Consider the following 72,089-nt stretch of genomic DNA (forward strand, 5'->3'; position numbering starts at 1 on the left):
AAAATTTGCCAATTGACGCGCACACGCACATGGCATGCACGCGCCAATACTATTACATGGCCCACTTAAAGGCAAAACGCTGGGGGCAATTTTTGAGCTACCCAGGCCCAAATCCAACTTGTTTCTAAGTGTATTTCATGCATAATTGAAGTCCAAGCAAAGGGGGAGCAATTAGTTTAGCCAACATGAGCCTTTAGTTAGTTTTCTAGAGAGAGAAGCTCCCTCTTCTCTCTAGAATTAGGTTAGGATTAGGTTAGATTATCTTAGATCCATGTTCAATCACTTTATCTCATCTTGTTTTCTTTATAATGTCTTATCTCTACATCTTGATTCTCTTAATTGTGATGTTAATTTCTCATTTTGCTCTCTTTTGTGATGATGAACTCATGTTAGATTTGGTTTACATTTAATGCAATTTTGATGTTGATGTTCCTTTAATTGATGAATTGAGTTGTGACCTTACTTTTCTTGCACTTAGTAGTTGTTAGATTTTATTATTCTTTCAATTTATGATGTTTACTTTTATTGCACTTTATGTGTTTGATGAAATGTTCTCTTTAGTTTTTGAGTAGTTTTGTCAACTCTTGGTCTAAGCCAAGGGAATTGGGTAAACTTGAGTTATTGGGTATGATGGAATTGGTGAATTGAGAACCCATGGTGATCAATTTGATACCCATTGACACTAACCCACTATTAAGTTAATTAGTAGGTAGGTTCGGACTTAAGGTTTGATGTGATCAAACCTATTTAACGTACTTCAAGCTTAGGAGTAAGTGTTACGTACTTAAATCTTTTGCGAAGTAGACTTAATAGGTTGGCCTCTCATAATTATCAATATTCGGGTTGTTGACAAGGATGGTGATCTCAATTACCTAAGTCATAGCCAAGAGTTCTTTATTTTGCTTTCTTTACTTACTCACTTAATTTACTTTTTTGCCATCTCATGAACCAAACCCCCCCTCCTTTACCCCTTCATAGCCAATAATTAAGCACTACATTATTTCCTAGGGAGACGACCCGAAGTCTAAATACTTCGGTTAATTCTTATTTGGGGTTTGTTATTTGTGACAACCAAATTTTTGATTGGGAGGATTGTTTGTTGGTATAGAACTATACTTGCAACGAGAATTCATTTTGTGTGAAATTCTATACCGACACGATAACTCTCTTAAATCAACCATACTTTAGGAAGATTCTCTACCCTGAAATAGTTATGGCTATCCAGTATTGTCATTCAGGCTATTGGAACAAAGTTACTCTGATACCATAAAATAAAATACAATTTCAAACACAAAGCAGTGAAAAAGGTTAAGCACACTACCACAGTTTTGATGGTGAAGAACGTAATAAACTTGAATTCTCAGCGGTCCAAAATAGAGGAACAGAAAAACAGAGAATCAGAGGGAAGAAAGATTTACCAGTGTTTATGAGGGTTTGCGAGAGAGAGAGACCGCTACGCTGAGGGAGTAGCAGGGCCAACGAGGGTTGCGTTGATGGTGCGACAGACAGAGGGCCAACGATGGTTAGACAGAGAGAGGGTTGCGTTGATGGGTTCCACAGAGAGAGGGTTGATGCCAGGGCATTTTGGCCAGTTTCACTGACCTTTTCTTTACTGTTTTTAGGATAGTTTCATGCATTTTCTTAGGAAATAAGCTAGCTTTGGGTAGATATTCACTTACAACTTGATTCAAGCATACATTGTGCATTTTACATGATTTCATGAGGATTTTGCATGAGTTTAGTGACAAATTATATTCTGCATTACCCATGACTTGGACTAGAACTTTGATGCACTCTATTGCCTGATTTTAGGACCAAAGGAAGCAAGGAATGGGAGGTAACTTGCAAAGTTAATGAGAAAAGTGACTGCCAATGACGCTCTCGAAGCCATCATTACCCACGTTAAGAGTCACGTTAACTAAGTTAACGTGAACTCTAATGTGAAGAAGGGAATTTGAGCCAACGTTAGTGACACTTAACATTATCACTAACGTTGGCCAATGCTCACAAGTGGCCACGTTAGAGTCCACGTTAACTTAGTTAACGTGGCCTCTAACGTTAAAAGGGGGAAAGGAAGCAAACGTTAGTGACATTCAACATTGTCACTAACGTTGGCCTAAGTGCACAATGCCACATTAACTCCCACGTTAACTTGGTTAACGTGGAAGCTAACGTGAAGAGGCAAGAGTGGTCGACAACGTTAGTAACACCCAACATTGTCACTAACGTTGGAAGCAACCACACAACCCCAAGGAGCCACGTTAACTTCCACGTTAACTTAGTTAACGTGGAGGCTAACGTGAGAGAAGAAGGTGATGGCCAACGTTAGTGACACTCAACATTGTCACTAACGTTGGAAGGAGCCACACAAGCCACTATGAGCCACGTTAACTCCCACGTTAACTTAGTTAACGTGGAAGCTAACGTGGACGAGTGAATGATGAGCCAACGTTAGGGACACTCAACATTGTCACTAACGTTGGGGATGGCTAAGCATGGCCACGTTATAAGCCACGTTAACCTAGTCAACGTGGATTCTAACGTGAGACATGGGGGCACATTGGAACGTTAGTGACAATGTTGAATGTCACTAACATTCTCGAAGGATGGCAAGTCAACGTTAAAGAGCCACGTTAACTAAGTTAACGTGGGCTCTAACGTAGGAGCAATGGGGGCTTTTCAACGTTATTGGGAAAGTTAAGTCCCAATAACGTGTGCGAAGGACCTAGAGGCAACGTTGGTGGCAACGTGTGTGCCACTAACGTTGAGGTTAACGTGGCTTTTACTTAGGAACGTTAGTGAGAAAGTTGATTGTCACTAACGTTCTCAAACTTATATTTTCACTAAACGTTAACAACCCTAACGTCCTGAGCTAAAATCTCTGCCCACTTCACATTTTCTCTCTGCAAGTAAAGCCAAGCCCAAATGAAGAAGAGAACTGCTTCAAACTCAAGATCCAAAGGCCCAAGACTTGAAGAGCCAACTAGAAGATGAGAAGAGTAGTATATATTAGGAGTAGCTTTGAATTATTTAAGGGAGTTGCTGGGAGTTGGAAAATAGCATAGAACTACTTCCTGTATTTTACTTTCTCTGCTCTTCTAGTTTTCATCATGTATTCTCCATCTTTGTTTTCATTTTCCAGAGCTATGAACAACTGAACCCCTTTCATTAGGTTAGGGAGCTCTGTTGTAATTTGATGGATCAATACTAGTTTTCATTATTCTTCTTCTATCTTTTCTCTTGATTTTACTTGAAAGCTTTCGATCTTCATCCAATTGGGTAGTTATCTTGGAAAAGAAACTATTCATACTTGGATCTCTTCTGAACCTTGGAAGAGGAATGAAGAGATCAAGCTAGAAATGCTTTCTCATGCTGGACCAAATTGGGTTTGGATGGATATGTGACTATAATCCTCTCAATGCTTGATTTGGGAAATGCATGTGGTATAATCAGTGACCATACTTCATCTCTTCTCATGAGCAATTGACCAAGGAATTGGCTATTGATCAAGATTTGAGAGATTGAATTACAAGAAATTGTAATTCAATCACTTAAGATTGCCAAGGAGATCAATGAGTGCATTGATTGAGGAAGAGATGTAAATGAGATTGATCCGGAGAATGCAACATCTCCTAAGCCCAATGAACTCCCCATTTCTGATCTTACCCATTCTCTTTAATTTCTGTCATTTACATTTATGAGCAATTCCCCCATTCCCATTTAAGATTCTGCAATTTACTTTCTGCCATTTACTTTCCCGCATTTAACTTTCTGTAATTCTCAACTCAATTTCAGATTCGCTCAACTAGAACATTCCTCTAATTAAAGTTGCTTGATCAATCAATCCTTGTGGGATTCGACCTCATTCTATTGTGAGTTTTTACTTGACGACGAATTCGGTATACTTGCCGAAGGAAATTTGTTATGAGACAAGTTTTTCGTGCATCAAGTTTATGGCGCCGTTGCCGGGGATCAATTGTGCATCAACAATGATTAGATTGGAGGATAACTAGATTGAGCATTTTATTTTTGTTTGATTTAAATTTCTGTTTGAGTTATTTACTTCCTGTTTTAGTTAATTTCTTCCCTTCCCCTTACTTTTTTTTTGTTATTTACATTTCATCTCACTAACCCACTAACTGTTTGATATATTGCATCACTCACACTAACAGTAATTCTGACAGATATACTTTCTGCACCTATTCTCTTTGCTTGTACTTGTTGGTTGTATGACAGGGAGAAGAAGCGGGGCTTCAACTTCCTTTGATTCTGAACCTGAGAGAACCTTCCTTAGACTAAGGAGGGAGGCAAGAGACAAACGTTTAGTTGGTGCTGAAGAAGAGGAGGAACACTTTGAGGAATACTTTGAACCAAACATGGAAGAAAACATGGAAAACCATCATGAAGAAGAAGCTCACAACCATGGCGGAAGAGGTCGAGCAAATCATACTGGGGAGGATAGAAGAGTTTTAGGCTCTTATATCAATCCAAACCCTGGAAACTGTGGAAGTAGCATTCAAAAGCCAACCATCCATGCCAACAATTTTGAACTAAAGCCACAGCTCATCACCCTTGTGCAGAACAACTGTTCGTTCGGAGGAAGTGTCCAAGAGGACCCAAATCAACATTTAACCACCTTCCTGAGAATATATGACACAGTGAAGTCTAATGGTGTTCATCCTGACACCTATAGACTGCTTTTATTTCCATTCTCACTCAGGGATAAGGCAGCCAAGTGGCTGGAATCTTTCCCAAGGGAAAGCTTGACAACTTGGGAAGACGTGGTGAACAAATTCTTAGCAAGATTTTACCCTCCTCAAAGAATCAATAGGCTGAGAGCTGAGGTCTAAACCTTCAGGCAACAAGATGGTGAGACTCTATATGAAGCATGGGAGAGGTTTAAAGACCTGACAAGGAGGTGTCCACCTGACATGTTCAACGAATGGGTGCAGCTGCACATTTTCTATGAAGGGCTCTCTTATGAGTCAAAGAAGGCCGTAGACCATTCATCCGAAGGATCTTTGAACAAGAAGAAAACCATTGAGGAGGCTATAGATGTCATTGAAATTGTAGCAGAGAACGACTACTTCTATGCTTCCGAAAGAGGGAACACAAGAGGAGTAATGGAGCTAAACAATGTAGATGCTCTGTTGGCCCAAAACAAGCTCATTACCTAGCAGCTGGCTAACCTCACCAAGAAGATGGAGAGGAACCAAGTAGCAGCAATCTCCACTTCATCAACAACCCAAGAAGGAGTGAATGAAGAAGCAGAGGGTAGTCAGGAGCAAGCCAACTACATTGGGAATTCACCTAGGCAGAACCATGATCCATACTCCAAGAATTACAATCCTGGATGGAGGAATCACCCAAACTTTGGGTGGGGAAATCAACAAGACCAAAGCCTTGATCAAAGACGCCCAAATCCAAACAATTTCACATCTAGACCATATCAACATCTCAATAACAACACCTCTCCACATTCATATCAAGGCCAGAACAACCCTCCTCAACCTGACCTATCATCATTTGATGAAAGAATCTCAAGGATTGAAAATCTACTTGAAGGCATATGCAAGGATATCCAAGACAACAAGGTGTTCAAGGAAGAAGTGCGAGCCAATTTCAAGAACCAGGGAGACACAATCAAGAGGTTGGAATCTCAGGAAGGATATCTCTCTGAGCAAATTCCCAAACCTACAGATGGATTCCCAAGTGACACAGAGAAGAATCCGAGAGGTGAAACAAAGAAAGTAAGATGGAAAGATTGCAAGATGGTCACTATAAGTGATCAGGAGACTGAGGACAAGCCAAGCAAGCTGTCAGAACAACCTGAAGATACCTCAACAGAGATGGAGGAAAAAGAATACCAAGAACCAGAAATATCAAAACAGGAGCTGCTGAGACTCTATGCACCTTTTCCCCAACTGCTCAATGGTGCTCTGGAGAAGAGAATATACTCAAGATTTCTTGACTTGTTTGCATCTTTGCATGTGAACATACCGTTCATCAAGACTATCCAACAAATGCCTGCATATATCAAGTATATGAAGGAGCTGCTTCCTAGGAAAAGCTCACTCAAGGGAGGCCAGACTATAGTGATGAACAAGGGGTGCAGTGCCCTCATTCAACCACAGTTGCCTACGAAAAGAAAAGATCCAGGGAGTTTTCATGTCTCCTGTGACATAGGAGAAACAATGTTTGATAGAGCACTCTGCGATTTGGGAGCAAGCATCAACTTAATGCCCTTAGCCCTGGTGAAGAGACTGCAGATCAATGAGATATTGTCCACAGATGTGGTCATTAGGCTGGCTGACAAAACTCAAAAACAAGCAATAGGGGTGGTGGAAAATGTGTTGTTAAAGGTTAGGAAATACTACCTCCCAACAGACTTTGTCATCTTGGACATGGAAGAGAGTCACACTCACCCAATCATATTGGGAAGACCATTCCTAGCTACAGCCAGAGCACTCATAGATGTGGAGCGAGGGGAGCTAATATTGAGGATCCATGATGAACAACTCAGCTTCAATGTCTTCAAACTCTCCCAAGAAGCTGACCAAGAAAATAAAGAACCAAGCACAGATCGTAACGAGATGCTGACAGAGGAAGCAAACATTGAAGCACAACTAGCCCAACTGGGAAAGCCCTTGGTTGATGAACAAGGAAATAAGCATCTGTCACAGCTCAAGTAAAAGCTGGAAGAACCTAAACCACCAGAAACATGTGAAGACAACAACAAAATTTCCTTAGAAGAAGAAGCCACAAAGAGCAAGGCAACGTCAAAAGGGACAAAGAAGAAAGTACCAAGGGGGTGGAGGAACAAGAAGATCCCTACGGAAGACTTCTCTCCAGGAGATAAAGTGATCTCAGCTTACTTCCCAGATATCCCCCCTAATCTCCCCACTGTACCATCTCAGTTACCTAAGGTCTTCACTTTTAACAGAGTCCTCTCCTTGGAACATGTGGAGATCATTGATACAACCAATGGATATAAGTCCAAGGCAAGAGGGGAGGACTTGAAGCTTTATCAACCTCCCTGATGAAGGAGAAATGTCAAGCTAGAGACGCTAAAGAAGCGCTTCATGGGAGGCAACCCATGTTTTATTAGCTTTTACTAGTAAATAAGTTAATATTCATAAATTCCAACCCAAACTTGGTGACGTTCTTATATTGCAGTATATATAGTGAAGAACAAGTTTGGTGTTCAAAGCGTACCAAGAAAGCATGAATGCAACAGAGAGCATGCTAGTCTTGGAGCTTTGAACAGAATTTTTCATCACAGTGCTTCAAATTAAGTTTGGTGTCACCCCATGGTGCCACCAAAATGCATATAAGGATACACAGTTAGTTAGTTAGTTGGAGTTCAAGAATAAACAATCTAATCTTTTCTTTTCTTTATTAATTATAGCCGTAAAGGCTAAATTGTCTTTTTGATATTATGTCTTAGTTTTCTTATTTTATTTTTATAGGAAAAGAAAAGAAGCATTAAAAGGGATTGATTGGACAACTAAACAAAGAAGGATCGGACACCACAAAAGGAGGGGCTACACACTTGTTCTAAAAAGGGAATACATTGGAAAATGTTGCCATGCAACATTGGAAAAATAGGACCCCTAAAAGACCGAGCAATCTCCATCATAAAGTGATGATCCTTGTCTTTTGTCCATGCATAACCCCAACCGTCCATCAAGTAACCACTCCATCAATCCACACCCTCCATTCTCTCACAACGTCCCTATATATGACCCTTGTTCCGTACCCACCTTCATGGTCATCACCCACTCTTCACAACTCTTCATTTCGGTACAAGACACTCCCTACTCCATTACAAACATTTCCCCCCTCACTCTCTTCATTGCAATAAAACCCTAAACAACCAAAAGTCTCCACAACCTTACCACCTTCACATATTAACTATCATTCATGGCGTCTTCGAGTTCTAAAAGAAGGAAGGGAAAGGAACCCATGGAGCAGCACCCGTATGATGAAAAGAGATTTAGAAGCTTGCATCATGCATTGCGATACGGGTGGATGGTTGACAAGGAAATCATTTACGAGCTGGGATTTCAAGTGAAGAAAACTGAGTGTCCGGAAATCACAGAGAAGGTAGAAAAGAGAAGATGGGAGCTCCTCACTGACCTTGTCACTAAGGTGAATGCAAATCTCATAAGAGAATTTTGTGCAAATGCGGTCCGATATGATAAGAAAGATGAGTCATATACAAGCTTTGTGAGAGGAAAGATGGTGGATTTTGGTCCCATGAGTGTCATGAGGGCACTGAAGCTACGGTCCATACAGTTTGAAGAAGGAAGTTATCACTCAAGATTGGACAACCCCAATTATGACCAGATTTTGCGAGACATTTGTGTACCCGGAGCTGACTGGGAAAGGGGTGCGGGAAAGAAACCAAAGTTCATCAAGAGAACAGATCTCACTCCTGAAGCCAAGGGGTGGTTTGAGCTAGTGAGAAGGTCTATTCTCCCAGCTGCAAACAACTCGGAGGTGAATGTCAAGAGAGCAACGATGGTGCACTGTATACTGAAGGGAGGAGAAATCAAGGTTCATGAACTCATAGCTGAAGGCATTAGAAAGTTGGCAGAGAAAAGCGACTCAAGAGGAACGTTAGTTAACCCCAGCACTATTTACCGAATATGCAAGAAAGCTGGGGTGGTTTTTGAAGATGAGGACCCCATGTCGATAAAGGAAGGCATCCCAATAACTGTACAAAGGATGAATGCTGCAGCATCCCCCCTGCCTCAACGGAAGCAAAGGAAGAGGACAGCCCCTCAAGTAGTGGAAGGACAAGTCTTAGAGGGGCAAGCACCACAGACCTTGGACATGCACCAATTGCAGGAAGCCATTGATGGCTTGTCTAGACAATATTTGGAAACCCAAGGAGCACAGAAAGAGCTTCAACTACAGATGATGGGGCAGCAAGAGGAAGCACTCTCAAGATAGATGACTCAGCAAGGTGAGTGGCAAAGGCAAATGATGGAACAGCAACTAAGTCAAGGACAACAATGGGGAGAAACATTCAACAGGATGGAACAAAGGCAAAATGAGCAACAAGAATCCATCCAGAGGCTAATCAACATCCAAGCACATCAAGGGGCACACATACATGAGATGCATCGAAGACAAATAGAACAGGCAGAACTATTGGACGAGCAAAGGGCATTCGCAGAAGGAGTTTACATGAGCGAGACAGGACATCACATAAACACTCAAGCCAGGCTCGGCTACTTAGTAGGACAGCTGCCAATGTTGCATCCAGGAATAGCCAGGTATTAAGAAATGAAGGATGAATTAGCACGAGAGGAAAGACAAAGGGTGGAAGAGAGTCATGAGTCAGTGAGGAAGGCACTTGAGGATTGGAAGCAAGCAAGATTGGCACGGATGCGAGGAAATGCAAGAGGAAACAAGGAGGACAAGCAAGGAAAAGAGCATGGACAACCACAAGAGTAAAAGGTGGTGGAGTTCCTTCTTTGTTCCATCTTTCTCTATGTTTTAAATAAGGAAGATCTTGTATGAAATAGAACTTGCTTCCATGTTATGTTTAAACCTTTTTCAATTCTGTCTTTTAAGTTTTTGGTATTGAAAAAGGTCTCTGTGTGCTAGTCCTTATGTTACTACACCATCTCCTTACTTAATTGTATGTTTGTCCCTTTAAATCAAATGAAAAAGAGAATGAGTGTGTTTTAAAAAGACCAGAGTGGAGCTCACAATATGGAAGTGCATTCATGAGTTTTTGGTGTGATCATAAGTTAGCTAAGTTGGTTCAACCACAAGGTGGGAGGACAACTGTCTGTCATGAATACTATGCTTGAGACACACCCCATGAGACTAGCTAAATAAGAAGATCCTAATAAGAAAAAGGGAAAGAACAATCAAAGTTAAAGAATAAAAGAAAAAGACTAAACAATAAGGCTAGGCACCAATGGTTTTAAATCTTGAAGCATGTGTCTGTGGTGTTCCTGTGTGAGGGATCTACTTGGATGAATAAGCTCTTAGGGGTGCCTTATCACTTGGTAACTTGGGTTAACTAACTTGGGATTATCAGCTGAAAGTCCACTATCAAGAGTAACCTTCACCACAGAACATTTAGTAACCCAAAGAGGTGCTGGACACCAAGGCCTCAAGAAAAGAAAGAGAATAAACTATATGCCTGTGGTGTGCATGTATGGGGGAGAGACTTGAGCAAGTAAGTCCTTAGAGGTGCTTCAACACCTAGCACCTTGAACCAACTGGTTCGGGAGTGTTGGCTGAAAGCTTATTTTAAAGAGTTGCCCCTTTACAGAACACTTAGCCTAAGAACACAAATAAGCCCTGAAATAACAACAAAAGGATCAATAAATAAAAGTTTCATGGGATGCAATCAAAGTGAGTATTCTAGGATATGATAAAGGTCTGAAAGCCAGGAATAAACCTAAGTTGCTATGCATGAAACCACCATAAAACCAGGGACATGACTTCCATAAGAATGACTCATTTCTCTTGGTATCCCATTCATCATTCTCTTGTTCCAGTACTTGCTTAGGGACAAGCAAGCTTTAAGTTTGGTGTTGTGATGCCAGGGCATTTTGGCCAGTTTCACTGACCTTTTCTTTACTGTTTTTAGGATAGTTTCATGCATTTTCTTAGGAAATAAGCTAGTTTTGGGTAGATATTCACTTACACCTTGATTCAAGCATACATTGTGCATTTTACATGATTTCATGAGGATTTTGCATGAGTTTAGTGACAAATTGTATTCTGCATTACCCATGACTTGGACTAGAACTTTAATGCACTCTATTGCCTGATTTTAGGACCAAAGGAAGCAAGGAATGGGAGGTAACTTGCAAAGTTAATGAGAAAAGTGACTGCCAATGACGCTCTCGAAGCCATCATTACCCACGTTAAGAGTCACGTTAACTAAGTTAACGTGAACTCTAATGTGAAGAAGGGAATTTGAGCCAACGTTAGTGACACTTAACATTATCACTAACGTTGGCCAATGCTCACAAGTGGCCACGTTAGAGTCCACGTTAACTTAGTTAACGTGGCCTCTAACGTTAAAAGGGGGAAAGGAAGCAAACGTTAGTGACATTCAACATTGTCACTAACGTTGGCCTAAGTGCACAATGCCACGTTAACTCCCACGTTAACTTGGTTAACGTGGAAGCTAACGTGAAGAGACAATAGTGGTCGACAACGTTAGTGACACCCAACATTGTCACTAACGTTGGAAGCAACCACACAACCCCAAGGAGACACGTTAACTTCCACGTTAACTAAGTTAACGTGGAGGCTAACGTGAGAGAAGAAGGTGATGGCCAACGTTAGTGACACTCAACATTGTCACTAACGTTGGAAGGAGCCACACAAGCCACTATGAGCCACGTTAACTCCCATGTTAACTTAGTTAACGTGGAAGCTAACGTGGATGAGTGAATGATGAGCCAACGTTAGTGACACTCAACATTGTCACTAACGTTGGGGATGGCTAAGCATGGCCACGTTATAAGCCACGTTAACCTAGTTAACGTGGATTCAAACGTGAGACATGGGGGCACATTGGAACGTTAGTGACAATGTTGAATGTCACTAACGTTCTCGAAGGATGGCAAGTCCACGTTAAAGAGCCACGTTAACTAAGTTAACGTGAGCTCTAACGTAGGAGCAATGGGGGCCTTTCAACGTTATTGGGAAAGTTAAGTCCCAATAACGTGTGCGAAGGACCTAGAGGCAACGTTGGTGGCAACGTGTGTGCCACTAATGTTGAGGTTAACGTGGCTTTTACTTAGGAACGTTAGTGAGAAAGTTGATTGTCACTAACGTTCTCGAACTCATATTTTCACTAAACGTTAACAACCCTAACGTCCTGAGCTAAAATCTCTGCCAACTTCACACTTTCTCTCTGTAAGTAAAGCCAAGCTCAAATGAAGAAGAGAACTGCTTCAAACTCAAGATCCAAAGGCCCAAGACTTGAAGAGCCAACTAGAAGATGAGAAGAGTAGTATATATTAGGAGTAGCTTTGAATTATTTAAGGGAGTTGCTGGGAGTTGGAAAATAGCATAGAACTACTTCCTGTATTTTACTTTCTCTGCTCTTCTAGTTTTCATCATGTATTCTCCATCTATGTTTTCATTTTCCAGAGCTATGAACAACTGAACCCCTTTCATTGGGTTAGGGAGCTCTGTTGTAATTTGATGGATCAATACTAGTTTTCATTATTCTTCTTCTATCTTTTCTCTTGATTTTACTTGAAAGCTTTCGATCTTCATCCAATTGGGTAGTTATCTTGGAAAAGAAACTATTCATACTTGGATCTCTTCTGAACCTTGGAAGAGGAATGAAGAGATCAAGCTAGAAATGCTTTCTCATGCTGGACCAAATTGGGTTTTGGATGGATATGTGACTATAATCCTCTCAATGCTTGATTTGGGAAATGCATGTGGTATAATCAGTGACCATACTTCATCTCTTCTCATGAGCAATTGACCAAGGAATTGGCTATTGATCAAGATTTGAGAGATTGAATTACAAGAAATTGTAATTCAATCACTTTAGATTGCCAAGGAGATCAATGAGTGCATTGATTAAGGAAGATATGTAAATGAGATTGATCCGGAGAATGCAACATCTCATAAGCCCAATGAACTCCCCATTTCTGATCTTACCCATTCTCTTTAATTTCTGTCATTTATATTTATGAGCAATTCCCCCATTCCCATTTAAGATTCTGCAATTTACTTTCTGCCATTTACTTTCCCGCATTTAACTTTCTACAATTCTCAACTCAATTTCTGATTCGCTCAACTAGAACATTCCTCTAATTAAAGTTTCTTGATCAATCAATCCTTGTGGGATTCGACCTTACTCTATTGTTAGTTTTTACTTGACGACAAATTCGGTACACTTGCCAAAGGAAATTTGTTATGAGACAAGTTTTCCGTGCATCAAGGGTCGAGTTCGAGGGTTAGACGAACGGCATGGGTGTGACTGTCATTGGCTTACACAGATGACGATGAAGGTGATGAAGATGAACGAGGGTTGAGAAACGAGGGTTGAGGGCTAACGATGAAGGCTTCGACAGATAGAGGGTCGGGTGCGAGGGTTAGAGGAAAGGCATGGGTGCGAAGGTCATTTGCTTAGACAGATGATGATGAAGGCGATGAACGGTATCGGACGATGAAGGCATGAGGACGAAGGTCATTGGGTTAGAGGAAAGGCATGGCTGCAATGAACGATGAACGATGAACGATGAAGATGGAGATGTTGTTTCAGGATGATGACGGCGTGGGTAACATTTAGGGTTTTTTTTTGGTAGCTGGGTCACTTTTAGGGTTAAAACTAGTGTGATGTTGTTTGAGGGTTAAAATTGAAAACTAAGCGAAAAAAAGTTAAGTGTGAAAAATAATTGGGTGGGAAACTAAATTTGGGGGGAGGGAACTCTATCGGTACGTTTTTTTGTGGGGTGCCAAAATAAAGAGAATATGGGCACGTTATAAAGAGGTGACAATTGAAACACAAACTAGCCACGCTTTTCAAGCGTGCCGGTTTTCCTCTATAGGCACGCTTTTAAGCGTGACAAAAAAAAGGTGGCCAAATTTTTAATAAGTGGCCACCCTCGTAAAAGCGTGCCAATTTCTCTTTATCACCACGCTTTTCAAGCGTGGCAGTAAAAAAGCATGGCCAAATTTCAAGTAAGTGGGCACCCTTGTAAAAGCGTGCCGATTTCCCTCTATAGCCACGCTTTTCGAGCGTGGCGAAAAAAATGTGGCCAAATCACAAATCAGTGGCCACCCTCGCAAAAGCGTGGCCATAGACCACTTTTGGGGACGCTTTAAAAGCGTGGCAAGAAAAAAGTGTGCCGATAGGCCTTTTTTCTTGTAGTGAAGGAATGAAGAGAAAAGCATGCAAAGTGGAGGAATCATGGAAAATCAAGGATTTGGGATGCACACACCGACGCGCACGAGCAGTAGACGCGCACGCGTGGAATATGAAGTCGCATGGCGACGCGTACGCGTACATGACGCATACGCGTGGAAAGCAAAAATGCCAAGCGACGCGTACGCGTGACCCACGCATACGCGTCGTAGCTCGCATGTGACCTCATTAAAGTGAAAACGCTGGGGGCGATTTCTGGGCTTCCCAAACCCAAATCCAACTCATTTCTGAGCCTATTACATACAGAAATCAAGAGGAGTCTAGAGGGGAGAACACATAGTTTAGTTTCATCATGCTTTAGTTAATTTCTAGAGAGAGAAGCTCTCTTCTCTCTAGAATTAGGTTAGATGTAGATTAGGATTTCTTAGATCTAGGTTTAATATCTTGCTTTGATTTACTTTTCCTTTCCAATTTCTTGTTCCTCTACCTTTGCTTTCTTAGTTTAGCATTTTAATCCTTGTAATTGTTTACGTTGTTGTTGATGCACTCTTGTTTCTTCTATTTTTCTTTAATGCAATTAGTGTTTCATGTTCCTTATTTGTTGATTTGAGTTGTTGTTGTTAATTTCCTTGCAATTAGTAGTTGTAGATTTACATTTCTTGCAATTTTATTTTATCTTCCTTTTATGTCTTCCAAGTGTTTGATTAAATGCTTGGAAGGATGCTAGAGTAGATTTTTCTCCTCTTGGCTTGAGTTGAGAAATTGGAGACTCTTGAGTTATCAAACTCCTTTGTTGATTGATAATTGGAAGTTGCTAATTGACTTGAATGCCACTAAAGCTAGTTTTCCTTAGGATTTGACTAGGACTTGTGGACTCAAGTTGATTTATCCACTTGACTTTCCTTCATAGTTAGAGGTTGACTAAGTGGGAGCAATGGAAAATTCTCATCACAATTGATGATGATAATGAGGATAGGACTTCTAATTCTCATTCCTTGCGAAGAGCTTTCTTAGCTATTAGTTTACCCCTCTTGCCATTTATCTTTCAAGTTCCTTATCCAAAACCCCAAAATATGCATCTCATAACCAATAACAAGAACACTTTCCTGCAATTCCTTTGAGACACGACCCGAGGTTTGAATACTTCGGTTATTTTTATTGGGGTTTGTACTTGTGACAAACAATTTTTTGCATGAAAGGATTATTTGTTGGTTTAGAAACTATACTTGCAACGAGATTTCATTTGTGAAACTCTAAACATCAATTTTCCGTTCAGCAAAATGGCGCAGGTCGTCCGACCAGTCGGCGCTTTTGGGTGACAAATTTCTAATCCCAACACTTGTGCATTACATTTTTAGGTCTTTTAGGATTTTTAGTTGCATTTTCTTAATTTTGTATATATATATATATATATATATATATATACATAATAAGCTTAGTCAAAATAATGAAAATTTTTCACGGAATTTATCTATAGGGCATTGACATCCCAATTGATTTGAGTAAAAATTATTCATCAAACTTGCTTGAATTATACATTATGGAACATGTTTTGAGCTAAGAACACAAGCTTGTGAGATTTGAGCCCAATTGCGTGGTTACATCTTTCTATGATTGTAATCTTTGATTTGTTTGATTTTTTATGTCCATTATTTTGTGTATACATGAATTTATATGATTGAGGCCATTGTTTCATTTAGCTCACTTATCCAAATAGCCTTACCTTCTATCTTCCTTTGTTAGCCAACTTTGAGCCGACGATTAACCTACTTGTTCTTAATATTAGCACATTACAAGCCTTAAAGTGAAAAACAATAAATGTCCTTATTTGGATCTTTGATTAGCTTAGGCTAGTGAGTGTGTATCATTCAAGTGTGGGAAAACTTGGGACATTGGTTGAGAAAAAGGGTAGTTTTGTATTTTCAATGAAGATCTTGGGAAATGGGTACATACTCATGTGCTAATTAAATGTAAAACCATATGCATTGATACTTTTGTATATACTTTATTACAAAAAAAAGAAAAAAATGATGAGAAAAAAAAGATAAAAAAAAATATAGATCAAAGAAAAAAAAAGAAAAAAATAGAAAAAGAAAAGAAATAAAAAAAAGGGGGACAAAATACCCCAAAGTGAAGCCCAATAATAATCAATGCATATGAGTTGTGATCAAGAAAAGAATGCATGAGTGTGTGAAAAGTGAAGATTGGGTAGTTAGGTTGTTTAGAATTGTATAGGTTGTTATATAGGTTAGGTGGGAAGTCTAAGCTTATCAAAGATTCAAATTTCAAGTCCACTTGACCATATGCATCCCTACGTTGACCCTAGTCCCATTACAACCCATGGAAAAGACTTCATGATATTTGTATGCATGCATGGAATAACTGTTGATTGTTAGATGAAAAACAAATCTTGGAAAGCATGATTAGGAGGGAATTGAGTGAATCAACCCCATACACTTGAATGATTAGAGCGGATACACATCCGGTGAGGGTTCGATTGCTCAATTACATGTTTTCACCTAGAATCATCTCTTTTCTTGCAATTTTATAAAATCTTTCAAAACTCAATTCAATTGTGGGGTATGGCTTGGTTGTTAATACCCTTAGCCCTTATGTTTATATTGATTTTCTTGGGAATTGATTTATTTTGACCAAGTAGTTGCATTTAGAATAGGTTGCATTTATTTAGTTTACATTTTAATAAATGTTAATACCCTTGTCTCTTTCTTGGTTTAAGCATGAGGACATGCTTGGTTTAAGTGTGGGGAGATTTGATGCACCACTATTTTGTGGTGCATTCTATGCTGAATTTAGGGGATTTTATCACCCTTTCCCCACATTTATTCCATGAAATGGTATGGTTTCATGTATTTCTCCTAATTAGTGCTTAAATGTGAAAATATGCTTTTTAGGCCCTTAATTGGTTAATTTTAATTCACCTTTGATTTCACTAGATGCCTTGATGTGTGTGTCAGTAATTTCAGGTTGAAAAGGCTAGGAATAGATCAAAGGAATGAAGAGAAAAGCATGCAAAGTGGAGGAATCATGAAAAATCAAGGATTTGGGATGCACACACCGATGCGCACGTGCAGCAGATGCGCACGTGTGGAATATGAAGTCGCATGGCGACGCGTATGCGTACATGATGCGTACGCGTGGAAAGCAAAAATGCCAAGCGACGCGTATGTGTGACCCACGCGTATGCGTCGTAGCTCGCACGTGACCTCATAGTGAAAATGCTGGGGGCAATTTCTGGGCTTCCCAGGCCCAAATCCAACTCATTTATGAGCCTATTACTTGCAAAAATCAAGAGGAGTCAAGGGGAGAGAACACATAGTTTAGTTTACATCATGCTTTAGTTAGTTTCTAGAGAGAGAAGTTCTCTCTTCTCTCTAGAATTAGGTTAGATGTAGATTAGGATTTCTTAGATCTAGGTTTAATTCTTGCTTTGATTTACTTTTCCTTTTCACTTTCTTGTTCCTCTACCTTTTCTTTCCTAGTTTAGCATTTGAGTTCTTGTAATTGTTTACTTTGTTGTTGATGCACTCTTGTTTCTCCTATTTTTCCTTTTAATGCATTTTAGGTTTGATTTCTCTTATTGTTGATTTGGATTGTTGTTGCTAATTTCCTTGCAATTGGTAGTGTAGATTTACTTTTCTTGCAATTCTATCTTGTTTTCTTTTTGTGCCTTCCAAGTGTTTGATTAAATGCTTGGAAGGATATTAGAGTAGATTTTTGTGTTATTGGCTTGGGATGGTAACTTAGGTGAAATTGAGTTGCTAATGTCCAAGTCTTGATAATTGGTGTCCATTGACTCTAGCTTCCACTAAGTTAATTAGTGAGTGGTTAGGACTTATGGATATAGATCCTTAACCATCAACCCTTGCTAAGACCTTTTTACTATTAGAGTTTTCTTTACTTTCTTGCCATTTATCTTTCATGTCTCTTAACCAAAACCCCAAAATATACATCCCATAACCAATAACAAGAACACTTTCCTGCAATTCCTTTGAGAGACGACCCGAGGTTTGAATACTTCGGTTATTTTTATTGGGGTTTGTACTTGTGACAAACAATTTTTTGCATGAGAAGATTATTTGTTGGTTTAGAAACAATACTTGCAACGAGATTTTATTTGTGAAATTCTATGCCACGAAAATTTCGTTCATCAAAGTCTCAAATAGAGAACTAAAGCGAATCCTAGAGAGGACAGTAAGCATTTCTAGAAAGGATTGGGCTAGAAAGCTTGATGATGCACTGTGGGCATACAGAACAGCTTTCAAAACCCCCATTGGAACCTCACCATATCAGCTGGTATATGGGAAATCCTGTCATTTTCCAGTGGAACTAAAACACAAGGCCTATTGGGCAACTAGATTCCTCAACCTTGATGCTAAAGCAGCTAGAGAAAAATGACTACTCCAACTAAATGAGTTGGATGAATTCCGACTAGCTGCATTTGAAAATGCAAGGATCTATAAAGAAAAAGCAAAAAGATGGCATGGCAGGAAGATATCTTCAAGAGTCTTTGAAATAGGACAAAAGGTCCTGCTCTTTAACTCAAGGCTCAAATTATTCCCTAGGAAACTCAAATTCTACTGGAAGAGACCGTATGTGATTACTAGTGTATCACCTTACGGGCACATAGAACTTCATGGTAAAGATCCAGACAATAGGTTCACTGTCAATGGACAGAGGATCAAGCATTACCTTGAAGGTGATATAGAGCCAGGAGGCTTAACACTGCTACTAAGATAAGTATAGTGAAGTCCATCTAAAGACATTAAAGAAGCACTTGTTGGGAGGCAACCCAATTATTAACAGCATAGTATTTTCTATTTTTCCAATTATTCATGTTTGAATTAGTTTTCTCCATATTTAGTTTTAATTAACTTGCTTTTCAATTATTAGTGACCATGAACAGTGTTTAAACAAAGATAGAATGATGCAGAACAGAAAACAAAACACCCTGGAGGAAGCACTTCTATGGCGTACCCTATACCTTGAACCAACTGGGACGAGAGTATTGCTTGAAAGCTTGTAATAAATAGCTGCCTTGAGGTAGAACATTTAGAGTCAAAGCCAAGAAACCAGAACAAGACCAAATGATCATCACAAAGAAGAAGAAAGGAAAAGCTGACTTCAAGGTGGAAAACCATAAAGAAAACTCTATAAGATGATCTGGATGGAATTCTTGAGTGTTGATCTTCTTTGTTACAGGATTATGCTATAAAGAAGGGCCAAAATAGAACCATATAAAGCATTATCGCTCACTCCTGAATTTAATAGATTAAAATCTTCACCTGACTTTGCATGATTCTTTATTTGCTTGAGGATAAGAAAAATCTCAAGATTGGAGTTATGATGCATGAGCATCTTTTAATACTTTTTCTTGTCATTTCTCTTAATAAAGTTAGTGATCTTTCTTTAAATTCTTTGTGTTTTAGTCAATGTTACTTTGAGTAGTTTATGTTTTTGTAGAAGATTGGTGAAAGAATTTTAACAAGAACAAAGAGGAAGAAAGACAAGCAAGTGAGGATGGCATGCAACGCCATCCATGGAATGCCACGGCATCAAGGGAAATTGAGGGTGGTGTGCAACGCCACCTATGGCGTGGCACGCTGGGCTGATGCCAGGGCATCTTAGGCAAGTTTCACTATCCTTTTTTCTTGTTTTTAATAGGTTTTATGCGCTTTCTTGAGCTATAAGTAAGCCATTTGGGTAGAAATTCATGTATGCCTATATTCATTCAACCATGAGTAATTTGATGTAATTTCATGATGATTTATGCTATGATTACTTGTATGCTAAGAATGATAAGAATTCTCATGACTTTAGCAAGGCTTTGATGCATTCATTGGTTGATGATAGGAGAAGGAAAGCATGGAGGAAGGTTGAAGAAGGAGCATGAAAAGGATGAAGAGGAAGCAACGTTGGTGGCAAAGTTAGACCACCAACGTTGCCTCAAACGTTGGAAGAGAAACAGAGTACTTCTCTGAAAAGAATGCTGATGCTCATGTTTGAGGTAGCGTTAGACATCCAACGTTACCCCCAACGTGGTGATAAAAACTTCAATTCTGGAGCTAAGTAAATTTTTAGTGTCAGGTACGTGTCTATGACGCGTACGCGTTAAAAAGCAAACTTTGATATCCGCGCGGAAGTGTGCATCACGCATACGCGTAAATGAGCATTTTTAACCCTTTTGGGCGGAAGCGCAAGGTACGCGTACGCGCGAAAATCGAACGTTGGAGGTCCAATGTTGCCTCAAACGCTGCCTCCAACATCCGCGATGCCAAGCCTAGAAGTTGGAGTTGAGAATTTTGAATCGACGCGTACGCGTCAGTGACGCGTACGCGTGGATAGAACAAAAGGCAATGCACGCGTAAGCGTGAGGCACACGTACGCACTGATGAAAAATAATACCAATGTGCGCGTAAGCGTGCAGTACGCATACGCGTGAAAACGCAAACGTTATAGGGAATGTTAGGGGTCCAACGCTGCGGCCAACGTCCCCTGCTTTGTTTTAAAACTACAAAATGAAAATCTTGCATCCACGCGCACGCGTGCAGCACGCGTACGCGTGGATGAGCATTTTTGACCCTTTAGCGCGGAAGCGCACGGTACGCGTACGCGTGGGTTAGCTAACGTTGGGCCTCCAACGTTGAGTCAAATGCCAATGATAGCAAGCTTTCTGGTTTTGCTGGTTTTGTTCCAAATGGCGTTTGAGTCAACATTGGACCTCAAATGTTTACTCAAACGTGAAGCATCAGGATTCAAAATTCGCACAGATCTCTTCTCAACACCAAGGAAAACCAATTGGATCCATTTTCAACCTAATTCCATCAAGGCCAAAAGCTCAATTCAAAGCTTGAAGATCAATGGAAGAAAGTGTATAAATAGCTTAGAATTTAAGTTAGAGGGGGACTTGGCTTTTTCTTTTCACTTTTCAATTATTGGGCACTTTTACATCTTTTGTAATTTTCATTCTCTGTTAGTAAATTTCCAGAATGTATCGTTCAATTCGAATTTCCATTTTGAGAGCTATGAATAACTAAACCCCTTTCATTGGGTTAGGGAACTCTGTGTAATTCAATGGATCAATACTAGTTTTCATTCATCTTCTTCTTTCTTTTCTCTTGATTTTACTAGAACTCTTTCGTTCTTCATCCAATTGGATAGTTATCTTGGAAAAGAAGCTATTCATAATTGGATCTCCTCGGAACCTTGGAAGATGAATGAGGAGATCATGCTAGAATTGCTTTCTCACATTGGATTAGATTGGGGTTTGGATGGATATAGTGACATGTAATCTTACCAACACTTTGATCTATGAATTTGTGTGGTATAATCAGTTACCAAACTTCATCTCTTTCCATGAGCACTTAAATCAAGGAATTGGGCAATTGTTCATGCTTAGAGAGATTGGTGAGCCAAGGAATTGGGATCCAATTACTTAAGATTTCCAAGGAGATCAATGAATGCATTGATTGTGGAAGAGATGAAAATGAATTTGATCCGGAGAATTATATATCTCTTGAACCCAATGAATCCCCCATTCTTTGATTGATGCCAGGGCATTTTGGCCAGTTTCACTGACCTTTTTTTTTACTGTTTTTAAGGTAGTTTCATGCATTTTCTTAGAAAATAAGCTAATTTTGGGTAGATATTCACTTACATCTTGATTCAAGCATACATTGTGCACTTTACATGATTTCATGAGAATTTTGCATGAATTATATGACAAATTAGAGGATGCATGTCTCATGATTTGGATTAGAACTTTGATGCACTTTATTGTTTGATTTCAGGACAAAGGAAGCAAGGAAGAACCACGTTAGCAGCAACGTTAGTCTAACTAACGTGACCACTAAGGTGGAATGGGAGCTAGCTTGCAACGTTAATGAGAAAAGTAATCGCCAATAAAGCCCTCGAAGCCATCATAACCCACGTTAAGAGTCACGTTAACTAAGTTAACGTGAACTCTAACGTGGAAGAAAGAAAATGGAGCCAACGTTGGTGACACTTACCTTTGTCACTAACGTTGGACCAAGCTCATAAGTGGCCACGTTAAGAGCCACGTTAACTTAGTTAACGTGGACTCTAACGTTAAGAAGCAAAAGAGAAGCCAATGTTAGTGACATTCACCTTTGTCACTAACGTTGGCCAAGCCTCCATAAGCCACGTTAACTTCCACGTTAACTTAGTTAACGTGGAAGCTAACGTGGAGAGAGCAATTGATAGCCAACGTTAGTGACACTTACCTTTGTCACTAACGTTGGGGTGAACCACCAAGAGCCACCATGAGCAACGTTAACTCCCACGTTAACTAAGTTAACGTGGAAGCTAACGTGGATAAAGAGATGATGAGCCAACGTTAGTGACACTCACCTTTGTCACTAACGTTGGAGATGGCTAGCATGACTACGTTAGAAGCCACGTTAACTTAGTTAACATTGACTTTAACGTGGGAAATAGGGGCACATTGGAACGTTAGTGACAAAGGTAAGTGTCACTAACGTTCTCGAAGGATTGGCATTACTACGTTAGAAGCCACGTTAACCTAGTTAACGTGGATGCTAACGTAGGGACAAGGGAGGACTCTCCACGTTATTGGGAAAGGTAAGTCCCAATAACGTGTGCGAAGGACCAAGAGGCAAAGTTAGTGGTCACGTTAGTGCCACTAACGTTGAAGTCAACGTGATCTTATTTGGGTTAGGAACGTTAGTGAAAAAGGTGATTGTCACTAACGTTCTCGAACCCACACTTTCACTTAACGTTGACACCACTAACGTCCTAAGCCAAAGTCTCTGCCTACTTCACCTTTTCTCTCTGCAAGCAAAGCTAAGCCCAAGGAAAAGGATAACAGCTTCAAACTCAAGATTCAGAGGCCCATACCCAAGACTTAAAGAGCCAACTAGAAGATCGGAAGAGTAGTATATATAGGAGTAGCTTTGAATTAATTTAGGGGGTTGGAAACTTTAGGGAGCCTTTGGCATAGAACTACTCTCTATATTTTAATTTCTCTACACTTCTAGTTTTACTTTCATCATGTATTCTCCATCTTGGTTTTCATTTTCCAGAGCTATGAACAACTAAACCCCTTTCATTGGGTTAGGGAGCTCTGTTGTAATTTGATGGATCAATATTAGTTTTCATTCTCCTTCTTCTATCTTTTCTCTTGATTTTACTAGAAAGCTTTCGATCTTCATCCAATTGGGTAGTTATCTTGGAAAAGAAGCTATTCATACTTGGATCTCTTCTGAACCTTGAAAGAGGAATGAAGAAATCATGCTAGAAATGCTTTCTCATGCTGGACCAAATTAGGTTTGGATGGATATGTGACTATTATCCTACCATAACTTGATTTGGGAAATGCATGTGGTATAATCAGTGACCATACTTCATCTCTTCTCATGAGCAATTGACCAAGGAATTGGCTATTGATCAAGATTTGAGAGATTGAATTACCAAGAAATTGGAATTCGATCACTTAAGATTGCCAAGGAGATCAATGAAAGCATTGATTGAGGAAGAGATGAAAATGAACTTGATCCGGAGAATGCAACATCTCCTGAGCCCAATGAACTCCCCATTTCTGATCTTACCCATTCTCTTTAATTTCTGCCATTTACTTTTATGAGCAATTACCCCATTCCCCTTTAAGATTCTGCAATTTACTTTCCGCCATTTTCATTCAGCTTTTTATTTCTAGCATTTACTGTTTCTGCTATTTACTTTCCCGCCATTTAATTTTCTGCAAATCTCAAATCAAATTCTGGTTCGCTCAACTAGAACATTCCTCTAATTAAAGTTGCTTGATCAATCAATCTCTGTGGGATTCGACCTCACTCTATTGTGAGTTTTTACTTGACGACAAATTCGGTACACTTGCCAAAGAAAATTTGTTGACAGAAAAGTTTTGTGCATATCAAGTTTATGGCGCTGTTGCCGGGGATTGATTTTGAATCAACAATGATTAAATTGGAGGATAACTAGATTGAGCATTTTTCTTTTGTTTGATTTAAATTTCTGTTGAGTTAATTCACTTTCAGTTTTAGTTAATTTCTTCCCTTCCCCCTTCTTTTTCGTTTATTTTTTTTAGTTATTTACAAGTCAGTTCACTAACCCACAAACTGTTTGATATATTGCATCACTCACACTAACAGTAATTCTAACAGAATAGTTTCTGGATCTATTTCCTTGCTTGTACCTTGTTGGTTGTATGACAGGAAGGAGAAGCGGGGCTTCAACTTCTTTTGATTCTGAACCAGAGAGGACCTTCCTTAGATTAAGGAGGGAAGCAAGAGGAAAAAGAGTAGTGGGTGCTGAGGAAGAGGAAGAGTACTTTGAACTAGACATGGAGGAGAATATGGAGAACATTCATGAAGAAGAGGCTCACAACCACGGCAGAGAAGGTCTAGCAAATCATGCTCGGCAAGAGAGAAGAGTTCTAGGCTCCTACATCAACCCAAACCCAGGAAACTATGGGAGTAGCATTCAAAAGCCAACCATACATGCCAACAACTTTGAACTAAAACCACAGCTCATCACCCTTGTTCAGAACAACTGTTCATTCGGAGGAGGCGTCCAAGAAGACCCTGGTACGCGGAATTGTGATTACACTTTAATTATGTAAAATTCATTGCTCTTTCTTTCCCTGGAAATGGCGCCAAAAACATGATGCCAAGACCATGGTTCACAACTCCGTGTAACTAACCAGCAAGTGCACTGGGTCGTCCAAGTAATACCTTACGTGAGTAAGGGTCGAATCCCACGGAGATTGTCGGTATGAACAAGCTATGGTCACCTTGTAAATCTCAGTCAGGCGGATATAAATTGATAATGGTGTTTTCGAATAATAATTAATAGAATAGGGATAGAAATACTTATGTAATTCATTGGTGAGAATTTCAGATAAGCGAATGGAGATGCTTTCGTTCCTCTGAACCTCTGCTTTCCTGCTATCTTCATCCAATCAGTCTTACTCCTTTCCATGGCTGGCTTTATGTGATACATCACCACTGTCAATGGCTACTTTCGGTCATCTCTCGGGAAAATGATCCAATGCCCTGTCACGGCACGGCTAATCGTCTGGAGGCATAACCCTTGTCAATGGCTTCATCTTATCCTCTCAGTGAAAATGGTCAACGCACCCTGTCACGGCACAGCTATTCATCTGTCGGTTCTCGATCATGCTGGAATAGGATTTACTATCCTTTTGCGTCTGTCACTAACGCCCCGCAATCGCGAGTTTGGAGCTCGTCACAGTCATTCATTCATTGAATCCTACTCAGAATACCACAGACAAGGTTTAGACCTTCCGGATTCTCTTGAATGCCGCCATCATTCTAGCTTACACCACGAAGATTCTGGTTAGGAGATCTAAGAGATACTCATTCAGTCGAAGGTAGAACGGAAGTGGTTGTCAGGCACGCGTTCATAGGGAATGATGATGATTGTCACATTCATCACATTCAGATTGAAGCACGAATGAATATCTTAGAAGCGAAATAAGATGAATTGAATAGAAAACAGTAGCACTTTGCATTAATCTTGGAGGAACAGCAGAGCTCCACACCTTAATCTATGGAGTGTAGAAACTCTACCGTTGAAAATACATAAGTGAAAGGTCCAGGCATGGCCGAGAGGCCAGCCCCCATGGTCTAAGAACTATGCGTTCAAAGATGGTCAAAAAGACGTCTAATACAATAGTGAAAGGTCCTATTTATAATAAACTAGCTACTAGGGTTTACAGAAGTAAGTAATTGATGCATAAATCCACTTCCGGGGCCCACTTGGTGTGTGCTTGGGCTGAGCTTGAGTGTTGCACGTGTAGAGGTCCTTCTTGGAGTTGAACGCCAGCTTTTGTGCCAGTTTGGGCGTTCAACTCTGGTTTTGGCTCCTTTTCTGGCGCTGGACGCCAGATTTGGGCAGAAAGCTGGCGTTGAACGCCAGTTTACGTCGTCTATTCTTAGCCAAAGTATGGACTATTATATATTGCTGGAAAGCCCTGGATGTCTAGTTTCCAACGCAATTGGAAGAGCGCCATTTCGAGTTCTGTAGCTCCAGAAAATCCACTTTGAGTGCAGGGAGGTCAGAATCCAACAGCATCAGCAGTCCTTCTTCATCCTCTGAATCTGATTTCTGCTCAAGTCCCTCAATTTCAGCCAGAAAATACCTGAAATCACAGAAAAACACACAAACTCATAGTAAAGTCCAGAAATGTGAATTTAACATAAAAACTAATGAAAACATCCCTAAAAGTAACTAGATCCTACTAAAAACATACTAAAAACAATGTCAAAAAGCGTATAAATTATCCGCTCATCAGACCCCAATCAACATCTAACCACCTTCCTGAGGATATGCGATACTGTGAAGTCTAATGGTGTTCATCCTGACACCAATAGACTACTTTTGTTCCCTTTCTCACTCAAGGATAAGGCATCTAAATGGCTGGAATCCTTCCCTAAAGAGAGTTTGACAACCTGGGAAGATGTGGTGAACAAATTTTTAGCCAGATTCTATCCTCCTCAATGGATTAACAGGCTGAGAGCTGAGGTTCAAACTTTCAGGCAGCAGGATGGTGAGACTCTATATGAAGCATGGGAGAGGTTTAAGGACCTTACAAGGAGGTGTCCACCAGATATGTTCAATGAATGGGTGCAGCTACACATTTTTTATGAAGGCCTTTCTTATGAATCAAAGAAGGCAGTGGACCACTCATCCAAGGGATCTCTGAACAAGAAGAAGACCATTGAAGAGGCCATAGATGTCATTGAAACTGTAGCAGAGAATGACTACTTCTATGCCTCCGAAAGAGGGAACACTAGAGGAGTGATGGAGCTAAACAATGTAGATGCTCTGCTGGCCCAAAACAAGCTCATTACCAAGCAATTAGCTGACCTCACCAAGAAGATGGAGAGGAACCAAGTAGCAGCAATCACCACCTCATCAACAACCCAAGAGGGAGTGAATGCAGAGGCAGAAAGTGAGCAGGAGCAAGCCAACTACATTGGGAATTCACCTAGACAAAATCCTGACCCATACTCCAAGACCTATAACCCTGGTTGGAGGAATCACCTAAACTTTGGGTGGGTAATCAACAAGATCAAAGCCAAGATCAGAGACGTCACAACCCCAACAACAATGTAGCTCACCAACAATTCACACAGAGAACATATCAACACCCCCATAACAACACGTCTCCACATCCATATCAAAACCAAAATAACACTCCTCATCCTTCTACCTCTAATCCCAACCTACCATCATCTAATGACAGACTTTCAAGGATTGAGAACCTGCTTGAAGGCATATGAAAAGAGATTCAAGAAAACAAGGTGTTCAAGGAGGAAGTGCGAGCAAATTTTAAGAACCAGGGAGACACCATCAAGAGGTTGGAATCTCAAGTGGGGTATCTCTCTGAGCAGATTCCCAAACCTACAGATGGATTCCCAAGTGACACAGAGAAAAATTCGAGAGGTGAAACAAAGAAAGTAAGATGGGAAGATTGCAAGATGGTCACTATAAGTGGTAAGGAGACTGAGGACAAGCCAAACAAGCCGTCAGAATAACCTGGAGATACCTCAGCAGAAAAGAAGGAAAAAGATCACCAAGAACCAAAAATCTCACAACAAGAGCTGCTGAGACTCTATGCACCCTTTCCCCAACTATTCAATGGTGCTGTGTAGAAGAGAATATACTCAAGATTTCTTGACTCGTTTGCATCTCTGCATGTAAACATACCATTCATCAAGACCATCCAACAAATACCTGCATACATCAAGTATATGAAGGAACTGCTTCCCAGGAAAAGCTCACTCAAGGGAGGCCAAACTATAGTGATAAACAAGGAGTGCAGTGCCCTCATTCAACCAGAGTTGCCTACAAAAAGAAAGGACCCAGGGAGTTTCTACATTCCTTGTGCCATCGGAGAAACCATGTTTGATAAGGGACTCTACGATTTGGGAGCAAGCATCAACTTAATGCCCTTATCCCTTATGAAAAGGCTGCAGATCAATGAGATAATGCCCACAGATGTAGTCATCAGGCTGGCTGATAAAACTCAAAAATAAGCAATAGGAGTGGTGGAAAATGTGTTGGTAAAGGTTGGGAAATACTTCCTCCCAACAGACTTTGTCATATTGGACATAGAAGAGAGTCACACTCACCCAATCATATTTGGAAGACCATTCCTAGCTACAACCAGAGCACTCATAGATGTAGAGCGAGGGGAGCTAATCTTGAGGATCCATGATGAACAACTCAACTTTAATGTCTTCAAACTCTCACAAAAAACAGATCAAGAGAACAAGGAACCAAGGAAGAATCACAGTGAGATACTGAAGGAAGAAACAAGCACTGAAGCACAACCAGCAAATCTGGGAACTCCCTTGATTGATGAACAAGGCAAATAACAATTGCCACAGCTCAAAGAAAATCAGGAGGAACCCAAACCACCAGAATCATATGAGACCAGTAACCACATTTCCTTAGAGAAGGAGGTCACAAAGAGTAAGACAACATCACAAGGAACAAAGAAGAAGGTACCAAGGAGGTGGAGGAACAAGAAGATCCCTACCGAGGACTTCTCTCCAAGGGATAAAGTGATCTCAGCTTACTTCCCAGATATCCCCCCTGATCTTCCCACTGTACCATCTCAGTTACCTAAGGTCTTCACTATCAACAGAGTTCTCTCCTTGGAACATGTAGAGATCATTGATACAACCACTGGATATAGGTCTACTGCCAGAGGAGAAGACTTGAAGCATTATCAACCTCCCTGATGAAGGAGAAACGTCAAGCTAGTGACGCTAAAGAAGCGCTTCATGGGAGGCAACCCATGTTTTATATGCTTTTAGAAAATAGTGAATAAGTCAATATTCATGAATTCCAACCCAAACTTAACAAACACTTGGTGAAATCCTTATTAGGCAGTATATAGTGAAGAATAAGTTTGGTGTTCAAAGCAGGCCGAGAGAGCAAGAATGCAAACCAGAGCATGCTAATCTTGGAGCCTTGAATAAAACTTTTTCATCACAGTGCTACAAACTAAGTTTGGTGTCACCCAAGGTGCCACCAATGTGCATATAAGGATACACAATTAGTTAGTTAGTTGGTGTTCATGAATAAACAATCTAGTTCGTTTTCTTTATTATTCTAGCCATAAAGTTTAATTTCTCAATGATATTAATTTTTCTTATTTTATTTTTATAGGAAAAGGGAAAGGAGCATTGAAGGGGATTGATTGGACAATTAAATGAGGAAGGTTCGGACACCACAAGAGGAGGGTACTACACACGTGCATCAAGAAAGGATTGGTCAAAGAAGCTGGATGATGCTCTTTGGGCATACAGAACAGCATTCAAAACTCCACTTGGAATGTCCCCATATCAACTGGTGTATGGGAAAGCTTGTCATTTACCACTGGAGCTGGAACACAAAGCTCCCTGGGCTCTCAAGATACTAAATTTTGACAGCATTGCTGCTGGTGCAAAGAGGATCCTGCAACTACAAGAGATGGAGGAATTTAGATCTCAAGCCTATGAAAATGCCAAGATTTATAAAGAAAAGGTGAAGAGAAGACATGACCTGCATCTGGCACCAAGGAGTTTTGAAAAGGGGCAACAAGTTCACCTTTACAACTCCAAATTGAGACTGTTCCCTGGCAAACTCAAGACAAGGTGGTCAGGACCCTTCCTTGTCACAAAGGTCTCGCCATATGAGCACATAGAAATCATGGATGAAAGTTCTGAAAGGACATTCACTGTTAATGGACAAAGACTCAAACATTATATGGGCAACATGGGGGAAAACCCCAGAGTAAAGTATCATCTCAAGTAATTGAGGAATCGTCGAGCTAGCGACGATAAAAGAGCGCTCTGTTGGGAGGCAACCCAACCTTAGGTAGTTTCCTTTTCATCTTTATTTCAATAAAGGTCATAAGTTGTTTCCCATGTATTGCGAGGAGCTAAGTTTGGTGTTCCACACCAAAACAATCCAAGAGTGAAAGTGTAATTCTAAATTTGGTGTTCCACCAAAGGATCTTAGTTAGAATCCCACTCCACTCCCAAAGCACATTGCTAGCTCCAACCAATCAAGGGAAACCACTTAGATGTAGTTAGACTTTAATTAATAATTGTTTTGTTAATAACAAGATATGAGGTTCTCTGTATATATGCAAGGTTTTGTACTGGGCAAAGAACTAAGTTTGGTGTTCACACACCAAATTAAGTTCAGAAGTCACAAGCATACATGCAAGTTAACTATTTCTCAAGTGCTTTGGGAACAAGCAACTTCCAATAACTTTGCAGGAATCTTATGAGGAAATGGTGCACCTTCACCCAAGGAAGTGAGGTAGCAAAGACTAGGATGATGACAAAAAGAGGGCAACTAGAAACCATCACCCGAAGGTTGTATTGTTACTTAATTCCATGTACTTAGAATGTTGAAAGTTGGAAGTCCGAATGCACTTTTGATTAATAGTTACTCGTTAGTTGGAACCCTTTTAAATTCTATCTTTTAAGTTTTTCATTGCTTAGGTCTAGGATTGCTAGTCTGAATGTCATTACTGCATCATTTCCTTACTTACTTGTATGCTTGTCCTTGTGAATCAAATGAAAAGAGAATGAGTGTTTTATAAAAGACCAGAGTTTTATACTATGGAGTAAGTTCCTAAGTTTGTGGTGTAGTCATAAGTTAGCTAAGTTGGTTCACCAACAAGGTGGGAAGACAACTATCTGTCCTAAATTATATGCTTTGAACACACCCCATGAGACTAGCTAAATAAAAAGATCCTAATAAGAAAAAGGGAAAGAAACAATTAAAGTGAAGAATAAAAGAAAAATAGCAAGAAAAGAGGCTGGGCACCAAGGGTTTGAGTTTTGAGGGATGTGTCTATGGTGTTCTTGTACCAAGGATCTGCTTGGATTACTAAGCTCTCAGGGGTGCTTTATCACCTGGTAACTTGGGTTAACTAACCCGGGATTATCAGCTGAAAGTCCACTATCAAGAGCAATCTTTGCTACAGAACATTTAGTAGCCCAAAGAGGTGCTGGACACCAAGACCTCAAGGAAAGAAAATAAACAAACCATGTGCCTGTGGTGTGTATGTATGGGGGAGAGACTTGAGGAAGTAAGTCCTTAGGGGTGTTTCAACACCTAGCACCTTGAACCAACTGGTTCGGGAGTGTTGGCTGAAAGCTTATTTTAAAGAGTTGCCCCCTTACAGAGCACTTAGCCTAAGAACACAAATAAGCCCTGAATTGACAAGAAACAAAAGGGATCAATGAATAAAAGTCTCATGGGATGCAAGCAAAGTGAGTATTCTAGGACATGATAAAGGTCTGAAAGCCAGTGAAGGAATGAACCTAAGTTGCTATGCATGAAACCACCATAAAACCAGGGACATGACTTCCACAAGAATGACTCATTTTCTCTTGGCATTCCATTCATCATTCTCTTGTTCCAGTACTTGCTTAGGGACAAGCAAGCTTTAAGTTTGGTGTTGTGATGCCAGGGCATTTTGGCCAGTTTCATTGACCTTTTCTTTACTGTTTTTAAGGTAGTTTCATGCATTTTCTTAGAAAATAAGCTAGTTTTGGGTAGATATTTACTTACATCTTGATTCAAGCATACATTGTGCACTTTACATGATTTCATGAGAATTTTGCATGAATTATGTAACAAATTAGAGGATGCATGTCTCATGATTTGGATTAGAACTTTGATGCACTTTATTGCTTGATTTCAGGACAAAGGAAGCAAGGAAGAACCACGTTAGCAGCCACGTTAGTCTAACTAACGTGACCACTAACGTGGAATGGGAGCTAGCTTGCAACGTTAATGAGAAAAGTAATCGCCAATAACGCCCTCGAAGCCATCATAACCCACGTTAAGAGTCACGTTAACTAAGTTAACGTGAACTCTAACGTGGAAGAAAGAAAATGGAGCCAACATTAGTGACACTTACCTTTGTCACTAACGTTGGACCAAGCTCATAAGTGGCCACATTAAGAGCCACATCAACTTAGTTAACGTGGACTCTAACGTTAAGAAGCAAAAGAGAAGCCAACGTTAGTGACATTCACCTTTGTCACTAACGTTGGCCAAGCCTCCATAAGCCACGTTAACTCCCACGTTAACTTAGTTAACGTGGAAGCTAACGTGGAGAGAGCAATTGATAGTCAACGTTAGTGACACTTACCTTTGTCACTAACGTTGGGGTGAACCACCAAAAGCCACCATGAGCAATGTTAACTCCCACGTTAACTTAGTTAACGTGGAAGATAACGTGGATAAAGAGATGATGAGCCAACATTAGTGACACTCACCTTTGTCACTAACGTTGGAGATGGCTAGCATGACTACGTTAGAAGCCACGTTAACTTAGTTAACGTGGACTCTAACGTGGGAAATAGGGGCACATTGGAACGTTAGTGACAAAGGTAAGTGTCACTAACGTTCTCGAAGGATTGGCATTACTACGTTAGAAGCCACGTTAACCTAGATAACGTGGACGCTAACGTAGGGACAAGGGAGGACTCTCCACGTTATTGGGAAAGGTAAGTCCCAATAACGTGTGCGAAGGACCAAGAGGCAAAGTTAGTGGTCACGTTAGTGCCACTAACGTTGAAGTCAACGTGATCATATTTGGGTTAGGAACGTTAGTGAAAAAGGTGATTGTCACTAACGTTCTCGAACCCACACTTTCACTTAACGTTGACACCACTAACGTCCTAAGCCAAAGTCTCTGCCTACTTCACCTTTTCTCTCTGCAAGCAAAGCTAAGCCCAAGGAAAAGGATAACAGCTTCAAACTCAAGATTCAGAGGCCCATACCCAAGACTTAAAGAGCCAACTAGAAGATCGGAAGAGTAGTACATATAGGAGTAGCTTTGAATTAATTTAGGGGGTTGGAAACTTTAGGGAGCCTTTGGCATAGAACTACTCTCTGTATTTTACTTTCTCTGCACTTCTAGTTTTACTTTCATCATGTATTCTCCATCTTGGTTTTCATTTTCCAGAGCTATGAACAACTAAACCCCTTTCATTGGGTTAGGGAGCTCTGTTGTAATTTGATGGATCAATATTAGTTTTCATTCTCCTTCTTCTATCTTTTCTCTTGATTTTACTAGAAAGCTTTCGATCTTCATCCAATTGGGTAGTTATCTTGGAAAAGAAGCTATTCATACTTGGATCTCTTCTGAACCTTGAAAGAGGAATGAAGAAATCATGCTAGAAATGTTTTCTCATGCTGGACCAAATTAGGTTTGGATGGATATGTGACTATAATCCTACCAGCACTTGATTTGGAAAATGCATGTGGTATAATCAGTGACCATACTTCATCTCTTCTCATGAGCAATTGACCAAGGAATTGGCTATTGATCAAGATTTGAGAGATTGAATTACCAAGAAATTGGAATTCGATCACTTAAGATTGCCAAGGAGATCAATGAAAGCATTGATTGAGGAAGAGATGAAAATGAACTTGATCCGGAGAATGCAACATCTCCTGAGCCCAATGAACTCCCCATTTCTGATCTTACCCATTCTCTTTAATTTCTGCCATTTACTTTTATGAGCAATTACCCCATTCCCATTTAAGATTCTGCAATTTACTTTCCGCCATTTACATTCAGCTCTTTATTTCTAGCATTTACTGTTTCTGCTATTTACTTTCCCGCCATTTAATTTACTGCAAATCTCAAATCAAATTCTGGTTCGCTCAACTAGAACATTCCTCTAATTAAAGTTGCTTGATCAATCAATCTCTGTGGGATTCGACCTCACTCTATTGTGAGTTTTTACTTGACGACAAATTCGGTACATTTGCCGAAGAAAATTTGTTGAGAGACAAGTTTTGTGCGTATCACTGATCTACCCCATTCTATCTACTTTCTGCTCTTTAATTTCATGCTAATTCCCCCTTCCCATTTATATTCTTGCAATTTAAGCTTCTGCACTTAAATTCCCTGCAATTGAATCTTTTGTTCCTTTAATTTCTTGCAATTTAAGTTTCCCGCCAATTTTACTTTCTGTAAATTCTCAACCAAATCTGATTTCGCTCAACTAGTATAATTCACCAATTATAATTGATCGATCTACCAATCCCTGTGGGAATCGACCTCACTCTTTTGTGAGTTTTTACTTGACGATAATCCGGTGCACTTGCCGGAAGGAAATTGTTGAGAGACAGTTTCTGCGCATCAAGTTTATGGCGCCGTTGCCGGGGATTGGTTTTGTATTGACATTTACCAAATTGGAGGATAACTAGATTGAGAACTTTTATTTTCTTTTGTTACTTGAATTCCAATTTCTTCTGTTACATTTAATTTCTGCATATTTTAGTTGCTTTTCGTTAATTTTACCTTACTTCTTTACTTTCCAGCAAGCTAACCCACTAACTATTTGATAAATTACACTGACCAAGCTAACTATAGTCTATTAAGTAGACTCTACACTTGCTGTTTCTTGTACTTTTTCATTGTATGACAGGTAGGAGAAAGGAAATTCTAACTTCATTTGATAGTGAACCAGAAAGAACCTTCTTGAGATTAAGGAGGGAAGCAAGAGGAAAAAGAGTTGTTGGTGCAGAAGAAGAGGAGGAATACTTTGATATAACTATGGAGGATGATATGGAAAACCATCATGAATAAGAGGTGAATAACCATGCCAGAAGAGGTGGAGCTAACCCTGCTGGACAAGAGAGGAGAGTTCTGGGCTCATACATCAATCCAAATCCAGGAAATTGTGGTAGCAGCATTCAGAGGCCAACCATCCATGCTAACAATTTCGAATTAAAGCCTCAGCTCATAACTCTTGTCCAAAACAACTGTTCTTTTGGAGGAAGTGCACAAGAGGATCCTAATGAGCATCTCACTAAATTCCAAAGGATATGTGACACGGTTAAATCTAATGGTGTTCATCAACTGACACTTATAGATTGTTACTGTTTCCATTTTCTTTGAGAGACAAGGCATCAAAATGGCTAGAATCATTCCCAAAGGAAAGCTTAACCACATGGGAAGATGTAATGAGCAGATTTTTGACAAGGTTCTACCCTCCACAAAGAGTAAACATGCTAAGAACTGAAGTGCAGACATTCAGACAGCAAGATGGTGAAACTCTCTATGAAGCTTGGGAGAGATTCAAAGACTTGACAAAGAAATACCCCCTGACATGTTTAATGAGTGGGTGCAAATCCACATCTTTTATGAAGGGCTGAATTATGAATCAAAGAAGGCTGTAGACCACTCATCTGGAGGTTCCCTAAACAAGAAGAAGACCATTGAAGAGGTCATTGATGTTATAGAGACAGTGGCTGACAATGAGTACTTTTATGCCTCAGATAGGAGTAACAACAGGGGATTCTTGGAATTAAACCATATGGATGCAATCTTGGCCCAGAACAAGATAATTACCAAGCAACTAGCTGAGTTGACCAAGCAAATAGATAAGACTCAGGCGGCAGCTATTCACACTCAACCATCATCCCAAGAAGAATTGGAGACAGAAGAAGGAGCCAACTAAGAGGAAGCTAATTACCTTGTAAATTCATCTAGGCAAACTAATGATCCTTACTCTAAAACCTATAATTCTGGTTGGAGAAACCACCCAAACATTGGGTGGGGGAACTAACAAAACCAAGGCCAAGACCACAGACCACACAATCTAACCCAGTATAACAATTCCACTCACCAAAACTCCAACCAAAAACCATACCATACCACACAAAACACCTACTCACAACCACCACACCAAAGCCACAACAACCACTCTCAACACCCCAATTCCACCCAACCATCACCACATGATGAGGACAGAATGGCCAGGATGGAAGCTATGCTTGCAAACCTTTGCAAGGAGTTTGAAGATATAAAGAAATTCAAGGAAGATGTGAGAGGGAGTATAAAAAAGCCGAGGAGAGATTATTAAGAATCTAGAAGCTCAAATAGGACATCTCTCACAGTAGATTTCGAAGCCCACGGATAGTTTTCCAAGTGACACTGAGAAGAATCCAAGAGGGGAAATGAAGAAGGTAAGATGGGAAGAGTGTAAGGTAGTTACACTTGCAAATGAAGAAATTCTATATAAAGATACTAGCAAACCAATAAAGAACAGCCAAGAAAGCCCCCAAGGCAACTTGGAGAAAAAAGAACAAGGAATTGGATATGTACAAAGCAAAGAAGCAATAAGGGAAGAAACTCCGAAACCTTATGAGCCAAAAGCACCATTTCCTTAGAGACTAAAGGGAGGTGAGGAAGAAAAGTCATACTCAAGATTCCTAGACATGTTTACATCCCTCAATGTCAACATTCCCTTTGTCAAAATTCTCCAACAAATGCCCCCATACATCAAGTGCATGAAAGAGCTACTAGCCAGGAAGGGCAACCTGAAGGGTGGCCAAACAGTGGTGATGAACAAAGAATACAGTGCTCTTATTCAGAAGGACGAACTTCTAAAAAAAAGATCCATGGAGCTTTCATATTCTATGTGCTATAGGAGAAACAAAAATTGACAGAGGATTTTGTGACTTAGGAGCTATCATAAATGTGATGCCTCTATCTCTTATGAAGAAGTTACAAATCAATGAGCTGAGATCCACGGATGTAATCATCCAATTAGCAGACAAAACTCAGAAGCAAGCTAAAGGAATAGTCGAAAATGTGCTGGTGAAAGTGGGAAACCACTTCATCCCCACTGACTTTGTTATTCTGGACATGGAAGAAAGTTACCTTGATTTCATTATTCTTGGGAGACCATTTCTAGCCACTGCTAGAGCCCTGATAGATGTGGAACAAGGGGAGTTAATCCAAAGAATATATGATGAGCACCTCACCTTCCGTGCTTTCAAATCTACATCTGAATCCGAGCCAGAACCTAAGGAGCCAAAGGATGATCACAGTAACATGTGCAAAAGGGAAGGCAACAGTGAATCAGCAGCTGAACAACAGAAACAGTCCTTGGTGAACAAGCAAGAACTTCAAGAGATACATCAACCAAGAGAATTCAAGAAAGAGCTAAAGCCACACGAATCAAGAAGAGCCGCTAACAAGGATCTCCCTAACACAACAAGAGTCAATGGAGCACTAATGGAAGAAGCGAAAAGAGTTGTGAAGAAATTGCCAAGGGGATAGAGAAACAAGAAAGTTCCTACAGAAGGTTTTTCCCCTGGAGACAAGGTAATATCAATCTACCATTCACCAATCCCACTCCATCTGCCCACCATTCCATCTCAGTTACCTCAAGTGTTCACCATCAGAAAGGTCCTTTCCATGGAGCATCTAGAAATCATCAAGGAATCAAGTGGAGAAAGCTTTACAGTGAGAGGAGAGGACCTCAAGCATTACAATCCACAGTAGCAGTAAACCAACCGTCAATCTAGTGACGCTAAAGAATCGCTCCATGGAAGGCAGCCCATGATTTAGTTTCTTTGTTTTTAGTACTTCAGTATGAATAATAAGTGTTGCTCTAACATGAATTCTAGCTCGTATAGGCAATTTTGACAATTATCATGACATTGAGAAGCATATGATCCAATTCTAAGTTTGATGTGCCTACAGGCACACTAAGATACCTTTCAAAAATAATTATCATAGTGCCAATTTGACATTTGTTTCCTGGAATATATAGCTAAACATTAAGTTTGGTGTTCTATATATTGCAAGAACAAGTCATGAGAGTCAAGTTTTCTTGAGTTTTAAAAGTCATAAAAGTGCAACCATGGTTATAATTTTTAGTTCATGTTTAGAAATAGCAAAATAAAGTTTTTCTCATGATGGTTTAACCAAAAAGTGACACTAATTTCATTGAGATTTCAATGACAACATTTGGAGGAAGTGACACTTTGAACCATATGACCAAACACTAAGTTTGGTGTCCTCCAAGACTATATATTGTGGCACCAAAAAGAGTCACAGTTGATTAAACTAGCATAAGGAATGATAGTCAAAGTTTCAGTTTTAAATATTAATTGTTCTCTTGCCACCACCAGTTAGTACTCACTCCTTTTGTCTTGTTATGATGGTTAGGTGAGCAAGAACTATTTAATGAAAGGGACAAGACAATGAAAGAGTAAGGCTAGCATGAAGACAAAAGTGGATCACATGGCTTGAAGGGTGAGTCTGCACATCCTTGGAAGAAGCACTTGGAAGACCGAAGAGATATGCTTCATGAAGAGGCAACTTTTGTCTTTATTCAAGTTTACATGCAAACACTTCATGCATAAACTTGCCCAAGGAATCCTAGCCATCCAATCTTCATTAAAGCTTACTATAAATAGCCTAAATTGGACCGTGCATATGAACTCAAGATTCACACTTCTTGTACTTCAGAAATCCACTTCCTATACCCTCTAAAATCAAAGCCCACGATCATGTTCTTTGTGGAACTAATCATCCTTATTCACTTGCTTCCATAACACTACCTTGCCTTCAAACCACCCTTTCACTGAGAGTGCATCACACTAACCATACCTTTTCATAAACCTTTAACCTGAACTCGGCCAGCCAATCAAAGAAAGCATGACATCTTCTTCAAGTTCCAAAAGAAGAAGAGGAAAGGAACCCATGGTTGAAGAAGGTGAAAACGAATATGATCATTGGAAGTTCAGATCATGGTACCATCAAATGCAACTTGGATGGATGAATGACAAAAAGATATATCTAGAAGTCCTTTTTCAGCTACCTGATGATGGGTGCCTAGAAATGAAAGCCAAGATCAGAAAGAGAAAATGGGAAGGGCTTACCTCACCAATCACCCGGATTAATGCAAACATCATAAGGGAGTTTTATGCTAACACCCCAAGGCTTAATATGAATGAAGCCCCAACTTACAAGAGTTATATACGGGGGGTGGAAGTGGACTTTAGTCCGAAGACCATCATGAACGTCTTAGGACTTAGGACTGTACATTTTGATGAGCTAGGGTACCAGGAAAGAGTAAATGGAAATCCAGATTATGATGAAATCTCTAGTGATATCTGTGTGGTGAATGCTGACTGGGAAAGGGACAATCAAGGAAGGCACAAGTACTTGAAAAAGGGATACCTCATCCCTGAAGCAAAAGGATGGTATGAGCTGATAAAGAGATCAATTCTTGGCACGGTGAACACCTCAGAAGTCAAAAAGCAAAGGGCTATCATGCTACACTGCATAATGGTGGGGGGAGAGATAAAGGTCCATGAGATCATTGCAAATGACATTCAAAGAGTTGCAGAGAAAAATTCTGCTGAAGCCTGGCTTTATTACCCAAGCACCATTATGAGGTTATGCATGAAGGCTAGAGTACCACTAGAGGATGCCCACCCAATGTGGCTGTAGCCAGACATGCCTATAACCCTCGAAAGAATGATGAATGTCACAGAGACACAGCAAAGTCAAAGACCACAAAGGAGGAGAAGGAGAGAAGAACCACAGGAAGGAGAAGAGCAACAAAAAGAACAAGAAGAGGAGCACCAATTCCAACCACAAAATAACATGGACATGGGGCGGATGCAAGAAGCAATTGAAAAGCTCTCCGAACAGTACATGAGAGTTCAAGAAAAGTAAGAAGAGTTCCATTCACAGTACATGAGAGCTCAACAAAGACAAGAGGAGCTTCAGCTGAGAATGATGAGTCAACAGAGAGATTATGAGTCAAGATCTCTAGTCATGCAAAGAGAACAAGATTCACAGTTTCAAGAATCTCTCAACCAGCTGGCCCAACTTCAAGTTGATAACATGAGAGCTTTCCAGGAGTTCACGACCCTTCAAGATGCAAGGTATGGAGTTCAACCTAACTATAACATAAATAGTCTAATCAAGCTCAACTACATTGGGGAACATCTGCATAGCATGGATCTAGCTTTTCCAATTTATGATGAATACTTCAAGGAAAGGAGTGACAGAGAAATAGACAAAGCAATATGCCTTGAAAACAGAGTGGAAGAGACAATGAAAAAGGCTAGATTCTGGCAAAAGCTAAAAGGCAAAGGCAAGGGAGAAACTAGTAAGCAAGCAAGCGAGAAGAAGAAAAAAGACAAACAAGATAAAAAATGAAAGGTGGACTCACTCCTTGGTTATTCCATTCAATAAAGAAAGAACATGTCTATTTTAGTTAATATTAGCTTAAGCTGTTTTGCATTTTGTGTGTTTAAGTTTGCAATAAGTATGCTAGTCTAAGTGTGTGGCTTTCACTTTCACTTGTTAAATACTTGTCTTGTTCCTTAAGTCTTTTTAATTTCAATAAAAGAAATGTTTGAACAAGATCGAAGTGGAATAGTTCCTTTTTAGCAAGTAGTAAAATAACAGTAAGTGGTGTATGTTTGATTGTGTAGTAGCTCACTTATAATGAATAAAAGGGTAGATTGTTTCCATTTTAGTATAAATTAGCTTACTGTCTATGAATCTTAGTAAATAAAAGTCCTTGGATGAAAAGGGAAACAAACAAAAAGAAAGGAAAAGAAAAGCCAAAAGTGGCAGCAAAAATAAAAGAAAGCTATGAATAAGGCTAGACACCAATAGCTTAGACCTTAGGACATATGCTTGTGGTGTCTGTGTACTAGGATCTGCTTGGATGATTAGGTTCTATGGAGTGCTTTAACACTTGGTAACTTGGGTTAACTAACCCGGGATTATCAACCGAAAGTCCATTATCAAGAGCAACCAAGCTACAAGACATTTAGTAACCTAAAGAGGTGCTGGGCATCAATATCTTAAGAAGATTTGTGAGCCAAGTGTCTGTAGTGAAAATTGTGTTAAGTACAGATAAGCTAAGAAATTGCTACAACACATGACACTGAGCTAAAGTCTACAGGAAAAGAAAATAAAGAAAAACAACTACCAAGGATGAATGAATAATAAGAGGTCATAGTAGTATGATAATTAATGCTTGAAAGAGACTTTCTATGCCTAAAGATCAATAAGAAGTGAGCTGTTGCATTTTTCTGCATAAAACCCCATTAACTAATAATAATGACTTGCTGATATGAACATTCCCTTCTGCTTCATTCTTTCTTCTTAATAAATTCAGTACTTGCTTAGGGACAAGCAAGATTTAAGTTTGGTGTTGTGATGCCAAGGCATCTTAGGCTAGTTTCACTATCCTTTTTCCTTGTTTTTAATAGGTTTTATACACTTTCTTGAGCTATAAGTAAGCCATTTGGGTAGAAATTCATGTATGCCAATATTCATTCAACCATGAGTAATTTGATGCAATTTCATGATGATTTATGCTATGATTACTTGTATGATAAGAATGGTAAGAATTCTCATGACTTTAGCAAGGCTTTGATGCATTAACTGGTTGATGATAGGAGAAGGAAAGCATGGAGGAAGGTTGAAGAAGGAGCATGGAAAGGATGAAGAGGAAGCAACGTTGGTGGCCAAGTTGGACCACCAACGTTGCCTTAAACATTGGAAGAGAAACAGAGCACTTCTCTGAAAACAATGCTGATGCTCACGTCTGAGGTAGCGTTGGACATCAAACGTTACCCCCAACGTGGTGATAAAAACTTCAATTCTGGAGCTAAGTAAATTTTGAGTGGCGCGTAAGCGTCTATGACGCGTACGCATAAAAAAGCAAACTTTGATATCCGCGCGGAAGCGTGCATCACGCTTACGCGCCAAAATCGAACGTTGGAGGTCCAACGTTGCCTCAAACGCTGCCTCCAACGTCCGCGATGCCAAGCCCAGAAGTTGGAGTTGAGAATTTTGACTTGACGCGTATGCGTCAGTGACGCGTACGCGTGGATAGAACAAAAGGCAATGCACGCGTAAGCGTGAAGCACGCGTACGCGCTGATGAAAAATAATACCAATGTGCGCGTAAGCGTGCAGCACGCGTACGCGTGAAAACGCCAATGTTGGAGGGAACGTTGGAGGTCCAACGCTGAGGCCAACGTCCACTGCTTTGTTATAAAACTACAAAATGAAAATCTTGCATCCATGCGCATGCGTGGATGAGCATTTTTGACCCTTTTGCGTGGAAGCGCACGGTACGCATACGCGTGGGTTAGCTGACGTTGGCCTTCCAACATTGAGTCAAATGCCAATGACAGCAAGCTTTCTGGTTTTGCTGGTTTTGTTCCAAATGGCAATTGAGTCAACGTTGGCCCTCAAACGTTGACTCAAGCGTGAAGCATCAGGATTCAAAATTCACATAGATCTCTTCTCAACACCAAGGAAAACCAATTGGAGCCATTTTCAACCCAATTCTATCAAGGCCAAAAGCCCGATTCAAAGCTTGAAGATCAATGGAAGAAAGTGTATAAATAGCTTAGAATTTAAGTTAGAGGGGGAATTGGCTTTTTCTTTTCACTTTTTAGTTACTGGGAACTTTTATATCTTTTGTATTTTTCATTCTCTGTTAGTAAATTTCCAGAATGTATCGTTCAATTCGAATTTTCATTTTGAGAGCTATGAACAATTAAACCCTTTTCAATGGGTTAGGGAGCTTTATGTAATTCAATGGATCAATACTAGTTTTCATTCATCTTCTTCTTTCCTTTCTCTTGATTTTACTAGAAAGCTTTCGTTCTTCATCCAATTAGATAGTTATCTTGGGAAAGAAGCTATTTATAATTGGATCTCCTCAGAACCTTGAAAGAGGAATGAGGAGATCATGCTAGAATTGTTTTCTCACATTGGATTAGATTGGGGTTTGGATGGATATAGTGACATGTAATCCTACCAACACTTTGACATGTAATCCCGCCAATTTTACTTTCTGCAAATTCTCAACCAAATCTAATTTCGCTCAACTAGTATAATTCACCAATTATAATTGATCGATCTACCAATCCCTGTGGGATTCGACCTCACTCTTTTGTGAGTTTTTACTTGACGATAATCCGGTACACTTGCCGAAAGAAAATTGTTGAGAGACAGTTTCCGCGCATCATGGGCCAAATTCCAAGAGCCAAGCAAGCAGGCCAAGAAACATGGCATGCCACACCACCTCTCAGGTGCCATGCCATCGACCTCCTCCAAGCATGGCATGCCACGCCACTTCTCAAGTGTCACGCCTTCAATAAGGCAAAAAAGAGAAAGGAAGGTGGTGTACACCAACATAAGCGTGCAACACTGGGTCAACTTCCAGAGAACTTGAAGAATACCTCTAAGGACCCAGTGAAGCAAGGGTGTGCAACTCCACCATTGGCGTGCCACGCCTTTGACCTCTCCAAGTAAGAGCCACACCACTTCCCAAAGTGGCCAAAATCTAGAAAGCCTCCAAGAAGTAAACACTTTGGCATGTCACACCACTTCATCCAAGTGTCACGCCAAGTCCAATCCAAGCTTCAAAATGCCACGCCAACTCTTCAAGCCCAAGACAAATTGTAAGGCCCATGATTTCAATGAATACCAGACACTCCAAGTAACGTCCAAGCTTTAAATTGCAATTACAAGGAGAAGATCACTTTTGGTTTAGATTAATTTGGAAAGATGGGATTTGATTTTGTTTTGAATTTAAAAAGTTAGGTTTAGGTTAGAATATAAATAAGTCCTAGGAACTCTGCGGACAGCTTAGCTTATTTCATCTGAGCACTTTACACCTCATCATTTTTGTTTCTGCATTATGAGCAACTAATTCTCCCCTATTAATTTTCAGAGCTCTGTTTATTTTAATGGATTAATATTATTGTTTTTCTACTATTGATTAATACATTGATGTTTTATTCAAGAAACAAGTGTCATTCTTCATCTCAAGGATTAGAATGTATTGAACAATAATTTTAATCTGATTGAATTCTGCTATTACCTTGGAAAAGTTAATTACTGGAATTCACTTGAGATTTTTTCTCATAGTTCTTCAAGTTTCTAAAACTAGTTTTGCTAAATGACATAAAATCAACTAGGATTAATCTTTAAGGATTGTGTCGTTAAAATAAGAAATTGTGCTTAACCTCTTGTCATAGTCAATTGATCAAGGAATTGATAATTGATTAGATTAAAAGAAATTAAATCACTAAGAAATTGAGGTTTGATTATTTACAGTTTGCCATGAATACATCTCTGCATGATCAAAGTAAATAGCAAGAAGTGTTTACCCTGAAACTTAAACATCTCCAATGCCTTAACATCTTCATTCATATTATTTTCATCTCATTTACTCAAAAATTACTCTTTTTTAGTTCTCTATTTCAACGTTGAATTATTCTCAAACAAGTTTTCAAATTGTCTAATTAGAATAATCGACTAATCATTGCTTGCTCAGTCCATTAATTTTTGTGGGAACAATACCCACTTACCATGGTATTACTTGATACGATTCAATGCACTTGCTGAGTTAGGTTTTTGACCATCATTGTTACATTGATGTAACATAGTTATAGGCTTGTATTTTTTGTTGTTTAAATTTGTAACATGATTTATTAATTTTCAAGAGAAATTTGTGTATCAATATTTTTAGTTTAATGAAATATCTCATTTTGTAGAAATTAATTTTAGTATATTTTTATTATGCATAATAATAATAATTGTTGGCAAAAATAATTGAGATTTTAGGAAAAAGATATTTCGTTGCTTCTAAAAAAATGAGTGTAATCATTACAAGAAAAACACCCATTCAGGTACACTTAAAAAGTATAGCCAAAAGTGAAAAAAAAATGATACCTTAGGCTACGGCTACGCTTTTTGGGCTACGGCTACGTTTTTTGGGGTGATTCCTATTCGACCGTTGCCTATTCTCAAAGGCTACGCTTTTCTGCACCAAGAGCTACGTTTTTGGCGTTTGGGAATAGGCTATGCTTTTCAAGTGATGCTGTCCAGGACCAAAGGCTACGCTTTTCAGCTTTCATTTTTCCAGAATAGGCTACGCTTTTTAACGCTACTGCATCACTTGTAAAGTGTAGCCATATTGTATACCATAGCTACTTTTTATAAGCGTAGCCTTAGATCCTTCTTTTTTTTGTATACTATAGCTACTGTATATAAGTGTAGCCTTAGGTCCCTCATTATTTTTATTTTTATTTTCTATATGTATATATATTCTAATAATTTTTTTTCTAAAACCTAATATTTAGTAATATGATTATATATATAATCCTATTTTTTTAATTAAATTAGTTAAAAATTATAAAATAAAAATAAATACATAATAATACCATACAATATTCTTTAAATAATAAAAATTATCCTTTAACAAAATATATTTATAATGAACTAAAAATATTGGGATGATCATAAATGAGTATTCATACATCTCACACTAAATTAAACACACCCATATCAAAATATACATTAGACCACTTAGAATTTACTACTAATAAACTATAAAAAACCAAAATATTGTATCCTACATAAGTATCTTCTAATAAAAGTTATTAACCTTCTGATAGAAGAGAAAAAAATCTTGTTCTTTAAATATCTTGTTCGACGGAAGATCGTATTTGGGAGATTTCTGGTTCTTCATCTGCCTCAAATCTTGTTCTGTAGGTTCTGGCAACTACAAAAGAAAAAATCAAAATTATATAACACTTACTAAACCCCTTAAGGCTTAAATTTGAAAACATACATAGCACAAAAAGGGAAAAAATGAAATTCAAAAACAAAATCAGAAACAAGGTAAAGAAGTGTATATCATACCAATTCAATGTGACCCTGAGGGAAATAGAAAAATCAGTCTTGAACACAAGGAACATCCATTAATGGCCCTGCACAGCATCCATAGCTCTTTAAACAAATCATCACCAGCCCCCTCTGCCACAAAACAAAACACAAATATGTTGGAAACTTTGCATGGTTTTTTTTAGACCAAAAGTTGGAAACTTTTTTCTCTCATTTTTGCATTAAGCTCTTCCTTAGTAACCTCCATGTTCAAAAGGCAAAAAGGGTCATTCACTTCATATTGAAAAATTAAAGGAAAACATTAAAAATGAAGGGTCCCAACAACATTAGTCAATTGCTAAAAGAACACAGACATTACTCTTTTTCAGCTCAACACTCACATTAACCAAACATGGTAACAACAAAACCACATGAAAATAAATAAATAAGTGGGAGATATTGAGCAGAGGAAGAGATATTATTAGATCCATTAAGACTTAAAAGAGTCAACTATCTAAGGTAAAGAGTCAACCATAGTCTCTTGAAACTCAGCTCCAAGATAGCCACTAGAAACATGGAACCAGTTATCCAATAACAAGTAGTTTTCCACAGTACCAGAAATATATAGATAATAATAAGAGACAATCAAGAAGACATGAAAGGAGAGAATGAAGGGAACAGACCTCATTTTGAATCCTGTTGCATAAATATTCAACCAATTGATTTCTGTCAAATCCCATATTAACCACTTCCTGAAGAAGCTCTTCGTCAATCTGCAAAACCATGATATTGGTGGATTTTGTAAGTTAATAAGTGTGAGTATCAAAATTGTTTAAGGTAGAGTTAATGTTAAAAATAAAAACCAGGCAAATTGGTAAACATAAGGACACTATTCTATTCTATTTAGGAACATGAAGCTCAATAGTTGATAATAGTTGATAAATTGTCATGAGCCACGAAAATACTGCAGCATATATAATCCACATGCAACAAAAATAATTAACATGAAATCAGTAAACTACTCTAGACAAATGAATAATAGTCCCCATTAGTACTTGATTTTTGTTTATTAGAACATTACCATTTACCACTACAAAGTAAACTGCTGATTAAGAAAGCAACAATCATTCACATACAGATCCAAGAATCAAGCAGCCGGCTGGTCAATAAATATATTATGTAGCCTAACTTATTTGAGAATAAGCATACTCAATGGAAAGGTTTCTGCCATTTAATCACCAAATACAGCTAAAATCAATATCTAACTATTCTAACCCTTACCTTTTTGTTGATCAAATACACAAGACTTGTCCCTGTTTTTCTCTTGAGCCCAAACCTTAACCATTCCAAGAACCAGAATTTTGGTTACATTTCACAAGGCCATTCGACCAAATTAAACACAGAGGAGAGAAAATCACTCACCTCTCTTTGCTTGTGGTGGTAGTTGTGTTAAAAGAAATTGAATAAACTGGAAAAAATGGAGCAAGAGAATTATTAGAATTTTGAATTAGAGGAGAAAAGAAAGAAGATGAAGTCGCTGTCCTCACCTAGCAAAGAAACTCGAAGAACAGTTGGGTGAGTGGAACGCAGCTCCCTCTTAAGCTTCAGTCAGCTCCCTCCTTGGCCATCATTCTCTTTCTCTTGGTGCTATGATTGATGAAGAGCCAAAAACTTGAAGAACGCTCCTATTTTTGCTCCCTGGTGCTTTAGCTATTCCTCTGTTCCTTGCCCTCTCTCTACTGTCTGTGAATTCATGAGGGAGATAGACGGAGACACAATGTTATGTTATGATTTGTGAATGATGGAATAACTCGCCCATCATTACTCAAAAAGTAAAACAAGTACAAGAGTAGCAGTAGCAGTTAACAGAAACGGAAGAGAAGATGAAGATTAATGTGGTTTTTCATTTTGGAGTTTAGGATTTTATATTGGAGGGATGAAATTGAGCCTTGTAAAGGATAGTAGTGTAGAGAATGGTTAGTTAGCTTGTGACTTAATAAAACTGTTAAGGCAATTAAGAATATAATAGATTTTTCATATCAGGCAAAGCTGTTAGTTACTCATATTATTAATGTATAAATAGGAGTGCAAGTCTTGTATGTAAAACACAATCAATAATATTGCTACTTGATGTATTTTTCATTTCATTCATGTAATGGCAGTGAAACAATTAAAAACATGAAATCAGTAAACTACTCTAGAAAAATGAATAATAGTCCCCATTAGTACTTGATTTTCGTTTATTGGAACATTACCATTTACCACTACAAAGTAAACTGTGTTGATTAAGAAAGCAACAATCATTCACAGATCCAAGAATCAAACAGCTGACTGGTCAATAAATACATTATGTAGCCTAACTTATTTGAGCATAAACATACTCAATGGAAAGGTTACTTAGATATAAAACTACTACTGCCATTTAATCAAAGGATAAACACAATAAGTTGCAGCAACCAAAGTTTAGAGAAATTCAAGAGCATGAGATCTAGAAATATAGCTAAGTACAAGATTTAAAATAATATCATAGTGCAGAAACATATTCTAACAAAAATATACCTCTTTAATTCCAAAACTATGTGTGTGTGTGTGTGTGTGTGAGAGAGAGAGAGAGAGAGAGAGAGAAATGTGTGTGTGTGTGAGAGAGAGAGAGAGAGAGAGAGAGAGAGATCCTCAAATGGACCTTCAAAAAGGAAACTACACCTGCCCAATTGTCTTATATAATTTTAGCACCCAGTTCCCTCAAATTGTTATCCAGAATCAGTGGATCCTTACTCCTTAGAAACCCCATGGCATAAGCAGTGAAACTTCTAATGTGGAACACATGTATTACATGTAAAGTTAAAGACTCCCATTTTGAAAAAATAAACCTTTTTATTCCTTCCAAGCCAATAAATTTAAAAATGTCTTCATTTTTACTAAGTGTAATAGAAAGACAAAACAAATATACGAAAAATCAGGAACAAACACAATGTTCTGGTCTTCTTTTAAATCAAATTTCTATTATGATTAGAAGAAAGAGACAAAACACACATACCTGCAAGGCTGTAGCTGTCTCCAATGCAACAGTGGGGTTGATTGCCTTACTTCATTTAACAAACTCTAAGACACGATCAATACTCTCTGTCAAAACCTGCGAGTAACAAAAATTCCAAAGATAAAACAATGAAAACAATAATCTTCTGCATTGGAAAGTTTGATTTCTGTTGATCTAGCATTTCACAGTTCAAGGTTCATTTTATTTGTTAAAAATGGAAGTCCATACCCTGTCTCTTTACAAGAATTTGTTTCTTTAGAAGATTTTATGAGAATACTTGTTTTAGAATCCTTTAAAATCTTTTTGTTTTTTATATAAAAAGAGTAATCATCTCAAACAATTTCCCTACTTGGTTTTCATAATTTATTAGTAGGCAAGACAATTTTAACAGAAGAATGGTTTGTGCGTAAAAGCAAAAAATATAATAACACAGCTTCTGCTATGGACACTCTGCACATCCAGTTCAATCTTTGTTTTAGCAACTTCAATTTAGACAATAAATGTTAACAGCTCTAATTATTTTGCACCAAAAATCATACAGAAGCAAACCTCCGTAAGTGGACCTTCAGGAGCAGGAAAACCATAAAATTTTAGCAACAAGTCACAATAAACCCTGCAGTGCAACACTAACAGAATGAAACCCCCAAATTCACTAGTTCTACTGCACTGCAACATTAGCATGCATGTTCATCAATTCACGAGTTCACAGGATTTTGTACCAAACCCCCAAATTGCAACCCTAAAATCGGAATCCTACCCTTTCAGATTTTAGAAACCAAATGAAGGTGAATACATACCTTCTTGGCGATGGTGAGCGACTGATGAGAGGCTTTCAGTTGAGGCAGAGTCTTCCTGATGTGAGCGCGCAGAAAAGAGAAGCAACAATGAAGATGAGTGACAGCGTGGTGAGTGGTGAGTGATGAAGATGAGTGAGTGGTGGCGACGGTGAGGATTGTGCGCGATAGGGTTGGCGAAGGTCAGAAGCGCAGAGATGACGATGGTGAGGGCGAATAGGAGTGACTTTCTTGTAGTGAGTGGTGATGAGTACGGGCCTCTTCGCGATGCTGCAATGAGAGGGTTTCTTCGCGATGGTGCAGTGAGAGGGTTTCTGCGCGATGGTGGGTGGTCAGTGGCGATGGTGAGTGTGGTGAGAGGGTTTCTTCACGGGTCAGTGCAAGGATGAAGGGGCTTTGGAGGGGAGTGATGACCTAGGAGGGAATTGACATAATTTTCGCTAAGTGTAGGTTTCCTTTCGCGTAAAAAAGGAAAAAAAGTTACCAAGTAATAAGCATTTTGTTCTGGATACATTAGGCATCACTTTTTAAGTGCACCCAAAACTTAAAAAATAGGCTACCCTTTAAAAGCGTCTCCTTTGATACGAAAAGTGAATCTATAGATATCAACCTACGGCTACGCTTGATAAGTGATTTCTATAATATCTAAGGCTATGCTTTTTAAATGATGCCGCATTTGTGTATCCTTTTCTCTTATAAAAAGGCAACACGGAGAAAAGCGTAGCCTATTCTATGAATAGACTACGCTTTTCAAATGTAGCTTAAAAAAAGTGTGGCTGAATGGGTATTTTTCTTGTAGTGAATATAACTAAAAAAAGTGTTAGGATTTAGTGGTAAGAGTAATGGCAACTAAAAATGAATAGCATTATAAATTTAAAATTACTTTTAATGGTCATATAAATTGCCGGTAAAATGGCCGGTTTTAGCAGCAACGTAATTGCAACTAAAAGTAAATAACATTACCATCTTAGAATTACTTTTAGTGGCCATATAAATTGTCAAGAAAATGGCCGCTAAAAATTACAAATTTTAACGGCTATTAAAAAGGTATTTACCGACAATTGTATAATTATCACTAAAATCTTTTAGCAACAAAGCATAAATCGGTTAATGTCAAATTACCGATAAAAATATTAATGACTATTTTTATTGCCGCTAAAATTAAAATAAATAGGCACTAAAAATAATTTTTCTAGTAGTGTTTTACCAGCTGCTCGTTAATGGATAACGAATATATCATTAAGGTAGCGTTTGGTGGAGAGACAGAGACAGAAAGACTGAGACTGAGAGACAGAGGCTAAGAGACAGGGATTGAAATAAATCTCAATATTCTGTTTGGTGCAAAATGGGAGACATGAATTGAAATAAGAATGAAACTCTAATTTAATTTGCACAAAGGGTAAAATTGGAATTAATTAATTGAAATGAAAGTATTTTAGGTATAAAATGTTATTAAAGTTTCAGTTTCCATCTCTAAAAATTCCAGTTCCCTGTGTCCCTACTTTTTGGAGGTACTGAAATACTGAAATTTTAGAGACAGAGACAGAAATTTTAGTACTAGTCTTTGAACTAACAAACACAATACTGAGTCTCAGTCTCTCAGCCTCTGTCTTAGTACCTCAAAACAAACGCTACCTAAAGGATGAAATCATTAACTTGTTAAACTGTCATATTATGATATTGAAATGTATATTTAAGGCAGTAAATGCCCAATGGCTATCTCGGAAGGGTATAATATAGGGAAAAGGATAACTCACGAGGTAAGATATGATTGGCCACAATACTCTAAGTGTATTATACTGACTTAAATATTAGAGTATCTTTGTAGATTATCCTTTTAAATTTGTGTCAACCTCATCGAAATTAAGGTCTTGGAATCTCATAAACTCGTATCCTCAGCCAAAATACGAACAGATTTATATGAAATAAATGAGATAAAAATATTACCAAATTCTAATAAAAATATTCATGTAATATTGCAAACCAAATAATTTATTTGTGATTTATCCTAAATATTATATTCAGTTGAATATATTCAGATACGCTACTAGTTTTAAATTAGCCATGAGTCATACATTTCAACTCTTATTACATGAAAATTTTGAGGAAGAAAAAAGTTGAATTCCTCTATGGATTACTTATATTGACATTATTTTTCAGTTAATCTTGGAAGCTTTTCTGCGTTGACAAATTAAAATATAAGATAGATATATACAATACTAGTGCAGACCTCATTTCATTTCAAGTTTTTTTCACTCTCCGTAATATATAACCTTCCCTAAGTACATTTTTTATTTGAAGAATAAATTTAGATTTGAAATGTGTAAGTCAACGATCATGCTGAATTTAGCACAAGGTTTAGTTAAATAGCATAATTAATGTAGGTTTTGTCATTAATGGAAGAGCAGACTTCGATCTTTTATGCTCTGTCAAGGTCAATGCACGCATTTGAAGGTAAATTCTATGTAGCATTATTGGTTAAACCTAGTCCATCATGTATGTGTTAAGTGACTCTAACGTTATAAATTAAGATAATATATTAAATCTTCATGCATCGAGACTTATTTAAACAGTAAGACCGTTTTGATGTATGTACAATGCACCAAATTTTTTCTTGATGCATACATCATCGGATTATTTCTATCCAAATATCTTTTCACGCAACTAATTTAATTTGCACATAAACTCGGCATGAGAATACTACTAAAAAGCGGACTATTCTTGAATATCTTGCCAAATCATAATCGGTAATTATAGAGAGATAATAATTAAAATTATTTTATTTAATTTAATATTTATAATTTTATGTATATAATATTTATAATTATATATTTATCATATACTTATTCTTTAAAAAAAGGTTTTTACTCGGTGAAATTCTTACGTGTATTGAAGGAGCGTGATTCAGATAAATATTTATATTGTGTTCTCTCTCTTACTAGTTTACTCATACTCCATCATCTTCGACAGTAGCAATTTCTTTTGTTCTTTGTTTACGTCTTCTTTCACTACAAGAAAATAAGCCTTCTGCCACGCTTTAAAAGCGTGTCGAAAAGTGCAAAAAAGTGTGCCGATAGCTTTTCGCCACGCTTTTTGAGCTATCGGCACGCTTTTGAAAGGGTCACATCTGCCAGCGTGCCGGTTGCTCTATCGCCACGCTTTTGTAGATCTATCGGCACGCTTTTCTTGTTGGCACGCTTTCATCTCTTGCCACGCTTAAAAAGCGTGGCCATAGGTCTTAACCTATAGGTACGCTTAAAAGCGTACCGAAAAGTGCACATATCGCCACGCTTTTAAAACGTCCCAAAATGTATGCTTTGGGTACTCTTTAAAAGCGTGCCAACAGATGAGTATATGGCTACGCTTTTAAAACGTGCCAGTTGCCAAGTTATGGCCACGTTTATTAAGCGTGCTTGTTGATCCCAAGATTAAGATATAGCCACCCTTTTTAAGCGTGCCCATAAGTTTGGTCAGAATTTTTTTTTTCATTAATCTTCCTAGTATTTCCTTAATCTTCCTAATATTTCTTGCAAAATTCATATATAATTTTAAAATCATAGACCAAAATAAAATTATATATATTGAACTAATCCAACAAATATAAACTTTCCCATAAAAAAAAACATACATATAAAACTTGTCACCACAAAAGTAGATTTTGATGACAAAGTACCAAAAAGTAAAGTCATAACAAGTAAATAAGAATTGCAATTCCAACAAGTGTCACATATCTACTTCTTTTATATACTTAGTTACAAAATATCAAATTTCATGAGTAGTATGATCATCCATTATGATGAGCTCCATTGTTTTTATCACTGCCCTGCAGAATTTTAAATAATCTTGTGTTAGTACATGTTATAAAAGGAACTTCAATTAAGTCCAACAAATCCAATTCCAAATCCAAATTGATTAAACATGAAAATGGCAAGACAACTTTTCTTTCTCTTGTTCTAATATTTCAAAATTGAGCTGCCTTTAGAAATAGAATAGGATTTAAATTATTTTCCAAAACCAAACCACCTTGCTAAAATGGAAGTGTTTTTCCCGCGAAAATTGGATTCCTTTTCAACACGTGCTGACGCTGGTGCTGATACTGGAGCAGGAGATCGTGAAGGTGGCGTAATAAGTTTGGCTGTAACCATCAAAATTTAAAAATGATGTCATATTTATTTATGTTTGGAACTGTATATATACACTAATAACACTATTAAGGGAAATGAAGATAGAGTGAAAATTGAACCTGTTCTTGGTGAAACCATGTTACTTTTGACGCTTTTTGTGTCGCTGGAATTCGTTTTTGTACTTGACAACATGATTTCTCTATCAGATATAGACTTAGAGCTTGATTTTCTTTCTCGAAATTTATGCTCCGTGTTTCCTTCGCTGTTCTTGTCACTTATAAAAAAAATTACTAATAGTAAGGATAATAATGCTCTAATTCTTAAAGACCACCACAAAATAATCTTATATAAGTTAAAACTATATTTATAGAAAAAGTATCCTTTGAAGATAAATGTACATATACAGATATTACTTGGATATTCCATTAACTCGCATAGTCACATACATATATATCATCATATACTTTTGAAAATACAGAAACTTGCGGCTATCACCATTATTATATTAACGGGCAACTACTTTGTAGTCTTTGCTTATTCCATATTGAATTTGTTGATTAATCTTCGAGTTGCTTTAACAAAATTAAGGTTCTATATTATGATGATGTCTTCATATTAATCTTTATCCAGTAGTAAGGAAGAAGGAGAAATTAAATATTACACAATTGGCAATAGGAAAATTTAAAATGCTGCAAACCATATATATATGTATGGAGAAGTCATTGAGAGAAACTTACTTTGATCATAAGGTTTCCCATAGTTAAAGTTCAAAGCTTCCACAAAAGTAGATTTTTGGTCTTGTAGCACTTGAAGGAACCAAAGATATATGGAAAACAAAATCAAATACATCAAAATTTGATTATCAATAAATTATATATAACTATGTAAAAATAGTTGAAAGTTTAAGAAACTAAAGTATGAAAATATTAACTAGTCCCTGAATCTTAGCAGTTAGCACCACACAATAAAAAACCAGTGACCCTTCTTTTTCTTATATTATATCTCTAGTCCAATATTAAAGAAACAAGAATATAATACTCTACTAAATGCTATGATGCTTTATTAATTTATGCAAACATTATTGCACTAAGCCAATCACAAACATCAAAAAGAAAAAAAAAATAGTAGTTCTAAATACTGTTGAAACATGTATAAAATTATGTTCAGTGATCACTCTTTACTTGACCCTTCAGAACACACTGACACAACAAGATTATTAGTTCACATTAAATACTTAAGCATAAAAATCTCGAAGCAACAAAATTGTTCACGACTTGTAAATCCAGCAAAATAACAGCGAGTAAAGGCCATATGCAAAAGTATATCCACCTTGTTTGGAAATAACACTTTGATGAAAATTATAACAATATTAAAGAGCATGGTGCTACTAATACAAACTCCAGTTGGTTGGCAAGGGTCTCAAAGTTGCTTAAAGGCAAAACTACACTATCAGTAGTGTCTCAAAGTTGCATATAAACAGTAATGTGTCTCCCACCCTTAACAAATCTTGGTAAGGAAAGAAAAACTCACCAGATTTGTGACATTTCGCTTGTGGGAACTTGCTCATATAAACTCATAGAAAATCCTGAGAGGATCTTTCTGAAATTTCACAAGGAAACAAACACATGCAACACACTGATTACAAAAAACTGAAAAAGCTATAAGGAATAAGAGAATAAAGCATACATGTATAATGTATATAATTGTATATCTACCTCCTCTAGTGGATCTCGTTTCTGGCCAGGTAAATCATACACCTTTTTCTCTTTCTTCTTCTTCTGTTGCTGCTGTGAAGTAGAAGAAGCAGCAGCATATGAGACTTACAGAGAAAATAAACTACTTATTTTTCTTACAACAATTATCTTCAGTTCTCACAATTTCATCACACACAGCACTACACATTCGCATATGCAATAACAATTTAAGCAGATTATACCAAAAAAATGTAATGAATCATAAATCATTCTCCTCTAGCATTGTGTGTTGGTCAAAATACATGCCTGGAAACCAAACATGGCCTTAAGCCAATCAAGCATATCTAAGTCTCCTGTTCTCTGTCTTTGTTGCTCGAAAGAACTAGGCCAGTTCAAGCCTTGTGTGTTCCATAGCGCAGAAACAGAAGCTTTAATCTAATAAGGAAAGAAAGTCGAAGAACTCAACAAAATCAGGCATCATTGCATATTTGCATCATGTACTCCACCAGGATAAGCATCTAAGCAAGTCTTATTTAGGTTATCAAACCTTATATGTACCACATTAAGACTTCAAAATAAGTATATAAAACACAAGAGTAGGAACATGTAATAAGTTTTTCAAAATAAAAATCATGTTAGTAGTAAAACAGCACAACTGAGCACTAACCTTCGAGCAGCACGGTGAGCAGAACTGCGAGACCTGGCGAGCAGAACCGCGAGACAGAGGCGAGCAGAACCACGAGACAGAGGCGAGCAGCTTTCCGAGCAGAACGGCGAGAGGGACAACAAGCCAAACAACAAGGACGAACCTGGTTGCGATCTTGAGGGCCAAGGGTGGCGACGGTGAGATAGATGGCGGCGTGATGGAGGTTAGGGTTTTCTGAACCTTTCAAGGAAAAGCCATTCAAAGCAGCGTCGAGGAAGACAACGACTGCTCGACGAACATGACGGCGACGGCAAGCTCGAGGAAGACCATGGTGATGGCTACGGCAAGCTCAAGACAACGACTGCTCGACGAAGATGACGATTACAGCGATGAAGGCTGGGTGCGACGAAGGCGATGCAGGCTGGGTGAGATGAAGGGCAGTGATGAACGCGATGAAGGCTGAACGATGAATGCAATAGGTTGAACGATTACAACGATGAAGGCTCGAGGAAGCTGCTGGGTTCGAGAGTGAAGATGAAGTGACGGCGCAATAGGGTTTGAAAGGAAATTTTAGAGTTAAAAAGATTTTAGGGTTTGAAAGGGAATTCTTTAACTCTGTTCTAACTTTTATCAAAACCAAAGAAACCAAGAAATTCAAATGATAACATTTAAAGTTTTAATTCATACTTTAATATCAAGTTTAGTTTAAATATGAATATTGAGTTTACATTAAATACTTTTGATTTTAAATTATAATTTATTATATTTTTTAAGAATATTAAATGACTAATTATTAATACAATGTATAAACTGTAAAATTAATTAAATTATTTTAAATTAATTTTGTTAAGTATAATTTAGTAACATAAGAATTAGGTGTACTCTAACAAAGTTATGTGATTTAAAAATAAATAAATTATAAAAAAATACACATTTTGTAATGAAAAAAAAGATACTGAAAAAAGAAGAAAAAAATATTGAATGGTAAAAAAAATAAAATCACAAGTCATCTTAAAATTTAGGGTTAAAAATAAGTTAAGTGTGAAAATTTGAAAACTTATCATTTAGGGTTAAAATTTGAAAACTTAGGGAAAAAAGTTAAGTGTGAAAAAAAATAAGTGGGAAAATAAATTTTAGGGGAGAGAACTCTATCGGCACGTTTTTTTTACGGTGCCAAAATAAATACACTATAGCCACGCTTATAAAGCGTGCCGATTTCCTTCTATGGCCACGCTTTTTTAGCGTGCCAAAAAAAGTGTGGCCAAATTTTAAATCAGTGGCCACCCTCGTAAAAGCGTACCGATTTCCCTCTATGGCCACGCTTTTCAAGCGTGACAATAAAAAAGCGTGGCCAAATTTCAAATAAGTGGCCACCCTCGTAAAAGCGTGCCGATTTCTCTCTATGGCCACGCTTGAAAAGCGTGGCAAAAAAAAGCGTGGCCAAATCACAAATCAGTGGCCACCCTCGCAAAAACGTACCCATAGACCACTTTTGGGCACGCTTTAAAAGCGTGGCAAGAAAAAAGGGTGCCGATAGACCTTTTTTCTTGTAGTGTTTGAATTGGTTTCTTCCTCCATTTTTTTTCCTAATTTAATTTTCTTCCTTTCTCTTCTGACATGTTCTCTCTGCAACCTCCCTCACTTCGCAATCTTCTTATCTATCCTTTATCAGTATCGTAAATTTTTTTTGTCCCTATTCATTTGTTCTTTTTCTCTTCCTTTTATTTCTATCAGTTCTGCAAATCTTAGTATTTCAAAATTCAATATTTAAAATAAAGTTAGTTTAAACAAAAAATTCATTTCAATTATACTCCAGAAAATAATTTTCTATTTTACAATTTTTTCTTCTCTCCAAACTCTAATGGCCAACGACAATCCTTCCCTTGGTCGATGAAGCGGTCGTGCATCGTTTGAATGTCTCAACTGCACGAGCTCTTCCTTGCGGTGGTGGACACGACTACGACAATGGTAGGGGTTACAATGATTGACGAGGCGGCGGCGGCAACTATGGGTTTCATCTGCATCTGAATTCATTGGTCGAGTCACACATCTTCCTTCCTTCCTTTTTAACAAAAGCAAATTCTTCAGTTATCCATCTCTTCCTCTTTGGTACGTTGTTTTCAAGTTAATATTTTTTTTTCTTTTATTGATATGGTGGTGGTGGGTATGGAGGAGGAAGTAGTGAAAGAGAGTAGATTGGTAGAAAGAACTGAGCGATTGGCACAGAGAGCACTAGCACAGAGAGCACATGCCCATTGTAACTAACCACTTTCTTCCCTAGCTTGATTCAATTATACCATTTAAGTGATACCGTTATGTGAAAAAATGATTGTTCCTATGATGTGAGAGCTTATGCTTTTGACCTGCTAGCTATTGAAAGAAAGTTTACCCATGGTGAAAAGACTGCGAGTCTGTGACATTTCATTCTTCGGTTCTTATTTTCTCCTTTTGAGCTTTTTTACTGTACGGTTCAGTCAAGTTTGTCACACTTAAAAATATGAGTTAGTGTGTGCACTCATATTGATATCTTTATTTTTTTTCTGATAAGATTGTATTTTATTCTCTATGGTTATTTAATACCATATAAATCACATTTATCCAAAATATTCTTAATTTTAGTTTTTTTTTAATTTCATCACACACTCCTTTAATAGTTATCTCTTTTCAACTATTTGTTTATCCTTACTCTCATTAAAAACTTTCTATGTGCGAAAAAAGTGTTATACTAAAGTTAAGGGGAATAGTAAAATTCTTTTGAATTCGATTAACTGAAAAAAAAAATTAGGCTTGTCCAATCCATAGCTTTATTCTTTTTCTGAACTATATAGGTTACATGGATAGGATTATATTGTTACCAGCTTATGTATATATCAAATAATGTTTTTAAGTGTGCAAAAATTAACTTACAAGCATGTCCTTTAAGTTAAGTTCATTGGAAAAAAGAGATGTAATTTAAAAAATTCTTTTAAATATTTATTTATTTTTAACTAGCTCTATTCTTTTTTCTTCGAACTTATGATTCGTAATGCCACATTTTTTTGGATCTTCAGATTTGTTCCAAGAATTTTAAGAAAAGAATATTCTCTTTTTAAGAGCACAAAAAAAGTACTCTGTTATGGAACTCTTAAAAAAAGAAGTATTTTCTTTTCTTCTTACAATTAGCTTGGTGTTAAGGACTTACATATTATGTAAGAACCGCGTAATTAATTAACCGCTTAATTAAATAATTTAATTGCCTAAAATAGGTTAAAAAATTTAGAATATTAATTAAAAGCAGGCCCAAATTGGACCCAAACCCAATATATAAATACTCTCATTAAAGGCCATTTCAGCCACTCTACACTTCATAACTCAACACACACAGCAGCTGGTAGGGTTAGAAAAGAAAGGAAGAAGACACTATTCACAATCACATTCATTCGACCATATCTCAAGCTACGGTACTCTGATTTGTGTGCCGTTTGCGGCCACGCAAAGCTCTTGCTGAGCCCGTTAGTTTATCTAACCAAAGTGGTAAGATTTTTGAAAATCCTTGCCCAAGTTTCATCTCTATGAAATTCAAAATTTTTAGGCTTGGTTTTTAAGTGATTTTTGTGATTTTGGGTGTTTAAGTACACTCTAGCACTTGATTGCTATTGAGTTTTGTCCTAATCAATGTTGGGTAAAGTGATCATATTCAAATCTCTTGTGATTTTGTGGATTTGATGAACTCTAGGTTGATTTATGATAAATTATGTATGTCTAGCTTGAATTGTGATTCTTGGAGTATTGATTTTTGAGTTGGTGGATTGTTGGTAACTTGAGGCTTGTTTGGAGTCTAAATTTGGTGTTTTGTGTATATTGAGAATCGGCCAAAGTATGGTTTTGGTTTTCTCTATGTAATATGTAATGTTTCATGAACTTTAGGCTAGTTGACCTTAGGATAGGATTGAATTGATTAAATGGTTAATTGGATTATGTATGTGATATGTGAATTGTGATGAGGTTGTATGAGTTGTATGTGGTTGAATGATAATTTTTATATGAGGATTGTTGATGATTGATAATGAATTAGGAGCCTTATTGATGTTGATGAATGTTGAGGATGATGAATTGATGTTAGGGATTGTGGATTATTGAGATTTGAGATTTATAAGTGGAAAGTGTTCGACGGAATTGATGAAATTATATGTTGGTAGGTTGTGGAATGATTGGAAAGTATCTAAACATAATTTAGGTACATTGGGACTATTTTGGATGTAGAATAATTGGCTTTGAATTGTGACTTTTGGTGAATTTGAGGTTTAAAAGTTTTTGGTAAAAATAGATTTTTGGCCAACTTCGACAGATCATAACTTGAGTCTCAGGATTTATATTTGAATGAAATTAGTTTCAAATTAAATATAATTTAAAGAGATTTAAAACGGTATAGATTTTGTGGATATTGGAATTCTGAAGGAAAAGTTAAGAACGTTGGAAGTTGGAGTCAAAAATATGAATTTCATGATATTGTAGAAAATTTGAAGTTCTGGTTTGTGTGCCTAGGTACACATCTGTGCCTACGAACAGAATAGAATGGGTGTTATAACTCGTTCATACGCAGGAGGGGTGTACATCTCGTGCATACGCACGAGGGGTGTGCACACGCACACCCTGGGAAAGTTTCATGTTATGCATACACACAATATCATGCGTATGCACAAGCCGGGAAGAGCCTTCTATTGCGTGCATACGCATAATCCTATGCGTACGCATGATAAACCCCTATTTTATGATTCATCTTGTACTCAATTGAGTGTTTTTATCAATTCTTCACCCACTTATTCATGTAAATTGCATGGTTTTACTTTCCCTTCCTTATTTTACGATATATATGAAAACATGTTTCCAATGCTTTAAAAATATTAATTTTAATTATCCTTTATTACCATTCGATGCCGTGATCTGTGTGTTAAGTATTTTCAGGCTACATAGGGCAGGAATGGCTTAGAGGACAGAAAGGAAACATACAAAAATGGAAGGAAAGCACAAAAATGGAGTTTTGAAGAAAAGGCAGCGACGCGAACGCATGGACGACGCGGACGCGTGCCTAGCACAAAATGGTAGCGACGCGTAAGCGTGGACGACGCGGACGCGTGGCTAGAGCAGAACGCAAATGACGCGTACGCGTGACAAGAAAAAACTCCAATTGACGCGCACGCGTGACCTACGCGCACGCGTGACGGACGCCACGTGCAGGAATCTACAGAAAACGCCTTCAGCTTTCTGGACCCTTTTTCGTCCCAAATCCAAGCCAGAAATACAGAATATAAGCCAGAGAATGGGAAATTCAAAGGGAACAAGAACAACAATTCCTAGAACATTCATATTCACAATTATTAGGTTTTAGATGTAGTTTTTAGAGAGAGAGACTCTCTCCTCTCTCTTAAGTTTTAGGATTAGGATTTCAACTTCTTCTCAGGTTCAATGTTCCTTTAATTTACTTTCTAGTTTTATTTATTCTATTACTTTAATTTTTGTTTATCTTTTCAATTTGATTTATGATTTTTTCTCATGTTAGATTTGAATATTCTATTTAATATTATTTGAGATATTTCAGACTTATGATTGTTTTATTCTATTTATAATGCTTCCAATTTAATTTATGATTTATTTTCTCCTTTTGCTTTGGTTAAGTAATTAGTAACACTTGAGTTATCAAACTCTGCAGTTGATTGGAAATTAGGATTGCTGATTGATTTGGATTCCTCTAAATCTAGACTTTCCATAGGAGTTGACTAGGACCGAGGAATCAAGTTAATTAATCCACTTGACTTACCTTTATTTAGTAATGGTTAACTAAGTGGGAGCAAAAATTCAATTCTCATCACACCTGATAAGGATAACTAGGATAGGATTCCCAGTTCTTATACCTTGCAAGAGATTTTTATAATTATTAATTTATTGCCATTTAAATTACTTGTTCTCTATTTCAAAAACCCAAAAACACGACTTATTCCATAATCAATAATAAATCACACCTCCCTACAATTCCTTGAGAAGACGACCCGAGGTTTAAAATCGGTTATAAATTTTATTGGGTTTTGTTACTTCTGACAACCAAACTTTTGTATGAAAGGATTATTGCTTGGTTTAGAAACTATACTTGCAACGAGAATTTATTGTGAATTCTAAACCATCAATCTTCAGTTCGTCAAAATGGCGCCGTTGCCGGGGAATTGCAAACGTGTGCCTTACTATTGGTTATTGTAAATATTTTATTTTGCTTGTTTATTTGATTTTATTTTTGTTTTTAATTTTTATTAGTTGCTATGAGTTCTCACCCCCGTCGCTCAGAGTTTGGTTCTAATATTGTTGAAAGGAATGGAAGCTATAATAGGAACATGCATCAAGGTCAAAATAATCAGAGATGGACGGAGCCACGAGGATCTGATCAACCCTTTAGGCAACAACACCTTCCAAAATACCATGGACGACGCCCATTCTACAATGCATGCCAAGACAATAGTTACGGTGGACCACTTCGTGACAACCAACCTCCACCAAATTACTATGGTCAAGAGCCATTCCGAGGTGCGTACCAAGATGATAGATATAGTGGACCCCCTTGTAGTTACCAACAAGACCCATCATATGCCTATGAACCACCTCATCAGCATAGCTTTGAACCACCATACTCACAAGCCCCCTATCACCATTCACCTCCATATGACCCTAACCCATATCCACCCCAATTCCAATCTAATTACTCCCAAGAACCACCACTTCCCTATGCACCATGTCAATATCCATCGACCCAAGAATCACGGGAGCGTCTCAAGGAAACAGTGGAAATATTTCATGCAACCCTTCACCAACTGGAGCAAGCGATCAATCGATTACCTTCCTGACGTTCGGACACTCAGGGAACCCCATGGCTTCATGTGGACAATCTAATGAAGAACGTAGCATGAAGGAGATACTAGAAACTCCAATGGACAGTAAGGAGCATGACTTTGTACTGGAGCAAGTGGAGGAAGCTGAAATTATCGAAGAAGAAGAATTGGTTGAAGACTTAGGAGATGCTGAACCTCCATGGGAATACAGAATTGTGAAGAATTCCGTCGAAGAATTTGCAATTGATGCTAAGGAGGATAGTGCACAGCCCCCAAAGCAAGTAGCTTATGAAGAACTGGACGGAACAACTCAAGAAGCGACTTTCCTTGATAATGATAATCACGAGTCAAGTTCTCCTAGTAATGAACTTGCATACGCAAGCGAATTCTTTGAGACTCAAGAATCCTCCCCAAATGAATACAAAGATGATGTGGAGGTAGACTTTTCTCAACCTCCGACTTATGACTTGAGCGATGAAGAAGATATCGAAGACTTTGATCAAGACGTGGTTGCAGTTGAAAAAGTTTGCAAAGAAGTGGAAGAATTCACAGAAGAATACAAGGGAGTAGAGCTTGCAAGACCACTGGTAGTACCTATCCCAAGGCCACTACCACTCAATACAAATTTCAAGTGGGTAAAATCTTTAGCCTTTATCTTTACTTTTCCACTTGAATATGGTTTGCTTGAAATAGATGGCCAGCTTAGAGCTCTTTGCGGCTTTAAGAGTAAAAGGGAAATGGTTCATGCTCAGAGCTGGTATGCAAGATTCAATGAGGTTCCACGCTTCACTTTGAAGTGTAGGGATTGGTTTCGAGTTCGATTCAATGGGTCTCGAAAGATGTTTGGTCATCTTGGTGAGAATACAACTTCCAAACCGCCCCGCTGGAAAAATATAGATCGAGACAAAGGCGGATATAAAAACAAGGTTTGGGATCCTGGAATCTATTATGATATTCAGCACCCCGAGAGCTTGAAAACCTGTTTGAATTTGCTCAAGGGCTTTACATGCCTAGTTTGAGACCTCGGAGGCTGTTGGCATTCCAAACAGTGGTGGAAATTTTTGGATGAATTCAAGCACAAGCCACCATAGCAGAAAGCTCATCGAATGTCCAACTTAAGGACTTTAACTAGAAGTACTAGGTGGGAGACAACCCACCATGGTATGATCGTTCCTTTTTCAATTTCGATCTTATTTCGTTTTGTTTGTTTTTAAGTTTTATTTTATTCTATCTTCATTGAACCTGGAATTATTCATAGCATTCACATTAGCATTGCATTTTGCATCCTGCATATAAAAAAAAAAGCAAGCACCCCACGCGCGCGCATGGGCCACGCGTGGGCGTCAATTGCAAATCGGCATCACAAATTAAACGCCCAGAAAGTTGGGCTGGAATCGTATGGCTGTGGTGCATGTAGGCACAATTTAGGCCACACGATCATGTCTAAGACGCGAACGCGTCACCTTCATTATACCTCACACACGCGATCTGACGCGAATGCGTCACTTTAACTTCACACACACCACGCGAAAGCGTGGGCGACGCGTACGCGTCGCGTGAAAATCTTAGCCCCGCTAATTGGAAACAGAGAGTTGCGCCAAAACGACGCTGGAATTGTGCGTTTTTCACAATTCTGAGTGACGCGTATGCGTGCCCCCGCATACGCGTCACTTTCATTATCCCATAATCACGCGTTCGCGTCAATGACGCATTCGCGTCATTGCCCTTTTTGCCTCATTCACGCGATCGCGTGACCCATGCGTTCGTGTCGATTCAAATCCACTAAACACCACCCACGCGAAACCCTAACCCATTTCGTGTCACCCCCCAATCCCTATCTGCACTCTCTCTTCTCATCTCCCCAACCACCACCACACCACCGTCCCACCCTCACCAAGCCACCACACCACCATCGCCGACCAGGACCACCACCCCACCATCGCCGAAACCCCCTTCCCTCCTCTTCTTCTCCCCTTCTTCCCTCACCACTCTCCCCCCTCTACTACCGCGCCGTGCCGTCGTCGAGCCGCCCAATACTGCCACCACCACCCAGGACCTCCGGCCGACCATCACCAACCCCAACCCTTCCCCCCTTGCCTCTTCTTATCCTCCCCTCCCCCATAACCCCCCTTCACCCCAAACCTCCACTGCCGCGGCACCCTGCCCCCACCGAACCGCCGCCGTGCCGCCTTCCAGTGCCGTCGCGTCACCGCCACCGCCATCTCTTTGATTCCATACTCTACACCTCTGCCCACCAGGTTCCGCCAAACAACGATTCCTCTTTTCGTTAGTTAGTTGCATTTTTTTCAAATTATGTTCAAATTAGGATAGTTAGAGAGATGCATGATCGTAGTGGTTTTTAGGTGGTTAGGTAGCTAGGATGTGGTTAGTGGATTTTGGCCTGATAATTGTGCCGTTCTTGTTAATCGTTTTATCTATTCTGCAATTTTGAATATGCTGTGATGCTGATGTTGTTCATATGCTGCTCTTTACTATTCTTTGATGCAAATTGAAGTTTGTTTAATTTAAATTCATGTGAATTACTATTCGTTACTCTTTTCTGCACTACCTTATTCTCATATGAATTGTTTTTGCTGTTGTTTATTATCCGGGCATGTCCAATTTTTAGAGGAAATGCTGTCCAATTTTTTTCAGCAAATTGTTTCAACTCAACCACAATTCATGAATTAGTTTTGGAAATTTTGAGTTTCCACTAATTGCTTTACACAAAACCAATTCATGAATGCACGGGCTAGCTTTCTTATTCTTTCTGATTCCCTTCTTTGATTAAATCAACATTATTGATGATTTTACTTTAATTTTGCATTTCTTTTCTATGATTAAATCATCAATAATCTGCAATATTGACTTGAATTTGAGTTACTTGTTATTCAAATTTGTGCAATTTTAGTTAATTGGGAACCATAACACCATGCCACTTACTTTAACTTCATTTTTAACTCTTAACCACTTTTAACTTTCTAACTCTTTAGTTTTCAACTAACCACTTTAAAAACCACTTCAAGGCATGTTTTCTATTTTTTCTAATTAACAAGAGTTTCACATATCATATATTTTGGATTGTGATTTCTATTCTTCAACTTTTAACATGCCTACAATCCAAAATTTTACATCAATTTAACTCAATTCATGCCTATATTGCCACTTTAATCCTCTTTTGCCCCTCTATGCTTCTATTGATATATTCCTATTTGCTTACCTGTTTTCCTGCTTTAATTCTTAAACTGTATCCTGGAATTTCTGCTTTTCAGGATGTCTGACCCTAAAAGTAAAGGAAAGGGTAAAGCAACCACTGGCAAAAGGAAAAGAGGAGAATCCTTTACCTCTATTTTGGATATCCTCCACGATGATTCTTGGCGGGAGAAGAACTTTACCCCGCAGGAAAAGGCCGATCAGCTACTGCCTGCCACAGACCCTATCAAGTTTGCCAATAGATACTGTGAGCTAAAGTATCTAGTTTTTGCCACTTCTAGGAAACTATACCTGGAAAGGACCCTCAAAATTCCAGAAGAACTCAAACAATACACTTCAGAACAAATTAAACAGAGAGGCTGGTTCTTCTTGGAAAGAAACTTGACTGAAGTCAACTCATCCTGGGTCAGAGAATTCTACTGTAACTACTTCAAAACATCCCTGGATGCAGTACAGCTTCGAGGCAAGCAGATTCTGGTTACTGAGGAAGCAATAGAAGAAATCCTCCAGCTCCTACCTAAATCAGATCAGCCAGACGGTTACCAAAAGGCTGAGAAGGATATGAGATTCATGAGATTTGACTGGGACGTAGTCAAGAGGACTATAGCTCTTGATCCTACTATTCCATGGGTCATGAGCAAGTCCACAGTGGCCCCAAAAGGAATTAAGCTCATTTATCTGAACGATGAGGCTCGGCTTTGGCAGCAGATTCTGAGTAACTACGTGATGCCGAGCACTCATGAGACAGAGGTGCCAGCTGCTATGATTACCCTCATCTGGTGTGTGATGGAGGAAAAAGACTTATATCTGCCCCGCTTTATCCGGTATTACATAGTTAGAGTCCATGTCAGAGGCACCCTCCCTTTTCCATATTTGATCACTCAGTTGGGCCGCCGAGCTGAGGTGCCCTGGGAGCTAGCAGATGAGAAGCCAACCGTCACCGACTGCAAGAAGATCATCCCTCACAGTAGGAAGTTTCAGGCTTTGGGCTACAGACCTCCATTTCTCACTGCCTCTGCTAAGGCAGCCACATCTTCCGCTGCCCCTTCATCTACTGCTACACCAGCCACTACCATAGCACCTCCACCTGCTTCAGAGCCCATCTACCACTTAGTGCGCTACCTCTTCGAGCGCCTGGATCGTATGAGCGTCGCAGCAAGCGACGCTACGAGCACTTAAAGTTGATGATCCGATCCAGCAGTGACATCCCCTTCGAGCCTGACACACCATCGGAGCCATCTGATGCAGAGGTGGACGATCACGAGGAGGAGGCACGTGCAGAGGCTGAGCAGGGAGGACTTGAGCAGGCTGGGCCACATCATGAGGAGCCCCATCAGATACAGCCGGCTGATCCAGAGATCCCTCTACAGACAGAGCCTCCACTTCAGCAGGCAGACCCTCTAGTGCACGAAATTGTGGTCACATTAATGTAGTACTCTTTGTTATTGTATGGAATCATTATTATGGCTCTTTACTATGTGTGGACACAACTCCGTTCAACTAACCAGCAAGTGTACTGGGTAGTCCAAGTAATAAACCTTACGTGAGTAAGGGTCGATCCCACAGAGATTGTTGGTATGAAGCAAGCTATGGTCACCTTGTAAATCTCAGTCAGGCAGATATAAAATAATCATGGTGTTTTCGAATATTATATAGTAAAATAGGGATAGAGATACTTATGTAATTCATTGGTAGGAATTTCAGATAAGCGAATGGGGATGCTTTTTTGTTCCTCTGAACCTCTGCTTTCCTGCTATCTTCATCCAATCTGTCTTACTCCTTTCCATGGCTGGCTGTATGCAAGGGCATCACCGTTGTCAGTGGCTACATCCCCTCCTCTCAGTGAATAATATGCTCACGCACCCTGTCACGGCACGGCTATTCATCTGTCGGTTCCCGATCATGCTGGAATAGGATTCACCCTCCTTTTGCGTCTGTCACTAACGCCCAGCACTCGCGAGTTTGAAGCTCGTCACAGTCATTCAATCATTGAATCCTACTCAGAATACCACAGACAAGTTTTAGACCTTCCGGATTCTCTTGAATGCCGCCATCATTCTAGCTTACGCCACGAAGATTCTGGTTAGGAGATCTAAGAGATACTCATTCTAGCTTAATTCATGTAGAACAGAAGTGTTTGTCAGGCACGCGTTCATAAGGGAGAAGGATGATGAGCGTCACACATAATCATCACCTTCATCACGTACTTGGGTGCGAATGGATATCTTAGAAGCGAAATAAGAAGAATTGAATAGAAAACAGTAGTACTTTGCATTAATCTTTGAGGAACAGCAGAGCTCCACACCTTAATCTATGGAGTGTAGAAACTCTACCGTTGAAAATACATAAGTGAAGGTCCAGGCATGGCCGAGATGGCCAGCCCCCTAAAACGTGATCAAAGGATCATAAGGTAATCCAAAGATGCTTCATACAATAGTAAAAGGTCCTATTTATAATAAACTAGCTACTAGGGTTTACATGAGTAAGTAATTGATGCATAAATCCACTTCCGGGGCCCACTTGGTGTGTGCTTGGGCTTGGGCTTGAGTGTTACACGTGCAGAGGCCATTTGTGGAGTTGAACGCCAGTTTCTGTGCCAGTTTGGGCGTTCAACTCTGGTTTTGGATCCTTTTCTGGCGCTGGACGCCAGATTTGGGCAGAAGGCTGGCGTTGAACGCCAGTTTACGTCGTCAATTCTTGGCCAAAGTATGGACTATTATATATTGCTGGAAAGCCCTGGATGTCGACTTTCCAACGCAATTAGAAGAGTGTTATTTTGAGTTCTGTAGCTCCAGAAAATCCACTTTGCGTGCAGGGAGGTCAGAATCCAACAGCATCAGCAGTCCTTTTTCAACCTCTGAATCTAATTTCTGCTCAAGTCCCTCAATTTCAGCCAGAAAATACCTGAAATCACAAAAAAACACACAAACTCATAGTAAAGTCCAGAACTGTGAATTTAACATAAAAACTAAGGAAAACATCCCTAAAAGTAACTAGATCCTACTAAAAACATACTAAAAACAATGTCAAAAAGCGTATAAATTATCCGCTCATCACAACACCAAACTTAAATTGTTGCTTGTCCCCAAGCAACTGAAAATCAAATAGGATAAAAAGAAGAGAATATACTATAAATTCCAAACTATCAATGAAACAGAGCTTCAATCATATGAGCGGGACTTATAGCTTTTTGCCTCTTGAATAGTTTTGGCATCTCACTTTATCCATTGAGGTTTAGAATGATTGGCATCTATAGGAACTTCAGATTTCGAATAGTGTTATTGACTCTCCTAGTTCAGTATGATGATTCTTGAACACAGCTTCTTTATGAGTCTTGGCCGTGGCCCTAAGCACTTTGTTTTCCAGTATTACCACCGGATACATAAATGCCACAGACACATAATTGGGTGAACCTTTTCAGATTGTGACTCAGCTTTGCTAAAGTCCCCAATTAGAGGTGTCCAGGGTTCTTAAGCACACTCTTTTTTTTGCTTTGGACCTTGACTTTAACCGCTCAGTCTCAAGTTTTCACTTGACACCTACACGCCACAAGCACATGGTTAGGGACAACTTGGTTTAGCCGCTTAGACCAGGATTTTATTCCTTTAGGCCCTCCTATCCACTGATGCTCAAAGCCTTGGGATCCTTTTTATTTGCCCTTGCCTTTTGGTTTTAAGGGTTATTGGCTTTTTCTGCTTGCTTTTTCTTTCTCTTTCTATTTTTTTTTCCGCATATTTTTTTGCTTTTTTTTTTTTTTTTCTGCAAGCTTTGTTCTTTGCTGCTTTTTCTTGCTTCAAGAATTATTTTTATGATTTTTCAGATTATCAAATAACATGTCTCCTAGTCATCATTCTTTCAAGAGCCAACATATTTAACATTCTTAAACAACAACTTCAAAAGACATATGCACTGTTCAAGAATTCATTCAGAAAACAAGAAGCATTGTCACCACATCAATATAATTAAGCTAAGTTCAAGGATAAATTCGAAACTCATGTACTTCTTGTTCTTTTGAATTAAAACATTTTTCATTTAAGAGAGGTGATGGATTCATAGGACATTCATAACTTTAAGACAAAGTTACTAACTACTAATGATCATGTAATGAAGGCACAAACATAGATAAGAACATAATATAGAAAACGAAAAACAGAGAAAGCAAGAACAAGGAATGAATCCACCTTAGTGATGGTGGCGTTTCCTTCTTGAGGAACCAATGATGTCCTTGAGCTCTTCTATGTCTCTTCCTTGTCTTTGTTGCTCCTCCTTCATTGCTTTTAGATCTTCTCTGATTTCATGAAGGATGATGGAGTGCTCTTGATGTTCCACCCTTAGTTGCTTCCAATAATTGTGTGGAAGAAAATGTATCCCCTGAGGTATCTCAGGGATCTCTTGATTTGCAGTCAAATGTTCTACCACTGAGCTATAGACTCTTGATGGAAGCTTTTGTCTTCCCTTTCCTCTTTCTAGAAGTTTCTCTGGCCTTAGGTGCCATCAATGGTTATGGAAAAAAACAAAAAAGCTATGCTTTTACCACACCAAACTTAGAATGTTGCTCGCCCTCGAGCAAAAGAAGAAAGAATAGAAGAATAAGAAGAAGATATGGAGGAGATGGATGGGAGTGTGTATTCGGCCATATGGGTGGGATTGGGTGGTAGAGAGATGTTGAATTTTTGAAGGTAGTGGGTGTATGGGTGTGAGTGGTAAATGGAAGACAGAAGGGATGAGTGTTTATTGGGAATAGAGGATGATTGAGAAGAGAGAAGAGAGTGAGTGAAGGTAGGTGGGGATCCTGTGGGGTCCACAGATCCTGAGGTGTCAAGGCATTTACATCCCTGCACCAATTTAGGCATGTAAAATGCCCTTACACACAACTCTGGGCGTTCAGCGCCAGGTTGGTGCCCATTTTGGGCGTTCAACGCCCCTTTGCTGCCATTTCTGGCGTTGAACGCCAGAACCATGCTTGTTCTGGGCGTTCAGCGCCAGGATGCTCCCATTCTGAGCGTTCAGCGCCAGAACTATGCTCTGTTCTGGCGTTTGAACGCCAGACAGATGCTCCTCCAGGGTGTGATTTTTCTTCTGCTGTTTTTTTTTTATTCCGTTTTTGAATTTTTTTTGTTTATTTTGTGACTCCACATGATCATGAACCTAAGAAAACATGAAAAATAATAAAAATAAGAATTAGATAAACATTGGGTTGCCTCCCAACAAGCACTTCTTTAATGTCAATAGCTTGACAGTGGGCTCTCATGGAGCCTCACAGATGTGCAGAGCTTTGTTGAGACTCTCCAACACCAAACTTAGAGTTTGGATATGGGAGTTCAACACCAAACTTAGAGTTTGGTTGTGGCCTCCCAACACCAAACTTAGAGTTTGACTGTGGGGGCTCTGGTTGACTCTGCTTTGAGAGAAGCTTTTCAAGCTTCCTCTCCATGGTTGCAGAGGGAGATCCTTGAGTTTTGAATACAAGGGAGTTCTCATTCCATTGAAGGACTATTTCACCTCTGTCAACATCAATCACAGCTCTTGTTGTGGCCAGGAAAGGTCTTCCTAGGATGATGGATTCATCCTCTTCCTTTCCAGTATCCAGGACTATGAAATCAGTAGGTATGTAAAGGCCCTCGACCTTTACTAATACGTCTTCTACTTGTCCATGAGCCTGTCTTCTTGAGCTGTCTGCCATCTCTAGTGAGATTTTAGCAGCTTGCACCCCATAGATTCCCAGTTTCTCTATTACAGAGAGGGGCATGAGGTTTATACCTGAACCAAGGTCACACAGAGCTTTAAAGATCATGGTGCCTATGGTACAAGGTAATATGAACTTTCTAGGATCCTGTCTCTTCTGAGGCAATGTCAGTTGATCTAGATCACTTAGTTCATTGATGAACAAGGGAGGTTCAACTTCCCAAGTATCAATGCCAAACAATTTGGCATTCAGCTTCATGATTGCACCAAGAAACTTGGCAGTTTGCTCTTCAGTGACATCCTCATTCTCTTCAGACGAGGAATACTCATCAGAGCTCATGAAGGGCATAAGGAGGTTCAATGGAATCTCTATGGTCTCTAGATGAGCCTCAGAGTCCTTTGGTTCCTCAGAGGGAAGCTCCTTATTGATCACTGGACGTCCCAGGAGGTCTTCCTCCTTGGGATTCACGTCCTCTCCTCTCCTCAGAGGTTCGGCCATGGCGCTTATGTCAATGGCCTTGCACTCTCCTTTTGGGTTCTCTTCTGTATTGCTTGGGAGAGTACTAGGAGGGATTTCAGTGATCCTTTTACTCAGCTGGCCCACTCGTGCTTCCAGATTTCTAATGGAAGACCTTGTTT

The 72,089-nt window shown here is 38.7% G+C and overlaps 3 non-coding genes across 3 annotated transcripts; all 3 read right to left on the reverse strand.

The window, feature by feature from the left end:
• Positions 1-4,829: 4,829 nt before the first annotated feature.
• Positions 4,830-4,933, reverse strand: LOC148568584 (small nucleolar RNA R71). The gene has a single exon (XR_015881619.1). It is a non-coding gene; the product is annotated as a small nucleolar RNA R71 (small nucleolar RNA).
• Positions 4,934-26,419: 21,486 nt separating this feature from the next.
• Positions 26,420-26,526, reverse strand: LOC148568585 (small nucleolar RNA R71). The gene has a single exon (XR_015881602.1). It is a non-coding gene; the product is annotated as a small nucleolar RNA R71 (small nucleolar RNA).
• An 8,431-nt stretch (positions 26,527-34,957) lies between these two features.
• LOC148568586 (small nucleolar RNA R71) lies at positions 34,958-35,064 on the reverse strand. The gene has a single exon (XR_015881484.1). It is a non-coding gene; the product is annotated as a small nucleolar RNA R71 (small nucleolar RNA).
• Positions 35,065-72,089: the final 37,025 nt, after the last annotated feature.

The sequence above is a fragment of the Arachis ipaensis genome, chromosome B4 (genome assembly GCF_059453495.1).
Source record: "Arachis ipaensis isolate K30076 ecotype BB chromosome B4, ASM5945349v1, whole genome shotgun sequence".
Classification (NCBI taxonomy): domain Eukaryota; kingdom Viridiplantae; phylum Streptophyta; class Magnoliopsida; order Fabales; family Fabaceae; genus Arachis; species Arachis ipaensis.